Here is a 58,622-nt window from a genome sequence, read left to right as displayed (position 1 = left end):
CAGCACTCAGAGTTGGTGATATTCAGAGAGGTCAGATATTCAAGGTCATCATCAGCTACACAGGGAGCTCAAGTCTACCCTGTATATGAGACCCTTTCTTGAACAACAAAAACAATGAAACAAAAATAGCAAAAAATTTGTGCAAAGTTTAGTAGTGTAAAAGTAAGGGGAAGTTTGAAATAACTTAATACTAAATGGGTACAACCAAACTATGAAATACTATTTAACCATTAAATTATATTATGTTTATTTACTAAATCCACTTACAAAAACTGTTGTGTTTTAAAACCCAGGATATATATCTTCCTTACAGATATATGCATAGGAAATAACTAGGTATAAAAGTAGCAATAGATTGAGGATCATGGGTGACTCTTTGTTCTTTCAGGTTGTTATTCCATAGTATCTGTTGCTTACATGGTACTGTGAGAGGAAATTCGCTCTGGGGTAGCAGTTTGACAGTCAACCTCTTCCCCCACGTCTGTTCTGCCCCATCCTTACATCTGCCTTTCAGGGGATGCTAAGGAATGTTCTCCAAGGACTCTATGTTTATAAAGTATAAAACATGCTGGTAATCCCAGGAGCACATCCAAGTCTAATGTTTAGAAATGGGAGAGGGCCCGCCTAAGGCTTCTCTGATGCTTGAATCATATCTGTCAAACCTCACCCTCTGCTGTACCAGAGCCGAGAGAATCAGTTCCACAGGGATTTCACAGTGGTGGTTTGAATAGCTTTAATTGAGTTAGTCTTCAGTGACAGAGGGGACTGTTTTCCAGATTTACTCTACCCCTTCCCTTGACTGCCAGCAATTTCCCAGTTCCTTACAAGGAGCTCTGATGTCCAGTTGCACTGCTAAGGGCAGTTCTCTTGTCTTGGATTTGTTTCATCTGACGCTCACAGGCAGAGCTGAGCAGATCACAGCTTCATACCACTTGCTCCCTGTGGTTTGAGGCACAAGTGTGTCACCTAAACAGAGAGCTCAGGGGAGGGGGATGAGATCCCTGCACCAGCTAGTGAGGGGTCCTTCAGCTTGGGTTCTCTCCTGGTCTACAGATCTTGCTGTTCCCATCTCTGATCTTCAGCTTCTTCTATATGATGGGCAGACCGGAGATTTATATCAAGTGGGTGCCGAGGCCACCAGCTACGCTGACCCTGAAACTGGGACTATCTCTGGTGTTACAGTCTGATCTTTACCCCATTGTGTGCATACAAGTATGTTTTGTATCAAAGAGAATTCATAAAGAAAAAGGAACTGTCCCCATCCTACCCCTAAAACAATACAGAGGACAATATATAAGCCAGCAGGAAACTCTGAAAAAGGAGGGCCCGGTCTCTTGTGAGAAATCTCTGAAGTCATGTAGTAGTTGTGGCTTCCTAGTGGCGCCATTTTACACGAATTTCTCTGAAGGTCTGGGCTTGACAAGGGGCCTGAAAGAGACACAGGAGACCAACCATCATTGCAGCAAGAACCTCTTTAAAGTAGTACCAACACACACACACACACACACACACACACACACACACACACACACACACTCAGTTTTTGATGGCTCTGAGAACGTGTCCCTGGGCATTAATGAATGAATTACCTCAGCCACCCTTTCCTTTAGTCCTCAAGGCACCCAAAGAGGAGTCTGCACTGCTCTGGAGAGGTTAAAGACCCTGCCTCAGGTCACATAACTCTCCGGCAGCTGAAGCAGCATCTGAGCGCAGTTAGGCTTCCTAAAACCTTCTGGAGTCCCAGGGGGTGACATTAGAAGCTGATTGTTTGAAGTCTGCAGGTGGCCTGATTCTTATCCTGCTTGCCCAAAATTGAGAATCCAGCAGGGTGTGAAGTGCACCCTCAGCCAAGCACAGTGCTGAGCTCGTTGAGACATTAAAAGTGGATGCTATTTCAGGACTTGGTAGGAGACCCCAGTGGCTCTTGTAGAACCCCCGGGCCTGTCAGCTGAGACTTGGACCTGTGATTGCCTAGGGAGCTAAGTTGCATAGCTCCAGGTGGTTAGGGCAAGAACGAACTTTTCTATTTTACATTTTAAAATGTGAGTATTCAGAAAAAAAACATAAGAGATTGTTTTGCCGGAGCAACCGAGCTCACTCCAGACCGTGGAGATAACAAAGCCTTTTCCAGGCTTTTGTCTTTCTACTCTCTGTCCACCCCAAGCAACACAATCTCCCGCTGCTCTCCCGCTGAGACCTTCTGTGCTCCTTCCTTTTCTCTGGAATGAATTCCAATACCTCACCAGCATTCTGCTGCTCCTTGTTCAGGTACTGGCTGACTCCTAGTCCCCTGCCACCAGGACTTCACTGGTATGACCTCCCGCTGGGAAGGAGTCCCAAACCACCAGCCATGCCACTGGTCCCACAGCTGCCCAGGGTGAGCAGAACTTCAGTTCAGAGACTTTACTCACCTGGGACATTTGCAAACACGCCTTCGGTTCCCTAGACAAGGAAGAAGGGAGAGTGAATACCCTCTAGCTGTCTCCAGATACTGTTTTAATAGCTTCCTCTTCTCCAGATCTTTGAGGCTCAGAATTCTTCAGACTTGGAGTGAACACTATGTTGCCTACTCTTTCCTGTAGTCACTCCCATCACTTGGGAGGCAGAGGCTGGTGGATCTCTGTGAGTTCAAGGGCAGCCTGGTCTAGAGAGCAAGCTCCCAGACAGCCAGGGCTACACAGAGAAACCCTATCTCTAAAAATAAATAAATACATACATACATAAATACATAAATGTATAAATAAGGGCTGGAGAGATGGCTCAGCAGTTAAGAGCTCTGACTTCTCTTCCAGAGGTACTGAGTTCAAATACCAGCAACCACATGGTGGTTCCCAACCATCTGTAATGAGATCTGATGCCCTCTTCTGGTGTGTCTGAAGACAGCTACAGTGTACTTATATAGACCTTTATAAATACATAAATAAAATAAAACATTTTAAATTTGGTTTGGTGGCCTATGCCTGTCATCCAGCACTCCCAAATGGAGGGAGGCAGAAGGATCAGATCAGAAGTTTGGGGTTAGCCTAAGCTACCTACTAGTTTTTGGCTAGCCTAGACAACATGAAATGAAACCCTTCCTTGGGGAGGAAGAGGCATTGTAAGTGCAGACGTGAGTGGATCTGGGAATCTGTAGACCTGGCTGGTGTAATCACCTGTATAGACTCAGAGGAGTGAGCGGTTTGTGAGGTGGGACTCAGCCTTCTTGGACCCGGGTCTCAGGACTACATAGGCTCCCTCCCTAGTGTGCTTAAATTATCTTGGCTGTGCTAGCTTCTGCTTCATCAGCTCCTGGAGGTCCCGGAAAAGGGTTCTGTTCCGATAAGTTCCCAGAGGGTGGAAAGAGCAGCGGGGTGGCCTACCTGTTTCCTGCCTTCAAGAAAGAATCCACTGCACCGGTCCTACGGGTCGGCTGGAGCAGCGCCCACCCCCTCCCCTGGTCGCCCCTTCCCCCTCCCCCCCCCCCCGCCCCAACCTAAACTTAATCTCCCTCAAGGGCTGTCTGGAGCCCGACCAAAGCACTGACTCCTCCCGGAGCACAAAGCAATCTCCTCCAAGCGGGGACTCCCCAGAACTTACTGTGGCAGCAGATGAGAGTGATGACCAGGGACAGCAGAAGAACCGCGCAGATTCCGGCCAAGGGTGCCCAGATGTAAATATCGCAGGCGAAGCCCAATCCCATTCCCTCCACTGACAAGATCCAAGTGAATGGAATTTAGAAACCGGCTGCGACAGCCCCAACCCTGCTCCCAGTACTTCTCCGGGTCCAGGTCTCTCTCTAAGATCAGATTTTTCCTCCACAAGTAACTTCCCAGGCTATCTGCCCACCCCAATCGCTGACCTTGAGGTCACCTAACCTGAGCCACTCGCCCCGGGTCGGCAAGCTTCTGGTCGTAGGGGCCGGGGTGTCCCTGTAGGAGGAGGCACTGGTGTGGGAGCTCGCGTCACCGGCTTGGTGATAATAGAGTTCACTGCAAAAGCAACAGGGTGCCTGCGGGTCAGGCTGGAGTTGTGGATGCCCAAGCCGCTTTCCGCTTATCCTTTACTCAAGAAGGAGCCTTTTTCTGGCTTTAACTACCGGAAGAAGGGACTCCTGGATACGCTCGCACACGCGGAACCAAGTGTGATTTGGGGCCAATGCGCCTAGACCAGATCCAGCAGCTTAGCGGCTGCGGCCCTCCATCAACCCAAAGCTGGAGTCAATACCAGAACTCTATCCTGGAGCCAAGAGGGGCAGGATTACACATGAATCCTGACTCCATTCCAGATCCAGGGCGTTAAAAGTTACTTCCAATCCCATCCAGCACCTCAGCCTCAGTTTTCTGGTCTGTAAAATGGGGCTAGTGTAGCCGCCAAGGGACCCCAAGAGATTTAAGAAGAGGGAATCTAAGTGTGAAATCTGTTCAGATGTAACCCTTAAAACCCAGGGGAAGGGACCTCCGCTCCCAAACCTTTCTGAAACACCGGCACCAGAGGACTGAAGTACATCACCGAGTTGCTGGTGATTGAGCAGAAATAGTAGCCTTGGTTTTTAGTGCTGAACTTGCTCAGGGTGAGGATGTATTTGTTGTTTTCCTTCCGGGCAGAGAACAGATTCGGATCCAGTATATCGTTCAGCTTGCTCCGGGATGAAGATACATAGATGATGAAGGTGGGCTGGAGGAGTTCGGAGCTGGAGTTCCGGAAGAGCCAAGAGCATCCTTGCGAAGTGTCCCGCAGCACTTCGCATGTTAGCTTCACCTCCTGGCCAATTTCAGCGTCCACTTTCTTTGGTGACAACTGTAACTGTCCGGAAACCTGGAGCCTAGTGATAACATCTGCAGGTGCCAGGTAAGAAGGCTGAGTCAGGCGTCCCGAACCCTTGATGTGCTCCAGCCCCCCTCCACCAGGATCATCAACTCACCCAGCAGTAGCAGGTTCAGCGACAGAAAGCAGATCACCCGTGAGGCCATGGTGTGCGTCCCACCAGCACCTTAGGTCAAGCTAGGGCTCTAGGGGAGGGGCCCAGGAACAGGGAGGGAGTTGGGGGGAGGAGTGGAGGGTGAGAAAACCTTAGCAGGCTGCAGACAGAACTGATTTCCTATATGAGGATATGATGTCACCCAATGCTCTCACCAAAGAGTGTTAGCCTCCTTTTCGAAGTTATCACCCTCTAGGGGCCTGGGAACCTAGAGAATGGGGCCTTGCACAGCAAGAGGGGATAGTTGAAAACTGAGATATGGGGGAAGAGAAATGCTTGGAAAGGGGCCCTTGGCAATTGTTCTTCTGCAAGAACAGCTGAAAGAAGGAGAAAGAGGAAATCTTAGTAAAATAACATGAGAGTGACAGGACTTGAAGGGAGAGGGGTGTCCACTCTCTTTTTCTTGTAGACAAGGTCTTGGGGAGCCCAAACTTGCCTCAGACTCACTTTACAGCAAAGGCTGGCCTTGAATTCTAGACCTTCCTGCCCTTCTACTTCTTTTGCTGGCAATAGTGTCTTTTTGTCCTTTTGCTTTTTGCCTGGCAGTTGAATGGAAAGAGAACTTACAGAATTCCAGCAAAGTAGACCAGACATTAACTAAAAGGGCCTTACACCTTTTATCAAAGGGATTTGCAAGAGGGGCAGTTCAACAGGAACCTTGAGTGGCACTCTTAGCTGCTGACAATATCTTTCCCTGGCCTGCCACCCTGAGGGCAAGACTCACCTCCCAGTCTCATCCCTTCTAGAACCATGGCAACAGACTCCACAACAAATTCTCTCCAATTGGATGATCCCACTACATACTTTGATCCTCATTCTTATCCAGGGGATCTGACAGCACCACCCATGACCAGCAGAGCTAGATGAAAACAACCCCCTGACTTGGTTGGGGACTAGCCCTTGGTAGGTGCTGGCTTCCCTCAAGCTGCTGTCCTTGGCTTTGCTATGTACCTGCAAGTCGCTGCCTCACAGACATGTTTCCTTTGTTGCTTACTTACTCCTGAGTTTCCAAGCTCTTGCTGCTCTCTGCCTGGCAAATGCCAGGGCCCCTGCCCTTTGACTTGGACCTTTGATTTTTCTCTGTTGCATGTATGCATGTGTGTGTCCTGGCTGGATCTTGGGGAAGGCATTTAACTCTTCTCTGTCCCTGGCACACATATACTTCATTCCTTCTTGCTCACTACCGTCCTGAAAGCTGCCAGTCTCGGGATTGTGCTTTCCTCTTGATTGTCTATGGCTTGCAGTTAGTAGAGTTTTCCACTTAGAATCCCATTCAGGGTGCACCTCACACGTTATTGCTTGATTCTAGTTTGAGGCAGGTTGCCTGGCATTCTCTGCCTTCACATCAGAGTTCTGCCCAGTATCAGTCTGGTTGCTGTAGCTTTCACAGTGCCGGGTATAGCCACGACATTCAGTTTACACAAACAAGGTTGGACGGTATGGGTCGTTGATGTTACATCCTAACCTGTGTTTACAGAACTGCACTCCTCTGAAGAGGTTTGCTTTTGGTTGTCGTTTATGTTTGATGACAAGATCTCAACTCTGTAACCTAGGCTGGAGATGTAGTTCAGGCCGGCCCTGAGTTCGTGGTCATCCAATTGCATTAGTCTCCAGGGTGCTGGCTTTACAAGCTTGAGCCACCGAGCTCCACATGGCTGATATATACAAACAAGTATTGGGTGGGCTTTTAGAAACTGCTTGGTCTCGATGCTCCCTACTCTAAGAATATCCAAATGCTGACTCTAACATTTTATGGTTAAAGTTGTTTAAAGTATAATTTAATGTTGTTTATTATTATTATTCTGTATGAATGTGTGTGATGTGTGTGTCTGGGAGGGGACATACATACCACAGCATGAGTGTGGAAAACAGCTCTGTGGAGTCAGTTCTCTTCTTCCACATGGTTTCTGGGGATGGAACTTAGCTCAACTAAGTATTTGCTATGCAAGCATAAAGTCCTGAGTTTGGATCCTTAGCACCCATTGCCCGGAGGAAGAGACGGGATGCCTGAAGCTAGCTGACTGGCTAGACTAGCAGAATCAGCGAGCTATGGGTTCAACTGAGAGAACCTGTCTCAGTATATAAAGTGGAGAACAATGAGAGACATCAACTTTGGGCCTCCCCACTCTTGAATGTGTGCACCTGCAACCCTACACTCGTGCACCCTGCACAGACACACATGCACACATATAAGCAACTATAAATTTTAAAATGCCAGACAGTACAAGAATAAGTACAGAGAAAGCCCTCTGTCTCACCTCCTCCTCATTGCCCTCGGCTCTTCAGGTAAAACCATGGTAACAGTTGACTGCATCTCTTAGATGTTTTCTGGGCACAGATATTTGTCATTTCAAATCATTTGTTACAGGGGTAGTGTTACAAAATCTATTTTCAATTTCCTTGATAATAGAAGAAAAAACTTTTCACGCTAGCAGTTGGAGAGCCACTTCATTCCTTTATGGGATGCCTTTTACATAGCTGTTTAGTTTATTTAAGATGGTTCCCATTTAAAAAAAAAACTACTGGGGCTGGGGATTTAGCTCAGTGGTAGAGCGCTTGCCTAGGAAGCACAAGGCCCTGGGTTCGGTCCCCAGCTCCGAAAAAAAGACCAAAAAAAATAAAAATAAAAATAAAAAAATAAATAAATAAACTACTGTACCACCAAGGCTGTGGTATGAAAAGATACATTATTCCTGATACATTGTATCACTGAGTTCATAAAGTGCACATTTCGATTTTCAAAAGATACATTTATTTTTGTAGTGTGTGATATACTCATGTACCACAATGCTATAGGTCAGAGGACAAGATATGGGGGTCAGTTTCATCCTTCTACTATGTGGGTCCCAGGGATTGAACTCAAGTTTTCAGCAAGTCGCTTTACCCTTGTAACTATCTCACCTGTGCCTCATACGATGCTTTCAAGTGGAAGATAAGTGAACTAAAAAAGGGAAAACCTTGCCTGTGTCTGTCTGTAAGCATGTGTATAGTGTATGTGTATGCATATAGTATGTATGCATGCATGGATGTGTATGCACATATACTGTATATGTGTGTAGTGTGTGTTTGTTTATGTGCATATGGTATGTATAAGTGTTTGTGTGTGTGTTTGTGTGTGTGTGTGTGTTTGTGTGTGTGTTTGTGTGTGTGTGTGTGTGTGTGTGTGTGTGTGTGTGTGTGTGTGTGTGTGGTATGTGGCTGGCTGGATAGAATACATAGTGCTTCTAGGTTTAGCAAATCTCGCTTCACATGACAATTTCCCATTTTACCTGGTCACTGCTCCTCCTCCAGGAGGATGTTCACAGGACCCCGCTGGCCAAAGTGTACAGTCAGGAGAACATGAAAGAGGATGGAAAGACACAAAAATATGCCCTTTCAGATTTGGGCCACAGTCAACCTTCAGTTATATGGATCTTCAGAACCAGGTCCCCAAGTATGATGATGGGTGGATTTGGGGTGAACGGCCATTCCATTTCAATCTTGGTGAAGTGAGCTATAGCTAGTGCAAGGGTCTTCAAGTCTTGCAGCTAAGAAAACTCAGCCATGGGGGTGGTGCCATTCCCCTTTGTACAGAGCATCACAGGAGGTGAGGGCGATGCAAAAGCAACATGTCAAAGCCCCCAAAGAGGTTCTGTGACCCCAATAATATTTTTCACAGAAGCCGGTGGGTTCTCAATGTTAACCACAATGACATCCGCCCTGAAGCAGGCAGCAGAGCTGATGTGACTGCACATGCTCTAAGACGCTTGCTCTCTGTAGCCCAGGTGTGCAGGCTGGGGTTGTGCCGATCCATCGCAGCAACTGATCTCCTGCACCCATCCTGTGATGCTCACATGGGGTAATTCGAAGAAATGGGTGGCACAAGGAACAATGACTGAACTCTGTCACGCAAGTTTCTCCTCCCATTTTTTAAGGACAAATTCTCACTATGTAGCCTTGGCTTGCCTGGAACTCCCTCACTGTGCCAACAAGGTTAGCCTCAAACTCTCAGAGATCTGCTTGCCTCTGTCTCACCAGTGTTGAGATTAAAAATATGCACCACCATAGCTGGCCACATCTTTCTTTTTTAAAAAAATTTTTTTATTAATTTTTCTTTATGAGTAGAGTGTAGCTGTTTTGATATGCACCAGAAGAGGGCACCAGATCCTATTACAGATGGTTGTGAGCCACCATGTGGTTGCTGGGATTTGAACTCAGGACCTCTGGAAGAGCAGTCAGTGCTCTTAACCGCTGAGCCATCTCTCTAGCCCCACATCTTTGTTAAGATGTGATAGAATAGATAGCAGTAGCCCCTTGAGCTGGTCTGAATGAGAATGATCCCACAGGCTCATTTGTTGTTGGTGGAACTGTTTGAGAAGGATTAGAAGGTGTGGTTTTCAGCAAGAGACAGTCTAATGAAACTTACAGAGATGCTGTTCGAAGAGTTATGTTTGCTCGATACAAAGAACTTGATTAAGAGTGGAAACACCCCACAGGATACAATTTCCTCTTTGTTTTGTTTGTCCATCTCTCCTTTTGTTTTGTTACTGTTCTTGCTGCTAGAACTTTTTTAAATAAACTTTTTTCAATGTGAAAAAAAAAAAAGAAGGTGTGGTTTTCTGTTGGAGGTCACTGTAGGAAGGCTTTGAAATTATGAAAGATTTCCCAGTGTGTCCTTTCACTACTTCCTCTTTGTGGATCAGGATGTGAGCTCTCAGTTACTGCCCCGATGTCATGCCTGCCTGCCCATCACTACCCTTCCCGTCATGATGGCAATGGCCTCCTGTCCCTCTGGAACTTTAATGCTCCCTTCTATAAGTAGCCTTGGTCATGAAATAGAAAAATAAATAAGGCACCCCATGGTGAGCTTTGTCCTTATGTTTTTTAAAACATGGGAGTGGAATAATTTTAACTTATGCAAGTTGGAATTACAGCAGAGAGAAAGACACTTGTCATTGGGGCTCTTGTGCCACAGACAGCAGAGACAACTGGAACTATGACTCTGAAGTTGCCTGCTGTTTCCTTCAGGGAAGTTAACTTTGCAGATACCAGGACCTCATTTGATCCCAGTCACAAATACCTGTCAAGAGGTTCTGTTATAGCTAGAAGATACTGTTTCAGCAACCTCTGACTCTTAGGATCTCTCCTCCCCTTCTTCCAAGACAACTCTTAATCCTTGCAGGGACTGAGTGTGATGTATTGATTCCATTTATGACTGGGCACTCTACAGTACTCTCTGTACTTTGACTCGTTGTGAGCCCCCTGTATTAACCACTTTCCACTGTGTTAGCTTCTTTGATTATGGTTGAGAGCTGCATTAATCTGCATGTTCAGTTTTCTTTCCAGATGAATAAGTATAGATACCACATTTTCTTTCTTTTTAAAGATTTATTTTATGAGTAGCTGTTTTCAGACAACAGAAGAGGACATCAGATCCCATTACAGATGGTTGTGAGCCACTGTGTGGTTGCTGGGAATTGAACTCAGGACCTCTGGAAGAGGAGTCAGTGCTCTTAACCACTGAGCCATCTCTCCAGCCCTAGATACCACATTTTCATTATCCATTTATTCATTAGTCGATGGGCATCTAGGCTGTTTCCAGTCTTAGCTATTACAAGTAGAGAGCACTGAGCATGGATAAGCAAATGTGAATGTGTCGACAGTAGGATATATCATTCTTCGGGTAAATTCCCAGGAGAGTATAGCCGACTGTGATGGCTAATTTTGATTGCCAACTTGACTATATCAGGAATTAATTAAATCCTAGTAGCTGGGCACACTGTGAGAAATTTTCTTGGTTGGATTGCTTGAAGTGGAAGATCCCTTCTAGTCTGGGCCACACCTTTTGGTACAGCCCACATAAAAGAACATGGAAGAAGGAAGCTTTTGCTTTTTGCCTGCTTGCCTTCACTGGCAAATTCACCTGTCTGTACCTTCACTGGTATGAAAACCTAGTTATTCAGGATTCCAGCAAGGTCTGAAAACTCACCACTCTCTAGGTCCTCCCTGGACTCCATCACCAGATTGGGACTTCTGAGACTCCAGTCTCATGGACTGAACAACTGTCAGATCCTTTCTGTCAGAAGACAGCCATTGTTGGGCTTCTTAGACCATGGGCTATAAGCCATGCTAACATGCATATGTGTGTATGCATGATATATATATATATATATATATATATATATAATACTTTAATTCTAACAATTGTTCTTTCAGAGAGCCCTGACTAAGTCCCTGGGTCACATAGTGGTTCTGTTTAACCTTTTGAGGGATCTTCTAACTGATTTTTGCAGTAGCTGCATCAGTTAGGAACCAATAGCACATGAAGGATCCCCTCTCCCCACATCCTTGGCAGCATTTGTTGTCGTTCTAACTGGAGTGAGAGAAAATCTCAAAGTAGTTTTAATTTATATTCCCCCGATGGCTAAAAATATCTTTTGGCCATTTATATTTCTCTTTTGAGAACTCGGTTCAGTTTTGTGAACTCACAGCAGCCGTTGTTGCCCAAGACCTAAAGGCGACCAAGCCAGTCAGCAATCCAGCATGATGGGGGAGGGGACTTTCTTGAGGTCCCATAACTGGTGTAGGTGCTGTTGGCAATTGATGGGTATTAGGGGGGGAGTTGGTTTTCTTCTGGAGTGCGGTCCCTGCTCCACGGACGACGGCCTCACACCCACGTGCATATGGGTAGCATCTTTTAGACTTGGTGAGTTATTAAAAAAGAGTACATGAAAGTGAGAAAGAAGGAAGAGGAGATCTGAGAGGAGTTGGAGGGGGAGAGGGGTGGTGACAATATCAAAGTTACATCGTATGCATGTATGAATTCCTCAAGGAGTAAACATACCTATCAGGGACCCAGGATGTAGCTCAGTGGTAGAGTACTCACTTAGCACCTGTGAGATCCTGAGTTCAAACCTCATACTACACCCAAATATATCATGTATGCATGCATATATTCATATGCACATATGTACATGCACAATACACACACATGTACATGCATGCGTGCATGTGCACATATACATACATATTTTCATGCATACACACATGTATGCATACATACATATACATACATAAAGATGAATACATTCTTAATAAAGAGAACAATTTCATTTCCTTCATTTTTATTTTCCCCCACCTGGAACCCCCAAGTTCAACTAGATTGCTTTTAGATCTAGTGGGCCTTTGTAATGGTTTCTGAGATGATCAACTTACCTTTATTTTGATCTCTTCCGGTGAAAATCTCATCCTGCTAGCTTAGTACATGGGACCAAAAGGATTTCCAGTGGAAACCTATGAGAATGTTGGCTGGTCCCATATGCTGCCTGTGAGGCCCTGCAATACTCCTCCTGTGGCCCCATCTCTGCTCTTTCCTATTTGGCCTCTTCACTTCTCCTATGGTTGATATCTATTCCTCAAAGGAGACTTTGCCCACTTCTTGCAAACTCTTCTTCAAGACTCAGCAGCTCAAACAGGATATTGTGGTGCACACTCATAATTCTAGCATATTAAAAGTAGAGACAGGAGAATCAGGGAGTCAAAGTCATCCTCAGCTAGTAGCAAGTTCAAGGCCAGCCTGGACTATGTAAAAGTCCATCTCAACAAAACTAGACAAAATAAAACAAACACCAGATCAATGAGGCAGTTTTCTCGATGGAATTAAGCTTTCTCACTATTCCCAATTCCAAGCCATAAAGACCATGCGTATCCCTCTCTGTGTCACCTGACCATGCACGTCCCACTCTGTGTCACCTGACCATGCACATCCCTCTCGGTGTCACCTGGACCTTGAGCCTATCTGGGCTTGTCTACCAGATCCATGGCTTCTTAAAGAAGAGATCCAACTGTGTTCATGTTTATACTGGACACCATACCTGGTCTTCAAGAAACATTTATTCAGGGCCTGAAGGTGAAATGATTAAGGCTATAAGATGCTTGCTACTAAGCCTGATGACCTGAGTTGGATCCCTTGGACTCTCGAGTAGTCATCTGTCAACATGCCATCTGCATACATGCCGTGTGTAGAAGCACCTCCTTGGAAAACCTGATGACCTGAATTTGACCTGGAACCCAATATTGAAGGAGAGAGACATGTGCAGCATGACAAATGTGTGTACATGTGCATGCACAATACAATAAATAAGCAAACAATACTAAGTGAAATTTGAAGATAGACTACTATTGTGCTTGCTATTTTTTATTCTTACAAAAAAAAAAAATTAGCAAAGGCCAAAAGACTAGTGACTCGTAACAAAGCACCTGTTTATGTGCCAGACTGAGATTGGTCAGTGCTCACAACACAGGGTAAGCAGACAAAAGAGGAAAAATCATAGGAGCTAAACTGTCTCATTGTAGAAATACATATCTTTACATATGTAATATTGTACATATTTCTATAAATATGTAGAAATAGACCTATTGGGGCCTACCAATTTCATCAAGAGCTGAATACTGCCCCATTTACTTTTAGGAGAGAGGTTTTTACTGTGAGATGACTGTGTATATATATATATATATATATATATATATATATATATATATACAGTCAGTGTATATATATACTGTGACATTCAGTTACAAGGAGCAGCACAAGAGAGACCTGCACTCCGCATCCAGTCTCCACTAACACCATCATCCTAAGTAACTCGAATGTGATATTATAGGTTACTTTGCTTTAAGATTTTATTGGCTGAGTATGTTGGGCCACATCTTTAATTTTAGCACTGGGGAGGCAGAGGCAGGTGGATCTTGGTGAATTTGAAGCTAGATATGTCCTACATATCAGGCAGTTTCTGTGGAGCTGCTGTGGTTTGAGTATGAAACACTCTCCCACAAGCTCATTGGTGTGAACACTGGTCACTAGCTGGTGACACTTCCTTTGTGAAGGTCGAGCCTTTAGAGGTGGAGCCTTCCTGGATGAAGTGGGGGCATTTTGGAAGGCCTTGGTGTTTTATAGCCTGTCTCTACTTCTTGTTCACACTCTGCCTCCTGACCAGCCAACTTCCTTTTCATGCTGCTATCCCTTCCCTAGCAAATTGGCATGTATTCCCTGAAGCAGTAAACCAGAGTAATTCCTTTCCAAAGAAAGGAGTTATGTGTGTGTGTGTGTGTGTGTGTGTGTGTGTGTGTGTGTGTGTAAGGTAGGTATGATTAAAACTTTAGTTGTGTGCTTTACTTGGTCAAGAAGTGTGGCATAGATTTTTTTCTTTTTCTTTTTTTTTCTTTCTTTTTTTATTTTTATTTTTTATTTTTTTTTTAGCAAAACCACATATTACATGAAAGTAGATTTCTATAAAGGAGGTGAGGTGAAATTCCTGTGTTCAGAACTGGACATGATGTCTGTGCACGGGTTAACAGACACACAGAGGGTGGCATACGCGCACACAAGGAGATACAGTTCTACAGTTCAGGGAGCTGGAGGATTGCTCTGTAGTCAGAGTGAAGGTTTGGTTCCTGGCCCCCATGTGCTGGCTCACAACCATCTGCTACTCCAGTTTCTAGGAATCTGATGTCCTCTTCTGGCCTTCAAGGGCACCAGGCATGCACATGATGCCCCTACATACATTCAGGCAAAACACTCATACACATAAAATAAAAATAATACTGTTCAGCTCTAAAGAGGGAGGGTTTTTCAGAAGTGAGCTTCCGTGTGGATGAGCCTTGAGGCGTCTTGCTAGGTGATATGAACCACTCAAAAGAGACGAGAGAGCTCCTTATGGCTCCAGTGTGATCGACATCAGTCAGAAGAAAATAGGATGACAGTTGCGGGGCAGGGTGTGGTGTGGGGAGTGACGGGGCAGAGTTTCACTTTTGCAAGATGAGAAGTGCTTCTGAGAAGGCTATGGCGGTTTGTGTAACCATGTGAATTGTTTGCTACTTAAGTATCCAAGTTTAAAAGATCGAAGGCAATAGCTTTATGGGTATCTTGCCACAGTCTTTTTTTTTTTTTTTTTTAAATAAATGGTTGCATAAGCTTTCAAGTTTGAGGCAAGGGGAATCTAAAAACCAACAGGGCTCTGCAGCAACTGCCTCTACTCATTCATGTATTCCTTTCTTGACAGATCTTTAAGGCCGGTTCTGATTTTTGCTATTACAATTAACATTGTAAGGAACAGCCTCGCTTGTGTTACTTAGAGTTCAAATACAAAATTTCCTCAGGCTGTGGCTGTAGCTAAGTGAATGGGGTTGCTTGCTTGAGATACACGTGTGATCCTGGGCAGCACGTGAACTGGGCATAGCAGCACACGACTGTAATCCCATGACTGGAGAGATGGAAACAGAAAAAATCAGAAGTCCAAAGCCATCCTGGGCTACACAGAAAGCTCAAGGACCACATGAAACTCCATAGTAACTGCAGGGGGTGGGGAGGGGCGGAAATGAGACTTCTTGGTGTTAGAGAGGTCACTCAGTCCTATTTTAGAGCATCTGAGTTCAACTCCCAGGGATCTTGTTTTTCATGGGCATCTGAACACGCAGGCATGTACCTGGGCCCCTACACACACACACACACACACACACACACACACACTTTTCTAATGATTTCTTTATTTTTATTTTGTGCATTGATGTCTTGCTTACATGTCTGCATATATGTCTGTGTGAGGATGACAGACCCTCTAGAACTGAAATTACAGACAGTTGTGAGCTGACATGTGGTTGCTGGGAATTGAACCAGGGTCCTCTGGAAGACCAGTTAATATTCTTTAACCACTGAGCCATCTCTCCAGTCCCACACACCTTTTTTAAAAATAGGTCTGAGTATTAGGTTGGAAAATGAGTGAATGACTTGAGGAGTGCGTATCTACCCAGAGACAAACACCTTCCCTGAAGCTTCTCTTCCCCTCTGGTACCTGTAGGTAAGAGTCTCTCCAAGGCATTAGTTTACACTCACGCAAGCTGTGGGTGCATACCTTACCAGCACACTTCTCAGTGCTCGGCCTTTAGATCTGTGTATGTTGGCACCCTTGCTGCTGTGATAAAACACTCTGATGTTAAAGGCAACTGGAAGGCTCACACTTTCAGGTCACAGTATCCCAGAGGCAAGTTGGGATAAGAACCTAAAGCAGAAACCATAGAGGAGTGCAGCTTGAAGGTTTGCTCCCACATCTATGTTCTGATAATTTTCTTATACAGCCTAGACACCCCCTGCCGGGGGATCGTGCTGCCTACCATAAGCTGGGTCCTCCCACATCAGTCATCAATCATGATCATGCCCTACGGACGTGCCCGCAGGCCAAACTGATAGAGGCCATCCCTCAATGTCTGGTCCCTCTTTCCAAGTGGCCACAAGCTGTGCTGGTAGCTGCAGATAGCTAGACAGTCGGTATTTCATAGTCTGGACTATAGTCTCCAGTTTGCTAAGGTACAGAGTATAGTGCCACTTATCTATTGGCAGCTCAGTCTTCCTCTTCTACAAATCACCTCTTTGACTCCTTTACCCACTGCTTGGTGGAGTCCCAACAGGATGACACTGAGGAACCTTCCTATATGGATGTATGTATGGATGTGGATACACCTTCCACATTCAATTTTTTTAAAATAGATTTTTTTTTTTGTCTTAGCCTGTAGCCTAGGTTGTCCTGGAACTCACATGGTGTTGAGATTACAAATTTGATCCACCAAGTCCAGATAAAAGAGAAATTTTATTGGTGTTTAGTGAATCTGATTTCTTTCCTAACAAGTGCACCACAACCAAATGAGTCTTCAACTTTCCTTTTAGTTTGATAGCTGTCCAGAGTTCTACCTACAAAAACTCTGGCAAAGCCAGAGCACCAGGAAAAGCCCAATTGCCCCTCCCAAGCTCCCCACCTCCACTCTTGCCCCCACCAGCATGCACATGACCCTGGTTTTCAGTCTTCTTTTTTTGTTGTGTGGGAGGGAAATCTTGCAACAGATTACTCCAAATTGAAACTTTTAAAAGTCAATGGAAACTTTGTACTTTTAAAACCAAGCAGCTTCACTTGGGCACTGGCCCAGAGGCGGATAGCAACCTCAGTCCAACCGTAAATGTTTCCCTCTCTCATTACAAATTGTGACCTCTTTACTGGTGAGAGCCAAGCCCGAGCGAGTTTTCGAAGGGATCTGAGCAGTCTGTATTCTGTGAGGCGGGCTGTGTAAGACAGAGGGTGCAGTGGTGGGAACTTGAGGGAAGTGCACCTTGTTTCCACTACCCACCAGAGCCCATGGGCCTAGCTCCTGCAGTCTGGAACCACATGTGTATTTCTTCTCTGGGAAGAAGAGAGGGGGGAGGGGGTTGGGGATTTAGCTCAGTGGTAGAGCGCTTGCCTAGCAAGTGCAAGGCCCTGGGTTCGGTCCCCAGCTCCGAAAAAAAAGAAAAAAGAAAAAAAAAAAAAAAAAAAAAAAAAAGAAGAGAGGGAGTTAGAAATTCTCCTCAGTGAGGAGAACGGAGGTGAGGAAAGATCTGCCTGGTCCCGGTAGTCCATCCTCCTTGGGTTGGTGTGGAGGGAGAGGCTTTCTTGGGAAGCTCTCTCTACTGGATGTTTCCCAGCTTAGCTTCTGAATTTTTAATGCAGAGTCCCTTGAGATGTCCCTTCAACTGTCTAGAGGCAGAGCCACGACCTTGAGTCTCCCCATTGCCCTCGACGCAGCTCCTTAAGAGCAGCATGAGGAGATGTGGTTGTTTGCAGCTGGCTCATTCTGTGCTGATCAATCACGTGATTGGCGGTCTTCTGCGCCGAGGAGCACAGGAGCAAAGACTACAGTCGCAAGAGAACACGTGATGATATAATGAAGTGCTCAGCTCCTTTAGGTGGACAGGAACCCAGCCAGAGGGCTCCAAACCATCTGAGAGAAGCGATTGGCTACCAGAGTCAGAATCAAAAGAAACAAAGCCTTGGCAGACTGGAGTGTGCAGCTAAGAAAGGGTAAGAACCTAGCTAGCCAGAGATGAGATAGGATTACAACAGCCAGGAAGAGGCGCTTGAAGGTCCATCAGGTCTCTGGGCTAGCCTTGGCAGGGTTTAAAATACCCATCTCTGTTGATGCAGAGCTTCTATCCTCCCCTTCCCTATGGCACAGGAATTCCTTTGTTCATAGGAAAGCCCAAAACAGAGCCCCAACACCTTAGTGCTGCCCCGGGCACAGTGCTGCCCTAGGGGACAGGCCTGGTAGTAGGAAGCTGCACTCTAAAGGTAGAGCACAGCTCACAGCCCCAAGGCAGAAACTGGGACTTAAGAGGGGTTGGGGCAGGGATAAAAGGGAGGCATCACCTGAGGGTCCTAATGGGTTAGGGGATTAGCAGGTCAGAATGTAGGGGTGGGAGGGCACTCAGAGAAGATCCAGGCCAAGGCTTTTTCTTCTGAGGTGGTATCTAAAATAGCCCAGCTGACATTGAACTCTCTGTAGCCGAGGTTGGCCTTGAACTCCTGATCCTCTTGCTGGATCAAGTGCTGGGATTATAGGTGTGCCACCACTGCCCTGCTTCAACATTGTTCCTTTTAAGGAAACAGAGGAGTGTATGTGCTGTAGCACCTCGGTAACGGGGAAGAACATGAAAGATACAAAAGCCCAGGAAAAATGAGTATTCTGCCAGTTACCCCGTGTCTACTGTGCTGGTCACTGGGCTTGAATAAAAGCACATGGGCTGCGTTGGATCCGTCCTGGCAATCTGGAGTTGGGGAGGGGAATAAATGAGGAAGTGGAATTCCCAACACCCAACTACAAGCAAAAGCAATACCCAAATTGGCACAAAATGGACTTTAAAAAGAAGACATGAAACTGGTGGGGGCTGGTCTGAGAGGAGTTAAGGTGTTGGGGATGAATATTCCAGTTTCCAGCCTGCTTTTAGAAAAATGCCTGTGTCTCATTCTTAGCCAGTATCTCTATGTCTTTCTGAAGCTCCCAGGGGTCACTGAGTGCTGGTTCACTAATTTTATGTAGTTAGGTAGGCATTCAGGCCTTTCTATTTATTGTGACACTGTGATTTTGAAATATTCTGCAGTTTCAATGTTGGTTGGTTATTTTAAGAGTCATTAGAAATAAGTTTATAGTTTCCAAGTGGATAGATTCCCCCTCCTCTTAGGTCCAAAGTAGCCTCCCAAAGGGCAGTGCTGGTGACACTGGTCCCAAATAGGACTCTGTCTGGTAAAAAGAAGCATGAAGGTGGTTTCCTCTGAAAGCACAGCTTCCCATTTACCAGGAACCGTCCTTGATCCGCCCTCAAAGGTCAGCTACTGCAGCCAAGGGCCCCTAGTTCTGGGTCAGTTGCATAACCCGTATCAGCTCAAAGCCCCACCCTGCTGACCGCCATATAAAATGTGCTTGCTCTTCTGTCATTTTGCTTCTCTCTACCTTCCTCCCCAACAGCCTTGGGAGTTTGACCCCCAACAAATCTTTCTCTCTACCCACGGAGTGGTCGAGTTCTATGGCTTCGCTGCTCCCTTGCGTATATCGCCTTTCATAGATAATTTGGTTTCTTTGTGGTCTAAGGTTATAGCTATATTTGTGCTTTCTGGAATCTGAGGGTTTTGACTAATGACTGATTTAGTAAATAATTTCAGGCATAGTTTTGCATAAGTGATTGGGTATGAGATGTTGTATATTAGGACAGAGAGATATCTTCTACTTTTTTTTTTTTTGGTTCTTTTTTTCGGAGCTGGGGACCGAACCCAGGGCCTTGCGCTTCCTAGGTAAGCGCTCTACCACTGAGCTAAATCCCCAGCCCCATATCTTCTACTTTTTAAACCCTATTTATTTCTCTGCGTGTGTGAGTACTCACGTGAAGGTCAGAGGGTAACCTATGGGACAGTTGTCTTTTTCTTCCAGGCGTGGGAGCAAGTTTCTTTACCTGCTGAATCTTACTGGCCCTCTGATGTTTTGTTTTTGTTTTTATTGGAGCTGTTAATTTCTCAGAAAGTTGTAAGTTTTCTTTTTTTCATTATTTGTTTGTTTTTGGTTTTTAAAGACAGGGTTTTTCTGTGTAGCCCTGGCTATCCTGGAACTCCCTCTGTAGTGAAAGAGCCACAGTTGGGTCAGTCTACGGCCAGTGGGAAAGCTCTACCACAAACCAAGCACAAAGACCCCCTCCCTTCCAGGGAGGGCAGGGCCAGCTTAGTTCCTGGAGCAGCTGCCAGCCACACTGTCAGACAAAGCCACTGTGACTCCCAACCGAACCCCCTGGAAAGTCCAGAACGGTTCACTGATCACAAGTCAGTTCGAAGGTCGCTTCGCCTCACTGGTAGTACCATGCCTAGTTACCAGTTGTTTGCACTCTGCCCCAATTGTTTGCAAGGTATAGAACTCCCTGTTAGAGTATGCTCAGGGTCGCCTCTCTCCTAAAGGGAGTCAACCCTAACGTGTTGGAATAAAGTAAGTTCCTCTTGCTTTTGTATTGATTACTGCCTCTATGAATCTCACTCAAGGGTTCCCGGACAGGGGTCAGTTCAGACCTCACAGTAGACCAGGCTGGCCTTGAACTCACAGAGATCTGCTTGCTTCTGCCTCCTGAGTGCTTGGATTAAAGGCATGTACCATCACTGCTCAGCAAATGTTCTTACTAGACGTTCATAGGGGCTGGAGAGATGGCTCAGTGGTTAAGAGCACTGCTCTTCCTCAGGGCCTGAGTTCAAATCCCAGCAACCACATGGTGGCTCACAACCGTCTGTAATGGGATCAGATGCCCTCTTCTGGTGTGTCTGAAGACAGCTACGGTGTACTTACATATAATAAATAAATAAATCTTTAACAAAAATGAGATGTTTGTAGTTTCCAGGCAAGGGTATTGAAATACGTTTCTTATGGGTCGAGAACACTCAGTGGGCCTAGAGTCTAAACCCATTCATTTCAGTACCAAGAAGCCAGAAAACCCTGTTTCTTCTAACTTTTTCTTAGAAGACTAAAACCCACAAACTCAGACTTGCCTATTGTGATGTACTTAACAGAGTGAAGGTATATGTAGGTTGGAAAAGGGCCTTTTACTTGTCTCTGTTAAAAAGGGCTCTTTTTAAGACACCTTACTTGCTGTTCTGACAAAACACCAGACAATTTAAGGAAAGGATCTGTGCTTTGGCTCACAGTTTGATGCCATGATCTGTCAAGGTGGGGGAGGGGGAGGCTGAGCAGTGGGAGCTGGAGGAGTCTGCAGTAGGAGGCAGAGAGGGAACGCAGTACCCAGTTCACATCTTTTTCAATTCTGGACTTCAGCTCACGTTTAGAATGGGTCTTCCTTCCTCAGCCAAAGCTCTTTGGGAACAAGGACACATAGAGACTTGGTGACCATAGTGTCACACTCAGTTCTAACACCATGCTTAATCAAGGGGAAAGTCAGTGTGGAATGCACAAAGATGGTCTTTGCTATTGGGTTTGCGAACGTTTTGTCTGGGGCTGGTGTTGCTGTCCTAGCTGTTAGTGAGGCAGAGGCAGAAGGACGGCAAGTTCAGGCCTACCTGCATGATACCGTGAGCTCGGGACCAGTGTGGACGACTCACCCAAGGCTTGTCTCAAATAAAAAGTAACACAAGGACGTAGGAAGGAGCCTGGGACCGTGGCTTGGTTAGTGGAGAGCTTCTCTAACATGAATGGACTCTATGCTCAGCCCCAAGTAATCAGCCCCATGAAGTGGAATCGAGGACTCCATGTATGTTTGACTACTGAGCTGTAGCCCCAGCCACGCTACATATTTAAAAAAAAAAAAAAGAAACAAGCAAAGAAAGAAGTGTGGACAAAAGAGGCTGCTGGGGGACACAGTGGGACACACTGCAGCTTCCAAATGAGATTTTCTTCTCTGTTGGGGGTAGGTTGGGAGAGCAGGTATGAGGAGAAAGAGAGATGAGGGGCATTCGGGGCATGATGTGAAATTCACAAAGAATTGATAAAAAGTTTTTTTTTTCCCCCCGGAGCTGGGGACCGAACCCAGGGCCTTGCGCTTGCTAGGCAAGCGCTCTACCACTGAGCTAAATCCCCAACCCCGATAAAAAGTTTTTAAAAACTAAAAAAAAAAAACAAAAAACAAAAAAACAAAAACAAAAAAACCCCAACCCAGTGTAGTAACATTTAATTATGCCTTTTTGCTTTCTACTTTTGTGCCTTTTTAAATGGCTTTTTCATTTTTCTCCAGTGCGGGGTGTGCGTGCCATTTGAAGTCAGGAATTGCCCTCTCTGACTTGTCAACCTTACCCATCAAGGTGGATCTTGCTGAGGGTTCTGCCTGTTTTACAGTTGGGCCACAAGGTCCACCCAACATTTATGTTTCTGAAGATCCAAATCCTGGTCCTCACTTCTGAGCGGCAAGTGTTTTAACTACTGAGTCATCTCCTGAGTGTGCTCTCCCTTCCCCTCTCCCTCTCCCTCTCTGTCTCTCTCCTCAAGCATCTCGTGTAGCCCACTCAGCCTCTGACTCTATCTGCTTTGAATTACAGACTCAACTCTCTTGTTGTCTTATCCCCCTCAAACCCAATAACCCCGAGTGTTTATAAAGCTATACTGGCCTGCTTCCAGGTTCCTTTTCACATCCATGAAACTTGCTAATGGACCGCTGAGCTCTGTAACATGCCACTCAGTCTGGCTGCTGGGCCGGGGTCCTGACTCAGTAGTTATTAATGCTGTGTGATTTCCTGTGATACCCTGAGCCTTTCTGGTCTTGTGCCTCATCTGCCGAATGGATCTTGGGTGCCCATCTCTTTTGGTTAGGAGAAAAGGAAGCAGTTTCCTGGCAATGGCGTAATCCTGAAGCCTGCAGACTTTGCTGTTTCCAGCTGTGTGGTACTGTAGAATCACGAGGGGGTCTTGAGTCACACTCTCGTTGGTTTTTATATTTCCTCTGCCTAGACTGGAACATGCTGTGGCCTGCTGTAACCTCAGAAACATCTAGAGGTAGCAGGGGCAACCAAGGGGCCCCAGCAAAGCAAGCAAGAGGCATTGTTTGAAGCTAGTTGGACCCCGAAGTGGAACATCAACTCTCTTGCAGCAAACTCCTCCAGAACCCTCTGAAAGTCAGTTTCGCTTTTAACAAGACCCCAGCTCAGCCTTGGGTGACAGGGGTAGCCCCACATAGACAGGTTTTGCCGAATGGTGAATCCTTGAGTGGTTGGCCTTGTTCAAAAGCCTCTCCTCCCTGTCTGCTGCCCTTCTGATGGGCTTTCACAGCTCTGTTCATGGGAAGGTTGATATTGACTTGGGTACTAAGTCAGGCTCTCCCCATGGCTGGGGTCAGGTCCCTTGCCTCTCTAATGTGGGGTTCAGCAACTCTGCACAACTCATTCCTTGGATTGTACCTAGGACCGTCACGCCCTGATCTGTCCCTGAGCATATTACAGCACAGAGCAGCATTCTGGGGCCCTGGGTTTTGAGTTCCTGCCATGTGTACAGCATAAAAGCACAAACCCTATGCTTTTGCTCTGTAACACTGGTCTGTGTGCTCAAAGTAAAGGTGTTCACTTGGGGAATGCACACCTTTTAAAACGATTTGGCCAGTCTATCCAGAAATCCGGTCAAAGCTGTATTAAGACTCCATCTTACTTATGACTAGAGATTTTATTACAAGGGTCATGGACCATCATGTTAAAAGGAATAAGCCAGACTTTGGAAAATGGTGCCATATGTTTGTGCCCATATATGGAATCTATACCTTTAAAAAGTAGGAAATACATAACATGAACATGGGAGGGGCTCTATAAGAAACAGGAAGGGTGATGGAGGATTTTCGGTGAAGACAATCCAAGACTATGATACAAACATGAAAATACCATGTGGAAATCTGTCACTTTGTACATGCACATTTGATCATTTGTAAAATGGGGGAAGATGAGGCAATCTTATATAGAGTAGTACCAGTGCAGAAAAGGTAGTTCCCGAGTGTGACACACATGAGATAGGATGATACTTACTGTGGGACGGAGTGGCAGTGTCCCAGAAAGCAATCTCATATCAGATACTAAAAAGCTGTAACTTAGGACCAGCGAGACACTTTGTCAGGTAAAGGTGCTTGCTGTGCAAGCCTGGTGACCTGGGTTTGATCCCCAGAACCCCATAAAGGGGAAAGAAAAGAACCAATGCTATAAAGTTATCTTCTGGACTCCACACTTGCATATACACACATACCACCCTCCCCACACACAAACAAAATCTATAATACAAAAGTGGGGAAATATCTTTTGAATATCATCCCCAGAACACAGGCAACAAAACCACAAATTGACAAATGAATTATTTCAAACAAATTAGCTTTTGACAGAAACAGTGATGAGGCAGTCTGCCAAAAGGGAGAAAACTGCAAAGAATCCAGCGAGGGATGAATACCAAGCAGTAAGAATACAAGCAATGGCAACAATGTCCAAATAAGGCAATGGAAACACAGACCAGGCATGGTGGTGCCACGCCTGCCTTCCCAGCACTGGGCGTGTGGAAGCAGGAGGGTCAGGAATTCAAGGTCATCCTTGGCTATGTGGTGAGTTAGAGATCAGTCTAGGATACATGAAACTTTCTGGAGGGAGGGGGACACCCTGTATCCCATAATTTATACTTATAGCAATGAAAAGTAAAACAAAAAAATTTTAAAAAGAGGCCAATTGGAGGAGAGCAACCCTGTAGGAGGACCAGCAGTCTCAATTAACCTGGACCCATGAGCTCTCGTAGACACTGGATCGATCACCAACCAGGCAGTAGACAGCAGCTGAGATGAGGCCCCCAACACATATACAGCAGAGGACTCCGGGGTGTGGGTTCAGTCAGAGAAGATGCACCTAACCCTCAAGAGACTGGAGGCCCAGGAAGTTTAGAGGTCTGGTTGGGTGGGTGAGGTTGGAACATTCTCGTGGAGATGGGGTGGTGTGGGTGCAGGGAGGAGGTATGGGATGTGAAACAGTTGGAGGGGTGGACTGGGAAGAGTAAAATCTAGAGTGTAAAAATGAATAAATGAATGAATGAATGAATGAATGACGGGGGGCGGGGGATCTATTAAAATGTTTGCACCCATGTGCCCAATTGTTCCAAGGTGGAAAGCTGTTGTAGTGGGAGAAATCTTAGACTCAGCCAGAGGGAGGCACAGAGACGTGAACATGGGCAGAGACTGAATGAACCGTTCTCCAAAAGGTACACCCAGCACACTTTTAAACATCACCGTGAAATATTAGAAATGTGAGAAACATGTATGGATCTGGGAAATGGTTACGGTATATTTTATAAACACATATATCCAAGACGGTTATGATGAAGTGAAAATGTTTTTAAAACATAATAAGGGGCTGGGGATTTAGCTCAGTGGTAGAGCGCTTACCTAGGAAGCGCAAGGCCCTGGGTTCGGTCCCCAGCTCCGAAAAAAAGAACCAAAAAAAAAAAAAAAAAAAAACATAATAAAAATATCAAGATGTCCCTTATTCTTTTGTTTCTATTTCTAAACTCCTACAAGTGACATACAATGTATAATATTACAATTAATAATATACACTTTCTTTCTTTTTTTTTTTTTTCTGGAGACAGGATCTCGGGTAGCTCAGGCTGGCCTTTTTTATTTTTTCTTTCTTTCTTTTTTTTTTTTCTTTTTTTCCGGAGTTGGGGACCAAACCCAGGGCCTTGCGCTTGCTAGGCAAGCGCTCTACCACTGAGCTAAATCCCCAACCCCTAGCTCAGGCTGGCCTTAAACTGGTTATGTAACCCACCACAACCTTGACCTTCTTCTGATCCTCCTGCCTCCCCACCTGCCCAGTGCTGGGATTAAGGTTCTTACCACCACGCTTGATGTTTGCTCTAATTATTTTAAAAGCAACTTCAAAATGTAAATATAATTCACAAAAAGAAACAATGTATCTCAAGGGAAGAAAAAAGCAAAGGAACCATCCTGCCATTCCGGAGCTTTGCTGGTGGCAGAGTCCGGTGGGCTCCACCCACAGAGCTTTCATGGTGGACACTTGAGCCGAGCTCCAGCACTACCTGGCTTTGTCTTTCCCTTCCTTCATAGGTTGTCATACAAGTTGAGCGTTATTTGGTGTTTGTATTTGTGTTCAAACACCCACATGGACTAAGCGTCCCCTCCACTGTTAAGCAAGCAGCACAGTGGCATTAAGCTCGCCTCCCTCCATGCAGCTGTCACCTCCATCCATCCCAGATGAGATGAGTGTCTTTAAAAAAAACAACAACAACAAACCCCCCCCAAAAAAAACAAAAACAAAAACAAAACAAACAAACAAAAAAACCAGGGTTTGGGATCTTACCTGTCTTGGAATGTCCTTAGAAGGCTCTGACATTGAACAGGTAACAGAATAAAAAACCCAGAGTCTTTTCTTTAAAACGAAGAGGAAAAGGATGGGGTGGAAGGAACTATTCAAACTTCATCTTCTTTCCTTGTGGCTCAAAGTCTCCCCTCCCTCCTCTGCTGCCTCGGAAGCCTCCTGGCCTCTTCTGCCAAATCTGCCTCTTCTACCTCTGCCACCACAGTACTTGGTCCCCTCCCCAAGACCAGGGGACCACTATTCTGCTGTTTTCTGTTCCCATGAGTTTGACCATTCTTCATTCACAGAAGTTGGAGTTCTTTTGGTTGTGTGTGTGTGTGTGTGTGTGTGTGTGTGTGTGTGTGTGTGTGTGTATGTGTATTCTGCACACTTTGTGTGTGGGTGCCAAAGAATCACCTTGGGTGTGGTTCCTCAGGAATGTGATCCACCTTTTCCCCCCTCTCTTCCTTCCTTCCTTCCTTCCTTCCTTCCTTCCTTCCTTCCTTCCTCCCTCCCTCCCTCCCTCCCTCCCTTCCTTCCTTCCTCCCTCCCTTCCTCCCTCCTTCCCTTCCTCCCTTCCTTCTTTCCTCCCTCCCTTCCTCCCTTCCTCCCTTCCTCCCTCCCTCCTTCCCTTCCTCCCTTCCTCCCTCCCTTCCTTCCTTCCTTCCTTCCTTCCTTCCTTCCTTCCTTCCTTCCTTCGTTTCTTTTTCCTTTTCTATTTGTTTCGGTCTCTCACAGTTTGCAACTCCCTAAACTATAAACTCAAACTCATCAAACACTGACTGGGGTTCTGATCTCTGCTGTATTTTTTGTTTGTTTGTTTCCATCAATTTGACCTCTGGGTACCTTCTATAAGTAGAATCATATTATATTTGTCAAGATCAATTTTTAAAGTTTTCTGAAGTTAAGGATACAACTAAGAGGTCGAGAACTTGCTATATGAAGCTGTAGGTACAACGCAGAGAAGAAAAAGAAAAGAAGAGATGAGGAAAAATGAGAAAAGAAGAGAAGAGAAGAGAAGAGAAGAGAAGAGAAGAGAAGAGAAGGATCTCTCTCTAAACCGGCCGTGGTTGGTCTAAGCCTGTAAGCCTGCCATCCTAGTTCAGGGCCAACCTGGGATACATTTGATCCTCAAAAAAGTCCAAAGCAAGCCTAAGCTCTCAGATAATAAGGATCAAACCCCTATCGGCCTGTATTTTAAACATGGTCCTTGCTTGATGTTGATTCTTGCTGTGCACTAATGACGTGTGTGGGTGCTGATCTGGGTTAAGCTGTACTCAAGCAGCTTTGGAGGTGACAGGACAGTGGGACAGAAAAGGCAGAGAGGACAGAGCGAGCCTGAGATGGCCCAGACACTTGCTGGGGGCTGGGAACTGAGATGGGTGTGTCTGCCTCTCTGTGCTCCCTTCCTCTGCTCCAACAAGCACAAAGGTTTGGGGTGTTGTAGGGTAGAGAGCTGCCCTATGTGGCATCCCCACAATAAAGGGTGCAGGTGTGCAGCTGGGAGCGTGGGGTTGGGGGGCAGAGGCTCTGTCTGACTCCCCTCAACTCTGGGGAGGCAAACTACTCTCTCCTCAAAGGTCCTTCTCAGTCACTTCTTAGGCCATTTCGAACTCCCTTGGGAGCCTAGGGTACAGTGGACCCTTTGGTCATTTTAATCTGACTCCACTTGAATGGGTAACTGTCACAACAAACCCAGGCCACACAGAGACGGAGGCTTGTGCCAGGCTTGCTGTTCCAGTGATTGTGCTAGAGCCAACGGCTTCCCTGGCTGCAGATACATGGACATGTGCCAGGTGGGAAAGAACATGGCAGGTAGATGCCCTGGGTTCTGTGACCTGGAAGCCCGAGATGGAGCCTGGTCATTGTCCTATTGGCTGGTGAGTTGCCCCCGATACCACAGGTATATAAAAGGAAACCAAAAGGAAAAAAAATGTACCCTCAACATCAGGAAAGAAAAGGTGATTTATTTCTCTTCTCCCTTAAGTCTAAATGGTGCATAAGCCAAACGGGAGTTGTAGGAGCTCCAGAAAGGCTATCCTGACCTACTCACTTCTTGTTTATCCTTCACCCACGTTTTACTGCCGTCGCCTCATTGCAGCAGGCTTCATGGCGTAGCATCATCAGCCATCTCCGAAGGCAACAGGAGTAACTGCACACCCCACCCTCCAGGAGAAGACGCAAGCATCACTTGGTCCAGAACCAGAGCTCTTACCTGAATGGAGTCATCTCTGACTGGAGCTTGTGGAGGGACCCATCCGGACAGCACCCTCTTGCTCTGATGAATCTGTAGACAAAGTAGGTTGAGGCACCCTTATTTTCGGGTGGCTTGTAGAAGGTGTCATTATCATATGTTTATGTACCCTTGAAAACCAGGGAGGAAGTGTGGTCTTGGGAGGTGTTCCACAGTGCCAGTAAGGAGACCCGAGTTTTCTTTCTAGCTGCACTCCTTCCCCGAGGAGGCCATCTGAGCTTCAGCAGGGGAGAGGGCATCACCCCTGCACCTTAGCTAGACAGCAACCCCACCCCCTAGTTGTGTGGCCAAGTGATGGAACTTTGAAACCGTGTGTGCTTCCCAACAATGAAAACAAGAAAAGAGTTACTCTACTGAGCAAAAAACCCAGCAGTAGCCCACTAAGAACTCTGAGTGCCCAGCCATGGGCTTGCGACCAGGTTCACAGTAGCAGGCATGATTTCTCCCCTGGAGAAAAGGCCTTAAATCCAACCAGAAAGTAACTGGTTACCACATACCTCTGTGCCACCATCACACCCGCGGGCATATCATGCCTAGCAGGTTAGCAGTATAGCTCACAGGGTCAGCAGCTGGGTGAGACGTCGGTGACAATTCTCTCCTGGAAGCCTGCACATCACCCCCTGGCTCTATGAAAGCTATCAGCAAGGAGGAAGCCTCCAGCTGAGTCCTCTCATGATTCTTCTATGCCCTGCAACAGAAACATTTGCTGTCTTCAGTGACGGGGTCTCATTGTCTACTTCTAGTGGCAATGCCCTAAATTGTTTAGGATAAACTCTCAAACGTGGACTTCCTTGCAAACAGAGGACTATTCTGAGAAGCTTGGTAAACAGAAACCACTGGTCAGTTCACAGGAACAATGTTGAAATCAGCACAGAAATTGGCCTCGTTGCATTATTTACCTCGACTCTTAGCTGTCGGAAACGGTAACCAGGGCCCAGTGTCTGCCTCTGTCACCCTCACCTTCTAACCCGTAGCTATCATGTGTGAGTTCATCTCCATCCACGTCGGCCAGGCTGGTGTCCAGATCGGCAATGCCTGCTGGGAGCTCTACTGCCTGGAACATGGCATCCAGCTTGATGGCCAGAGGCCAAGTGACAAGCATTGGGGGAGAAGATGACTCCTTCAACACCTTCTTCAGTGAGACAGGAGCTGGCAAGCACGTGCCCCGGGCAGTGCTCCTAAACCTGGAACCCACAGTTATTGATGAAGTTCGCACTGGCACCTACCGCCAGCTCTTCCACCCAGAGCAGCTCATCACAGGCAAGGAAGATGCTGCCAAGAACTGTGCCCGTGGCCACTACACCATTGGCAAGGAGATCACTGACCTTGTCTTGGACAGAATTCACAAGCTGGCTGACCAGTGCACAGGTCTCCAGGGCTTCTTGGTTTTCCACAGCTTTGGTGGGGGAACTGCCTCTGGGTTCATCTCCCTGCTGGTGGAGCGGCTCTCTGTCGATTACTGAAAGAAGTCCAAGCTGGAGTTCTCCATTTACCCAGTCCCCCAGGTTTCCACTACTGTGGTTGAGTCCTCCAATTCCATCCTCACCACCCACACCCCTGGAGCACTCTGATTGTGCCTTCATGGTAGACAATGAGGCCATCTATGACATTTGTCGTAGAAACCTCGACATTGAGCTCCCAACCTACACTAACTTTAACCACCTTATTAGCCAGATTGTGTCTTCCATCACTGCTTCCCTCAGGTGATCTAACAGAATTCTAGGCCAACCTGGTGGCCTACCCCCATATCCACTTCCCTCTGACCACTTATGCCCCTGTCATCTCTGCTGAGAAAGCCTACCATGAGCAGCTTTCTGTAGCAGAGATCACCAATGCCTGCTTTGAGCCAGGCAACCAAATGGTCAAATGTGACCCTCACCATGGTAAATACATGGCCTGCTGCCCGCTGTACCATGTGATTCCCAAAGATGTCATTGCTGCCACTGCTACCAACAAGACCACGCACAGCATCCAGTTTGTGGACTGATGCCCCACTGGCTTCAAGGTTGGCATTAATTACCAGCCTCTCACTGTGGTCCCTGGTGGTGCAGAGAGCTGTGTGTCTGCTGAGCAACATTACCGCCAGTGCTGAGGCGAGGTCACCCTCCTTTATGTACAGGGCAGAAGGCTTCCTGCAATGGAGCACAGGGTGACATTACAGCTGGCAGACTGTAGCCTTAGCAATGGTCTCAGTGTGCACATCATTGCGGATTCTATGGTAGCAGAGAGTTCATCTGGACATTGGTCAGAAGTGCAGTTGAGCGGAAGACACTGGTGAAATGTGAGTTCCCCGTCACAGGAGGTATTCACATGCAGGATGCTGAGAAGAGTGCCCGTGACTTATTTTCAGAAGTTGAACCTAGTGAATGGTAGGTTCTTCTAGTGTGAGGATCGATGACTCTGGATTAATGGGTCCGGTAGGCGTGCTTCTGCTTCAGGTACACAAAGCAGAAAGTGCCTGCTGGTGGCTTCTGTGCATTGACCACAAACTCTGAGTCCCTACACAGTGGCAAGAATAGATGAACCTTCAGGACTTGAAGATAAACTACCATGGAAAGAGACTACCCCACTGGGTGCTGCTGTGTGGTGGGTGGCCTTCGAGTCAAGTCCTGCACTTCCAGTGTGGTGGCTAAGCAGAGATCAGGGTCCTGTCTGTAAAACAATCAGAGCGCATGGTTATAAGGGCTTGGCTATGGGAGTGCAGTTAAACTACACAGGGCCAAGTGTACAGCAGGTGCTTAATAAACGAGGCACATGTCAGTAAACATTTGTCCATCGGCCAATGAGGTCAGATGGAGCAAGACTTCTCTGACAACAAATATAAATGCGTATTAGCATGCCTGTGTGTGTGTGCGTGTGTGTGTGTGTGTGTGTGTGTGTGTGTGAGAGAGAACAGTCCAATGTCTGCCTCTGTGTGTGTGTGTGTCTATGTGTGTGTGTGTGTGAGAGAGAGAGAGAACAGTCCAATGTTTGCCTGTGTGTCTGTGTGTGTGTGTGTGTGTGTGTGTGTGTGTGAGAGAGAGAGAGAGAGAGAGAGAGAGAGAGAGAGAGAGGAGAGAGAACAGTCCAATGTCTGCCTCTGTGTGTGTGTGAGAGAGAGAGAGAGAGAGAGAGAGAGAGAGAGAGAGAGAGAGAGAGAATGTGTTTGATTGCATTCATAGATACATTTTTTTCACATGGTCAAAAAAAAAAGTAGACCTATTTATTTGGAATTAATTCATTTGGAAATTTTAACTTTGATAATTTATTTTGTGACTTTTTTCTTTTCAAGGAATATCTTTCAACAGTAATAGAGGCTGTTGTGTATTGTGCCTTTTTTGCTTGTTTCCTTGGTTGATTTCTGAGGCCAGGGTTTCTCTGTGTAGCCCTGGCTACCCTGGTACTTGCTCTGTGGACTAGGCTGTCCTTGAACTCACAGAGATGCACTTTTCCTCTGCCTCTGTTCTGGGATTAAAGGTGTGCACAAAGGCCCCTGCCTTTGTTTGTTTTTTTGAGATAGGGTGTTAAGTAGCTTAGACTGGCCTCCAGCTTTGCCTTGACAAGGAGGATGGCCTTGGAATCTTGGTTCTTTTGCTTCCATTTGTCATGACTTTTCAACACAGCAATGTTCCCCCCCTCCCCCTCCGGAGCTGAGGACTGAACCCAGGGCCTTGCGCTTGCTAGGCAAGCGCTCTACCACAGAGCTAAATCCCCAACCCCAGCAATGCTTTTCATGGTAGATTTTACATGGAAAAACACACGGGCACCCTTTTTCATCCAGAACAAAGATTGCTTTGTCGTTTTGTCCAGCTATAACTCTGCTACACTGAAAGACATACCATTCAAACATGGACAGGAAGGAAGAATTATCTCTCTTTTGTGGCCTCTTCCAACTCCAGGATAATCAGAGTGTAAGTCTTGGCATATGCTTTCAGCTTGCTCTGTAATGAACATTTCATATGTGGATAAGCTTCTTCTTGGCCCTTTGCCCCTCCTTCAGGATTTGATTCATATAGATATGTAGTGTGTGTGTGTGTCCATGTGTGTCCGTGTGTGTCTATGTGTGTCTGTGTATGGTGTGCTTGTGGGTATGTGGGTATATGGGTATATGTGTGTGGGTATATGGGTACTCACGGAGGCCAGAAGAGGGCTCCAGATACCCTGGAACTAGAGTTCCATTTTGTTGCAAACCAGCTGATGTGGGTGCTGGGCACCAATCTCTGTCCTCTGGCGGAGCAGCCAGTGCTCTTAACCATTGAGTCATCTCCAAAGCCCCTGGGTATGTAGGGTTTTCTACTCTTTTTCAAAGTTTAAGAATCCGTTGTGGGACTAGGGCTATAGCTCAGGTTATAGTGTTACCTAGCACACCCTGGGTTCCTTCCCCAGCACTGTGCAGATGGGGCATGGCTATTGGTGCCTGTGATCCCAGCACATAGTGACTTTAAGCTCAGCTGTGACACATGAGACCTTGTCTCAAAAGGAGGAGAAGCCATGGATTTCTTTTAGTTTATTGCACTTATTTGCCCTCCTGCACAGCAGTGTTTGACACATTCTTATTTATTTCACTGGTCCATGCTTGGGGTCTTGATTTTTAATACATTTCGTGTGTAAATGTGACACCCATGGCACAGCACTGTGACAGACATACCGACAGTCAATGGTTACTATGCTGAGGAAGACTGGGTATCTCTCACCCCACATCCTTAGCTTTTTCTTGACAAGAGCTATTAAAAAATCCCCTGAACAATAAGATTCAACTAATCCAGTCCCCAAAGCTGCTCCTCCTCCATGGCTGATAATCGGTGTCCTTTGGCAGGCATGGCCCCATTTCCTCCCCCACCGTGGTAACCACCGTTTCCTTATCTATCTTTGAGAACTGAGCTTTTGTTTCTGTGATACCACATCAAGTGAGATTGTGCATTATTTTTTTCTTCCATGACTAGTTTTCTTAGAATGATGTCCTCCGAGCCCATCAAACAGCAAACAGAGGGATCTTTCTTTTCACAGTGCAGTGACAGCCCAGTGTTTCATACGCACTCGACTTTCCTAATCGGCTGACACGTAGGTTGTTTCCGTATCTTGAGCATTGTGGTGGTGTAGCCATGAGCACCGGAGTCTAGAAGAGGGATTCCTGTGCCACATGCGAATTCTCCTTTTACTTTATTTATATTTCTGGTTAAAATATTTGTTTTACTATTTCCAGTTCTGTGTGTGTGGATGTGTTTCTGTCAGTGCGTGCGTGTGGGTGCGGCTGCCCTGGGGGATCAGAAGAGGGTGGTGGATCACCTGGGGCTGGAAGTGCATCACTGCTTATAAACTGCCCAGTGGGTCCTCTGCAAGATCAGCATGGGCCCTTAACCACGGAACCATCTCCCCAGTGCCTTCTTTGAAAGCTTTAAAGGAACATGTCTATGTGTTTAGGTGTGCGTGTGCACTGGCACATGTATGTGACAGTTCGACGGTTCTCTCCTTCCACCATGTAGGAGCGGGAATCAAACTCGAATTCCAAGGCTTGGTAGCAGGGGTCTTGCCTTCAGGGTCAATCTCCTGCTCCTGTTTTCTCTAGGTTTTTCCATGTGTAAGCCCTTCCACAGCGGCTGCACCAACCGCACCCTTGCCAACTGTGCGTGTACGGTCCTGTTCTTTACATGCTCAGCAATACTTGTCTGTTTTCATAGTGGCCACTCTTAAGGTATGAGGTAACACCGCAAGGGTTCTAATTTCTTTCTGATTATTAGTGATACGATTGCTTTTTCCACACAGCTCTTGGTTGTTTTTGTATCATTTAAGCAATGTCAGTATAGGGCCTTGCTTTCTTATTTTATTATATTTTTAAGTTTTTGTTTTTTACTGTTGTGAGTGTGGGTGCGTATGTAAGATATATAATATATATATATTATATATGTGAGAGAGATATATGTAAGAGATATATGTGGGGCTGTGTCTGATGTGCGTGTGTGCACGCTGGCATGCATATGAGCCCATGCACACAGGTCCTCATGCTCCTGTGGAGGTCAGAGGACAACTTTGCCTCTTTTCTCCTTTCTGCCCCAACATGAGATCCAGGCCCCAAGCCTCATGTCCTTAGGTGTCAGGAGCCTCTGCCTGCTGCGCTGTCTTGTGTCATCTTCTCAGTCAGCCGATAAAGCTCCAACCGTGCAGAGGCTGAGTTTATGATGCATGCAGCCCTTCGTATTTCTCTTCACTGTAGCTGTCTGAGCCTTTGCTGTTGTATCTGAAAAATTACCAAGACCAGCGTCAAGGAGCTTAGCTGCTGAGCTCTCATCCAGGAGTTCTCGCACTCTGTCACAGTTAGGCTTGGCCGGCTGTGAGCTGGCTTTCAGTGTGAGGTGTTTCCCTAGCAGTATTTATCAGGGACGATATCCTCTCCTGCTTGTCCCCTTGTGGACACTTGTCAAAACTGGGTGACCCAGGGCTGCAGATGTGGCTCAGCTGGTGAAATGCTTGCCTAGAGTCAGAAGGTCACCTCGCCAGTCTCTCTGTGGCTCTCAGTGCCAGTCTTACTTTGTGTCTGGTTTTGTGAGCCACCTCTGAACTTTGAGAGTGTAAGGGAAACAAAGAAAAACATTGTTAAATTTTTTTCAATGCATTAAAATTTAAGTCAGCGTATGAAAACAAAATCAGAAATAATTTAAAAATAATTATCTCTTGCTACTTAAGGAAATTCTTTTTTTAACAGAAATTGTTCTTTTTACACAGTGTAGTCTTGAGGTGGGTGTCCTGGTCCAGTGGTATCTGCCTCCTCAAACTCTAGACACATGGTTGTGTATTCAGGGGTCTCTTTCCTATGAGTGATCGAGTTCTTAATAAAAGTAGGATTGTATTTTACATTTTCCAAATCCCACTTTTCCTGCCTGCGTGCTCCTTGGTGTTCTCTTATGTCCCAGTTAACTTATCCTGACTTGAGCATATCCGAGGCCGAAAGGCGTGAGTCCAGCAGGCTGCCAAGGAGGCTGGCTCAGCAGCCTCGGAAAATGCTGTCTGCTCCCCTGACGACCTTGTGGCCCACTGGGAGCCACAGCTTGCTGTTACTGCTCCCTCCGAATTTGAAGAGTGTTATCACGCTGCATCTTACTAACCAGGGAAAGATCAAAATTCAAAACTCAAAATTTAGTTTCTTCTGAATGTACACTACCACAAAGTCAGAAGAGCGTAAATCCAACCAGTGGAAGCTGGAGTCTGTCTGCCCTGGCAATCTTGCCAATTAATTTTTTAAAAAATACTCTCTCTCTCTCTCTCTCCCTCTCTCTCTCTCTCTCTTTCTCCCTATCATTTGTCTATTAGTCTGTTCATGAGTGTGTGTGTGCGCGTGTGTGCGCGCGTGTGCGCGCGCGTGCGCGCGTGTGCGCGCGCGTGTGCGCGTGTGTGCGCGCGTGTGTGCGTGTGTGTGCGCGCGTGTGTGCGCGTGTGTGTGCGTGTGTGCGTGTGTGTGCGTGTGTGTGCATGTGTGTACGTGTGTGTGTGTACGTGTGTGTGCGTGTGTGTGCGTGCACACACAGGCATGTATGCACTTGTGCACTCCACAGAGCACTTGTGGAAGTCAGAGGACAACTTGTGGGATTTGTTTCTCTCCTTCCATATTGTGTGTCCAGCGATTGAATTTTGATTATGGGCCTTCGGACCCATATGCAATGAACCATCTCACCAACTCTCAATTTACTCTGTTAAAGTCATTCTTTTGGTGGTTCATGATATTTTGGGGTGTACTTAGCCAACATTTATTTGATGATTCTTGATGGACTTAGAATTATTACCAGTTGTTTTTGCACCACCTCCAAAATGATATTGGGGTGATAATCCTTGTGTTTGTTGTTATGGAATGATGCTTTTCCTGTATTAGGGCGTAATTCCCAGGGAAGTTGAGTTCGATCATGCCTTTTACCTTAATTGTCACAAACATTGTCACCAGCTCTTTTCCAAATGGCTGGCATGTATCTTCCCACCATCATCAACACCTTGGTCACATGCTTGACAATGAGCTCTTCAGGATAGGGGTGGGGGGCCAAGTGCTCAGGGTGCAGACAGGTCACAGAAAGAAAAATTCGAGTCTTTCTTACAAACACCACACACACACACACACACACATGGTCTTAATGGACATTGTATCCTAAAAGGAGGGAAAGTGGGCATGTTTGAAATTAGCATCCAATAAGACTGGCCAAGCTGAATCTAGCTGTTTCACCGAGGAGCCAGTGTACATGATAGTCAAGAATATTTATGTGGAAAGTGTCTGGACCCCAGCCTGCCCTCGCTTGCTTCACTCAGACTGTGTACAGACATGCTCACTCTCAAATTCTTTAGCTAAAAGTCGGACAAGTTTACTGCCTCTCTCACGATGACTCCTTTGTGTGTTGGATAAGCTGTCAGGCTTCCTGGCCTAGGAGAACATGGCTTTTCCCTGAGCCCAGCAAGCCTTTGTTCTAGTCTCCGTTGGGCCCCATATCACAAAGAAGATCACCAAGTATGGGATAGAAAACCCATAAAAGGTCTTCCACCCAGGCCTCCTTGCCTACGGAAATCATTCTACTTCCGCTTGTCTGAATTTAAGCGGCAGTGTGGCTTCAGGGTGGGTGCTGGATGAAGAAGGGGTCAGCTTGGACTCCCCTTCTCTTGCTTAGGCTTAAAGGCAGGCCGAGCTTTGTGATGGTTGAGTTTCCATTGTGCTCCCCAAGGGTGGCAGAAGCCTGTGGTAAGACTCAGGGTGGAGCACAGGGGTTATGGCCTGCCTTGAGCCTGGCCTTGTGTAGCCCAGAGCCAGCTTGAGGCTTACAGGATGCTGGAGGTACTGAGGAGGGGAGTGTTGGGGAAGGTGGGCCTCCACCCCTAACCAACACCAACTCGACTCTTCCCCTCTTATCTTTACCCCCACCCAACCACAGAGACCTTCACAAAATCTGTGAGACTGTTGAGACTTCTCAAAGGCAATTTTTGCTTCTGCCTCAGGTCATGCCATCTCAGAATTTTTCTGTTCATCTGTGCCGGGATGGGACTAAGGAGTAGCCAGGGGGCCATTGGGGCAGGCTGTTCTCAGAGTCATTCAAGTGCTGGCCTTGAGTCCTCCGTGCAGGTCAGTCCAGAGCTGGGATACACGAGCTTCAGTGACAGTTGTGTGGTTGAGCTTGCGTTCTTTCTATGACCACTAAGCTTGTGTCACCTGTTCTGGGTAGAATGAGTGTTCCCAGGTACCTGATGGCCTTGGGGAGCTCAAAAGCCACATGGGTGGGGCTGCAGGAGAGTCAAGCTCTGGTTCACTCGGTGGGGACCCTGAAGACCTCCGTGTGGCATTTCATGTGGTTTCTTTGCTTAGTCTTCTACATTAAGACTTAGGAACACTGTCCATATGAACATATGAGAGGAAAAGGCCTTGGGCTTCGACAGGATATGGCTTGGGCTGGTGAGAAGGACAGAGAAGTCTTTTTGCCTGTAAGCCTGTGAGCAAAGCCATGTGCCCTAGGGCCCTGTAGGCGCCATCTTGCCCGTGTTGTATCACCGATCTATGTATTGGGAAATATGGGCATGAAGGTGACCCAAAGAAGTGTATTTTAACTAGTATCAAGATTCCCCAAGGAGGAGGGCTCAGTCCCCTGTGAGGAACAGGCTGTCTCAAACCAAAGCTGTCAGGCACGGTGCCATGCTCCTTTAAACAGCACTTGGAAGGTGGAGAATGGAGAATGGAGGATGGATCAGCAGTTCAATGACATTCAAGAATACACAGCAAGTTGTCATCCAGTCTCAAAAGGACAACAAACAAAACAATAAAAAAACAAAAACAAATACAAACAACAACCTCCTTAAAACAACAGAACACGTCCAACCCCCTCCCCCACCCCAATCCCCCCGGATAAGAGGTGTCAGGTATATGGCCACACATCCCCGACTTTGAGACTATGGATCCAGATCTGGGTCCACGAACTATGTTATATAAGGGTGATTCCAGGAAGCAGTGACTCAAGTCCTGAAGGGTATCACTGACAAACGGAGGTTTCCCAAGAAACGGCAGAGGAAATCTCTTTGTCCTTTACCACCTGGAGAACCCGGGGCTGTGAACCCAGGGCTCTTTCTCTCTCTCTCTTTGACTAGGTGGTAGATTCGGATCTGCCTCGAAGCCCACAAGAGCTGGGGAATCTCTTTCTGAAAACAAGCCGCCCACTTCCTATCGGCATGGAGGGGCTGCTGTGGTCGGGGCACAATGAGTAAGGAGGAAAGAGAGGGCTGGTGTCGGAGCCCCCTCTCCTCCTGTGGATGGGCCTGGGCGGGCAGCACACCTGCAGCTGCTCTTCTCTGAAGGAGGCAGAGGACCACCGTGCTGTTTCTAGATGCTTCCACTCGCTACTGTCAATCTAGACCACCACAGGGCTGAGTGGGAGACACTACCAATATTCTAGAGCCCAGCTTACAGGGGTTATGTCATACAGCCAAACCCACTCAGGATACAGGCGAAGGGCTTGCTGAGTTGTGGCCACAACACACTACAATATTTTTCACTTATGGGATAATTACTTGTATTTGGGATATTGTAAAAGAAACTTTTTACAAAAGCATTTTTTTTCTTCCAAAATTGGTGTCCACTGCCATAAAATAAAATTAGTATATGAAAGCGCAAATCTACACAACCAGCTGCTCAAATACTAATTTTACTCATTTCTGCAATGTTCTTTACTTGGGGTTTTATTTTCACTTCTTTACTTTGAGATGAAGTCTCAAATGTATTATGTAGCCAAAGATGGCCTTAAACTTCTGATCCTCCTGCCTCTACCTCTTGAGTGCTGTGATCACAGGCATGCACCCACACCCTGGGTTTGTGAGCGTCATGCATGTCACATAGGTAAGCACGCTACCATGAGCCCCCTCTCCCCGTATTATGGGTTTTAAAGCAGAAATGGAAAGCCTCCAACATGACTGCCGGGAACAACTGGAAGTCACAAATGCCTGTGAACAACTTGCATCGTGGTGTGTGTGGAGGCCAGAGGACGGCATTGGATCCATTGGAACTCTACAGATCACTATGCACCAACATGCAGATGCTGGGAATTGAACCTGGGTCTTCTGGAAGAGCAACATGTGTTCTTAACCACTGAGTTATATTCTTGAAGTAAATTCTTCTTTTTTTTCCAACACAATACTTTTATTGAGTCTTTGGGGTTTCATACCTTACACCTTACACTGTCCTTCCCTGTCCTGAGCCCACTCTTGTTTCTTCTCCCAGCAAACAAACAGACAAACCCAAAACAAAATAAAACAAAACAAAACAAAAAGTCCAATTTTTGTTAATTATATATTTATTCAGTGTGGCATGCTCAAACTCTCAGTAGCTGCCCCCAAGACGAAGCTGAGTCCTTCCCCTCCGGTATCCCTGCTGAAAGCCGTCCACGGTGGAGGGGGACACCCCAGCATCCTTTCCTGTCACAGTTTCTCTTGGAGTTCTCTCTTGGAGTAAACTCTTTTTTTTTTTTTTTTTTTTTTTTCGGAGCTGGGGACCAAACCCAGGGCCTTGCGCTTGCTAGGCAAGCACTCTACCACTGAGCTTAATCCCCAACCCCTGGAGTAAACTCTTATAGGCCCCTTTCTACACATATAAAACATACGCTTAGAGGCCTTGATAGATTGTGAGAAAAAAATTCAGTTTGTAGAATCATGGGGTACTATTTTCTTTTTAAGTATTATATATACACTTTGAGGCAAGGCCTCACATGTGGCCCTAACACATTTCTTAACAGAGGCATAAACTCACTTATAAAGCTGGACCATAATTTATCTACCTACTTTCTCATCAATTCTACCTTTTTTTTTAAACCATGCTATGTGTTGAACCCAAGGTTTTGAAGCTATTTTTTGTTGGACCTTTGAGAGTTTACAATTTTACACCACCAAGCAGAACCACAAGAACGATTCAGTGTGTTTTTGTGTTCGGCCGGTGGCCTATTTAAAATGAAGGCCAGGGCGGACATGGGGCATAATGTAGACACCAAAGACTTTTAAGCCATAGTGACAGCTCAGTCCCCTCTTCTGCAGAGTAGCCAGGTGTGGAGTACAGAGCTCACCACAGCCCCCAACCCTTGGCAGCCAACTTTGATCCAGCTGAGCCTTCTTGGCAGCTACACAGCACACAGCACACAGCCGCAGCCCACCCCTGCCAGCTCAGCCCCACCTGAACTTGTAAACAAGCAAATATAATTGCTGAGACAGAAGCAGGGAGAGGCTCGAATATCACAGTCTGAGGTGGGACAAGCAACCTTGAGGTATGCTCTTCCTTCCGCTGTGGACAGGGTATGAGCCTTCTGAGCCTTCAGGGAGCAGAGGCTGCACACAGCCTGGGTCTCTGCCTTACTTACCATTTAGAGAGTGGCTAGGACCAGAGGCCATCTTGACCCTTTACTATTCTCCCATCAGTCTTGAGACTTGTGGCCTGTCGTTTGCAGAAAGCATTTCCTTCACTCGAGGACCTCCTGCACCTACACCACCTGACTTCCACTTCACCAAGTTCTGCCTCTGTTGCATCTCAGATGCAGGAACGGGCTGTGCTGTCCTTACTCTGGAGGCGTATTTCCTTCTGTGACTATCAGAAACCTCAGAATACATCCCAGTTTTCCCTCACGCTTCTCTGAACTGGCCTTGACGAACAGACAGATGGACCGTGGCACATTGCTTCTCTGAATTCACATGCCAGATGCAATGGTTTTTGCCTTGCTGGTCATAGGCTGCTAAGTTGAAGACAAATGGAGGGACATTTTAAAAGCTAGGATCCTTCCTCTTCACTCTGATTCACCTCAGCAATTGCTCCTTGGTCACTCCCTCTATGGCTGCAGAGGCTAAAACATGATTAGCAAATTTACGAACAATAACTCTGGTTTTACACTTTTGCTTTGGTACAAGGTTTTCTTGATGCAGGAGTCCTCCGTGAGCAAGTGATGAGGCCGGAATAGGGAGGGACACAGGGGGACAGGGAGTGATAGGTTCTTACATCTCTAATCTGCAAAACCTGTTACCTAACCGAAAGTTCCGCTCTGTAATTGTCAGCAGTGTATGACATGTGCCTGGTCTTTCCCCCCTTAATTACAAGACAAAAACAAAAGACATTACCCCATGAGGAAGAAAGTTCTCTAAAAAGAGAGAGGGGGGAAGAAAAGAAAGAAGGAAAGAAAGAAAGAAAAAGAAAGAGAGAAAGAAAGAAAGAGAAAAAGAGAAGTTGGTCAGTGTCAGCTGATAAGATACCTCAGCAGGTCTCACGACCTGAGTCTATGCTTGGAATACAGTGAAAGGAGAGAGCCATCTTCTAGAACTTGTTCTCTCTCTCTCTCTCTCTCTCTCTCTCTCTCTCTCTCTCCTTTTACACACACACACTCACACACACACACACTACACTACATATTCATCTGCGTGTGAGCACACATGTAATATTTTCAAAATTACCAAGGCTCACACCTTTAATCCCAGCACTTGGGATCCAGAGGCAGGTAGATCTCTGTAAGTTTGAGGCTAGCCTCATTTATGTATTGAGTTTTAGGCAAGCCATAGCTATTCCCCCAACCCACATACCCAAAAAAAAAAAAAAAAAAAAAAAAACCCAAGGCTCTTCAACGGCTGCTGGAATAAACATCTGTTCTTTTCTGTCAAAAGGTTTTCTACTTTCACTGTGGGCAAAAGCATTTGAGACTCTCTCTCTCTCTCTCTCTCTCTCTCTCTCTCTCTCTCTCTCTGTGTGTGTGTGTGTGTGTGTGTGTGTGTGTGTTTCCTAATTTCTTCATTCAAAATTCAAGTTATGGGCACAATGTATGGCCAAATGAGGGTTTTAGATGTTAGGTGAGAAAACACAAAATGAACTCACCCCTCTTCTCCCCACTCCCTCCCCATGGTGACTGAACCCAGGACCCTGTGCATTTAGTTCTACACTCCCAACCCTTGTCATATCTCGACCGAAGTCAATACTTTTGCTGTAGAGGAGCTGCCTTGGACATCACTGGAACCACCTGTGCCTTTAAGACAGGACTTTATTTTTATAGTCAAGACATTTTCATAAAAAGGACAGAGAGTGAGGGAAGAAATATATAAGCCACGAGGGAGAAGAAGCTTAAGAAATTTCCTACTAGGAGATGAAGTAGAAGTCTGTCTTCTGAGCCAACAGCTTCCCAAAACCACAGCAAGGCCTGAGAGAGCAAGATGGCTGCCAAGGGCCCAGAAGATGTTTGCAGGAAACCTTATTCATGAGGTGGCCTCTCTGTGTGAGGATGTGCAGTCTTCTGCAGGGCTGCCCACCTAGCTCTCTCCCATGAGACGCCAAAAAGCCAGTCATGCTGCCCTACCAAGCAACTTACAAAGATGGTGGCTGCAAGGCTGCCATCCAAGGTCCAGTCCAAGAAGGGTACAAAAGCCACAGGGGTGTCATGGTGGGAGTTCTTGGTTCTTCAGCACACTCCGTGAGTGAGCCTGGATTCTGGGGCCTTCTCTGTGAGACTCCAGGTAACGTGCCTGACCATTCACAGGACTTGCAGCAGTTCAGGCAGACAGCTTGAGCTAAATGCGTCGTCTCTCGTTGGTCCAGGTCTTGCTTTATATTGAGTCCTTTGTAGCAGGCTGTCAGTGTCGTGGGCGCGGATCATTTGTGAAACCTGGGAAGTGACAGCAGGTTGTAACTTATTTTCAAGCCCGTGACACTTCTGCTATATTTCTTATAGCAAGAGCAATGGCAGGTGGGGGAAGAGCCTGCTGTCTGGGGCTGAAAGCTTTATGTGAGGGTGGTTTATAAGGTCCACTTCTATCATTTGAAAACTTAAAATTAAGAAACCAAACCAACAACAAAGAAAACCAAACTATAACAAAATAACACACACACACACACACACACACACACACACACACACACACACACACACACACACAATATGGCTCAGTAGGATGGCTCAGGCATAAAGGTACTTTTACTCCCAAGTCTGATGGTCTGAGCTCAATACCCAGTGCTAGTTATTCTACCCTTCACAGTGCACGTGTACACAGAAAATAAAGAAACGTTTTGAAAATGAGCGTTGAGTGGTACTGCCTCCTGAAGCACCCTAAGACGACCCGGTCACAAGTGCATCCAGGAGGCCAGAGGCGATGGGCCATGGTGGGAAGATGCTCTTCGACAGGAGAAGGTTGGCAATATCTGCCTCAGATTGCACCTTGGGTTTGCTAACAACTGCTCTGTGGGGCCTGAGCTGATCCAAGGGACTACTGTGTCCATATCTGGACCATAACTCGAAACTAAAAGTTTCTTTTTTTAAGGTTTCAAAGCTACAAACCAAAACTGGGCATGCTAGAGGGTCAGGGGTTAAAGTTCTTGCCTTTGAGATCTGGTCTCAAACTCTCTCTCTCTCTCTCTTTCTCTTTCTCTCTCTCTCTCTCACACACACACATACACACACACAACACACATAAAAATATACATACATTTTTGTTCAAATTACTTTCTTTTTGGTGTTTTAAAAACAGGGTCTTTTTACATATCCCTGGATCTCCTCACTATGTAGCCCAGGCTAACTCACAGGGATCTGCCTGCCATCTGCCTCTGCTTCTGCCTCCCAAGTGCCAGGATTAAAGGCATGCACTACTAAACCTGGCTTAATAATAATAATAATAATAGTAATAACAACAATAATGATAATAATATTTATTATTTGGCTATGATCTTGCAGTTCTGGTCTTCTTGCCTCACTTCTCAAGTGCTGACATTACAGATATTTGCCACCACATCTTTCAAGTAAGTGTAAAAACAGACCATAGATGTGGGCAGAGCTGCCCCAAGCAAGGAGGGCTCAGGAAGCAGCCTTGTGTCACCCCATCTCCGCACAAGTACACACTGTGCACTCTCTGTCTCTCTGTCTCACTGGTCCTTAGAACTCTTGGCTGCCAAATCTCAGGGTCCCAACCTAGCTCCTAGCTTCTTCAAATTTGGCATTGTCAGGTCACTAGAGAACAGACGACAATCAAAGGACACAGGACAAATCTCTGGGACTGCGAGGATTAGGTTGACGTCTAGAAAAGCCTACAAAGAATAGCTTTTGCATAGGACTCTCTGGAGGTCTCATCTTAAACACTCTCAGGTAATCGTTATTGTCTATTAGGTGAAGGCGGTTTCTAGTTCCCACCCACAAAGTAGAACTTGCTCATGAGGCAAACTACAATTGCAATTTGCCCATAAAACACTGCCGGCGCAGCCAGCGGGATGGCTCTGTGGGTAAGGATGCTTGCCGCCATTTCAGATCTAGACTTGAGTTATTGGTCAGATCTAGACCTCCCTTGAGCACAAGGCTCTAGTGCCCTCTTCCATTCGGAGGCATGGTCTTTCCTTTATTCAAACATTCCCCCACCCCCGTCTCTCTGTCTCCCCCTCCCTCCCTCCCTCCCTCCCTCCCTCCCTCCCTCCCTCCCTTCCTCCCTCACACCCCTCTCTGGGTGTGTGTGTGTGTGTGTGTGTGTGTGTGTGTGTGTGTGTGTGTGTGTAGGGCGTGTACTCTCAGGATCAAATTGATATATATGGCAGGCAGATGATGAGAAACATCTACGCTGAAGAAAAAAAAATCAACTCCAAGGGCTGGGGCTCAGATGGCAGCACTCTTCTTTCCTGTGTGTGCCAAGCCTTGGATTTGATCTCAGCACTCACATACCAGGCATGGTGGTATCTACAGATAGTCCCAGCACTCAGGAGGTAGAGATAGGAGGATCAGTAGTTAAAGGTTAGCCTTTGCAAATAGCGAGTTTGAGACCAGAGTAGAATATAAGAGACCCAGTCTTGAAGCAGCAACACCAAATCTGGGAACCTGAGCCTGGGGATGAGGTCTTAGACCTGAAGTTGGGGAACCTTTGCCTTGGGCAAGCATTTTGCTAAGGGCAGACAGATACAGAGTAATCTTTTTTTCATACATTTTTAAATTTGTGTAGCGGGTTGGTTATTTGAGAGAGGGGATCTGTAGTGAGCCTGGCCATGTACTTTTGATATAACTGAGGATGGCTGAGAACTTCCATTTTTTTAAGTCAGGGTTTCTCTGTGTAGCCCTGGCTGTCTTGGAACTCACTCTGTAGACCAGCCTAGCCTTAAACACACAGAAATCACCTGCTTCTTCCTGATAAGTTTTGGGATTAAAGGTGTGCTCAGAGTAAGCCACTACTTGGTTTATGTGGTGCCAGGGATTGCTAGGTAAACACTCTGCCAAGTTATCCAAACCCTCAGCCCCTCATTTGTGCCTTTTGGGAGATCAGCACTTACTGTTTCATGAAGCGAATCCGGGCTCTCCTCCGCGTGCCTGGAAGAGCAGAGCAGAGACAAGCAAGTCAGCGCTGGTTAGTAGGTCACTAGCATCAAACCTCAGAGCCCGAGAGGAAGGCAGCATGGTTAGCCAACACTTGGGTTGCATGGAAGCAATGTCTTCTGGGGTGCTAGGGCGGTCCCCAGAGTCTTCACATTTCACACCTTTGTTGTTGCTTATGTAGGTTTGGAGTGTTTAGAGGCATTTAGTCATCCGTTCCACAGTTTTAATAGCCTTCATGAATCCCACGAGACCCTACTCTACTATATCCGTCTTACATGTGTGGAAACTGAGCCACGGAGCTGGTGAGTTGTCAAATAGCTTGCCGGAAAGCCATGTAGCTAGTGCCAGCGATTTCCTGCATCTCCTCTACTCCGTTTGTAAATGAGCTTTCCTAGGGACTGGGGGCCTCGCACAGTGGAGGGACACCAGGCCTGGTTCAAATTTCAATAGCACAAAACAAAGGCCGTTGCATTTGCAGGAGGCAGCAACAGAACTTAGAGGGCAGCCAAAGCAGTGCATATACACCCTCCTTCGGGATGCGGGGAGGAAGGAGAAGTGTGCTGTGTTTACTTCATCAGAACATTTTTATGGGTTTTGGAAACAGAGTCTTAGGTAGCCCAGGCTGGCCTTGAACTCCTGATCCTTCTACCTTTACCTCCCAAGTACTGGGATTATAGGCATGTGCTCCAGGCTCAGCTAGACCACTAGGGTTCTTATAACAGGGTTTACAGAGGATTACAGTGGACCAAAGTATTCATGCTCTCTCAGCTGCTGTTCTCTGGGGTGGGGGCCCACGACTGTCAGAAATTCAAAGGAATCTGCAACCTGGAAAAGTTAAGAGCCACTGACGTGGTTGGTGTTCCTGATGTTTCCTGCTTCCCTAAAGATACCCAGGGAGGACAAACGATGTGCTCAAGGCGGCAGAGGAGAACAGAAGGACCAAGGGTAGTCTGGCCTCTCCTCTGCTTTCCTGTCCATTTTATGAGGTCAGTGACTACAGAGCCAGGGTGACAGAGGAGCTAAGGGCAGCAGCCATGCGTCTCTCCCTGCAGTGTCACTGGGGAAGGGTACCGGGCTTTCGTAGCTACTGTCATGAGCCCCCGTACCTAGCACATGGGCCCCGAGGACATTACCAATAGCAGCTCTGGTAGGTAGGCAATGTTCTACTCCCGGGTGAGGCAGCTAAGACCCTCTGAGGCCAAGATCAAAGTCATTCCAGGACAGAACAGTGGACTTCAGTGGACTCAAACCTAGCGTTCATCTGCCTGCTAACACGGGTGGAATTCTGGCCTCCTGGGTTGGGGGCAGGGCTGTGTGTCTCAGTGGTAGAGAGCACCCAACATGTCCTGAGTTCAAGTCCCTACGCTCCCCAAATCTTTCAAAAACAGGAAGAGACACTTGCAAGTCGTAAGGTTCGTTGGGGGTAAGTTTACTACTTATTCTGCTATCAGTGAACAAAGTGCTCCTAGGTACACACTTCAGGTAGCAAAATGGGGGCCCTTCAATATCCCGTAGGCATCAACTCACAGTGAAAGTGGATGGCCACACTGAGGGATACCAGCAGAACCAGGATGCAGGCCACCAGCAGGCTGAGGGTAATGAGGCCACATGTCAAGCCTGAAAAAGACACACATGACACACACATTCACACCGACTGAGACACAGCAAGGAGCAGCCCATCTTCCCAGAGAGTCACTGGCTGGCTTGTTTGTTTTTTGACACCCAGTTTTACTATGCAGTCTTCATTTTGCAGCCCTGGCTGGCCTGGAACTCACAGAGATCTGTGCGACTCCCATCCCAGGAGGCAGGCCCCCGGGTTGCATTTTAAGCAGACTTACTTAAGGTTCACTTTAAAGTTCACTTTAACCACTGAGGTAATTTTATGTAGAAGATGCCATGTTGTATCTGTACTTCTAAAATGCTAATAAAACTTGAGAGCTGTTTCGAAGGAAGTAGACCCATATCGTGCCTAGTAATAAGATTTTACTATTCATTAAAAAAAACTTTATTTTTTAATATACAGCAATATTTTCACTGTATTTTACACGGGGCTAGAATGCTCACAGACCAACATTGATAACTGGCATCCTTCCCCTTAGCATCTGAAAACCCCATTTTCATTGTTCACATATGTGTATGTGAGTGTGCACATGGTGTGTGTGCACATGTGTGTGGGTATGGTGACCAGAGGGGCATGACAGGTGTCCTGCTCAATCGATTTCTATCTCATCCTCTTGAGACAACATCTCTCACTAAACCTGGAGCTGGTGACCCCAGAAGTTCTCACATCTCTGCCCCACCCCCGAAAGTCGGGGTTACAGGTGTGAGTTGCGCCCAGCTTCTTATGTGTGCGATCGTGATTTGAACTCAGGGTCGAGTGCTTTCGTAGCAAGCACCCTAATCTGAAAAGTCATCTCCCCAACCTCTGTCTCTGTTTTTTGATTTTAACGATAAGGTTTCCCATCTCCCAGGCTGATCTCTAATTCACTGTGGCCAAAGATGATCTTGAACTTCTGATTTTGCTGCCCCTGCTTACGTGCTGGGATCACACTTGTAGGCCACTGTGCCCATTTATACAGGGTTAGGGGTTGAACTCAGGCTTGCTGTGTGCATGGTAGGCAAGCACTCTACCAACTGAGCTACTCCGTCGACCTCTTGGTTTCCCCCTTTCAGTACAGTGGATTATACTGTATCCATTTCTGTAAATGAATCCCCCCCACCCCCCGCGTGCTTTAGTCAGGCCAGCTCATCTTTCCCCACCAGAAGCACAGGGAGCCCTATGGATACCCCGGAATTTAGCTACCAGTGGGAATCTTAGCTGCTTCCTATGTGTTACTTTTATAAACAGCCTCTCAAAGAACATTCTGGCTTGTTTCTGTGTAGGTGCCTTCCTGAGGTAGAAGCTGAAAATGGGAACTATTAAACCACAGATGTCTGTTTGGGTTGTAGTGGACTTCGGGATGCCTTCCTTTAAGGTGCACCTTACTGACTGGCCCAGGTTAATGGTGCATTAGTTTCTTCCAGTCCTGTGTGCCTTCATGGGAGAGAGAGGGAGACAATTGATTTTATTTCAATCCTGATTCTGGGTGGGCTTCAGCCTGTCTGCTTACATAAGCCACTTACGTGATTGCGCTTCTTGAGTCAGAGATCTGTTCACTTGTCTGATCCTATTTAAGCTGCAGGGCTTGTGTTCTTAATGTCCTAGATCCTTCTCCTAAACCCTCTTGCCTCAGATCAGCCCTATAGTTGATCTCCCCTCGGGGCTGAGGTGCAGAGCCAAGCCTCCTGGGTGAAAGAATGGAGTTGAGGGTTTGTGCTCCAGGTTAAGAAGTCTAGGAAGCCCTCCACATGTGAGGGAGGAGGTGAATATGGGCTAGGTGTGCATGACACGCTAAGGACAGCGCCAGCTGAATGCTTTGGCTTTTGAGGACGGAAGGCAAGGGGCTGTTTTACTGTTCCCTCTCACTGCATAGCTCTGAGAAACTGAGGCCTGGGCTGGGGATACAGCTCGGCTGGCACAGTGCAGATGGAGACTAGATCGTGGAGGCACTTCGCAGAGCTGACGGCATGCAAGCTGTATGTCCACGTTTTCAAGGTGGTGGCTGGCAGCAGAGGGCCAGGGTCCTCACCAGAGGAGGAGGGGCAGGGTAAATGAAGCTTCTTTAGAGAGAAATGGAAGCCAGAGAAGCTGTTGTGGTTGGAGGAAAATGGTTATTTATTCCAACTGATTGCTGCATCTCTAAATAAAAGCCTCTCTCTCTCTCTCTCTCTCTCTCTCTCTCTCTCCTCTCTCCCCCCTCCATCCTCTCTCTCCCCCTCTCCCTCTCTCCCTCTCTCTTCTTCCCTCCCTCTCAATCTTCTTTTTTGTCCTCTCTTCCCATATATGTATGTGTTTCTTTTTAAAATTCACTTATAGACAGGGTCTCATTCTGCAGCTCAGTGAGGCCTAGAACTTACTGTGTAGTCCAGGCTAGCCTCACACGTATACTGATCCTCCTGCCTCAGCCTCTTGAGTGCTGAGATTACATACAAGAACCACCATGCCTGGCTTATTTATTTTTGAAACAGTATTTCACTACATTGTACAGACAACTCTCAAACTTATAAGCTCAAGTGATCCTCCTGCCTCAGCCTTCTGAAAAGCTAGGCCAACAGGGACTGTATTTTGTGGGGTTTGCTTTTATATTTGTTGCCCAACTCTCGGTTCTTCTAATAAACTTTTCAGGGCATAATATGTTATAAATGAAGTCACTCTGTCTTCTCCTTCATATCTAGCAATACTTCGCCTTTCTGCTTGTGGCTCTGGGTTTTCTTTTTTTTTTTTTTTGGAGCTGGGGACCGAACCCAGGGCCTTGCGCTTGCTAGGCAAGCACTCTACCACTGAGCTAAATCCCCAACCCCTGGGTTTTCTTTTTTGGTTAGGGTTTTGATTTGTTTGAGACAGGGTCTCATGTAGCCCAGGCTGGCTTCAAACCTGCATTGTAGCTGAGGAGGATCTTGAACTTCTGATCTCTTGTCTCACCCTTCCAGGTCCTGGGATTACAGGTGTAAGGCACCAAACCTGGCTGGGTTTCAATTTTCTGTCCACAGTGACCTCAGGAGGCAGTGCCCTTCAGGCTCCAAGACCCTACAGGGAACACCGCCGCTGGGGCGTTTGTTTGTTACAGCGAAGCAAGTCAGCTGCACCCAGCAGTCATGGGATGGTCCTGTGGTTTGTTGTCTGGGTCGTGGCAGATGGAACTTTCTGTTTCTCACCAGTAACTTTGGGGGGTTGAAGTCAGTATTTTTCCAGAAATACATTTGAGCTGTGGCTTCAAAGGAAGCACACACCGCCTGCTCCAGCTAAGGTGCCTGGTGTTCGCCCCCTAGCGTGTTGGGATCCCACCCTTTGTGCGAGGTGCTCTGTTAGAATCTGAAACTGGAAAAGAGTGAAGGACTGGTCCTCTGGACTGGAAGCTTGTTGACCATGTGATTGTGATATGATCTGCAAACCTGATCTCCACCTGTCTCAAGTGTGTAATTCTGAGCAGGCTGTGTGTGCCTCTGATCCCAGCACCTGTGAGCCTAAGGCAGAAAGATTGTGAATTGGAGATCAGCATATGTGAAGCAGGTAGCTCCAGCCAGCCTACCTCTACATGGAAAACCTCCAGGAAAACTTAAAGCAGACACTCAGAGGGCTTTAGGGTCTTCTCAGGGGTGTGAAACCATCACACCTCTCACTCTGGGACATCCTGAGAGTCCCAGAAAAACCAAACGTCTGTACTGGTTAAGACTTTTGCGTTATCCCTGATGCCCTTCATCTATTTCTGTCTCTGTGACTTTAAGAACCAGGGACGTTTCACATCTAAGGAGCCACACAATATCTGGTCTTCGCTGTATCAAGACAAGGCTCACTATGTAGCTCTGGCTAGCCTGGAACTTGCTTCATAGACTAGGCTGGCCTTGAACTCACAGAGATTTGCCTACCTCTTTGCCTCTGAGTGCCAGGATTAAAGATGTGGGCTACCCTACCTATCTCAAATGTGTTTTGTTTGCTTGTTTTTGTAACTGACCCTTCGCTGTGCATTTTCAAGATTCATCCTAACTTAAACACGTGTCAGTATTTCATTTTTGGGGGGTGACATTTGAGACAGGATCTTACATAGCCAAGGCTAGCTTCAGATGTGATATATAGTTGAGGATAACTTTGAATTCCTGATCCTCTTGCTTCTACCTATGAGTGCTGGGATTGCAAATGTGTGCCACCCCATCTGGACTCTCTTTCTTTTTACAATCAGGCTTTCTCTGTGCAGTTCAGGCTGACCTCAGACTTGTGATTTTGCGGAAGCTTCTTGAATGTTCGGAGTATAGGCCTGGACTCCCACACCCACTCTTTTTAAAAAACTTACATTTGGGGTTGGGGATTTAGCTCAGTGGTAGAGCGCTTGTCTAGCAAGCGCAAGGCCCTGGGTTTGGTCCCCAGCTCCGAAAAAAAGAAGAGAAAAAAAAAACAAACTTACATTTATTGATTGATCGAGTGCACGGTATGGGCATTTAGTGCCGGGGCACACATGTGGAGGTCAGGGGACAACTTGCAGGAGCCAGTTTTCGCCTTGTACCATGTAGGTCACAGGGACTGAACACAATCAGGCTTGTCAGCGAGTGCAGCTACCAGCCGAGCCATCTCGTAGCTCCAGAACTTCACTCTACACGTGCCCTTGTAACACCTGCGTCCTGTCTCATTGCGGAACATCTGGGTTGTGAGCACTTTTCTGGCTATGATGAATCGTGTTGTTGTGAGCACCTGTGTGCTAGATGTGTTTTCCTTAAGGTCTCACTCTGTAATGATTTGTGAGTGTGGCCTCACTAGACTGTGAGTTGCCATCAGACACAGGGTACCTTTCGTTGACACCAGTTTAGAGCTAGAGAAATAGGCCTCGGAGCCAAGACTTGGTAAGTGTTTGTTCAAGGAAGGAAGGAAGGAAAGAAGGAGAAAGGAGGAAGGAGGAAGGGAAAGTGGGAAGCTGCTTTTTTTAATGTGAGTGCAACAATGGAAAACTCACCTTTCTGGGTCTTTGGGTGGGGGGTTGGACATTGTTTCTTCTTCAGTGTAGTCTTTTTGGTTGGAGCAGTTGTAGGAAGGACATCAACTATAGAAAGAAGCAAGACCCATATGTTACTCGGGTAAGCAGCAGGACTTACAGGCAGACTGTGTGCCTTTCTTCCGGGCAGTGATGCCCTTGTGATTGTTGCCTTGGCTACCACAGGATTTCAGGTCATGGCAGAGCACAGAATTCATATCTAGTTTCTCAGATGAATGGAGAACCTATGGGTGAGGATGAGCCCAGTGTCCTAAGCAGAGCCTTGCCCATCATTAACAAACTATGCAGCCCCAGGAAAGTTGTCTGTCCCTTAGCTTCCTCTTTGCAATAAAGAAGATGACTTCGGCCAGGCAGTGGTGGTACACACCTTTAATTTAAGCACTTAGGAGGCAAAGGCAGGTGGATATCCACGTTTGAGGCCAGCCTGGTCTACACAGTGAGTTCTAGGACAGCCAGAGCTACATGAGAAACCCTGTCTCAAAAAAAAAAAAATGACTTCTTAGTTGTGAGAATTAAGAGAGCAGTGTGCCTAGTGAAGTATACTTAGGCATGACTATGATTGGCAGAAGACCTTGGGTTGCTGTTCTTATTCTAGCCCAGTGTGGTGGCACAACCCTTTAATCTCAACACTCAGGAGACAGAGACTGGAGGATCCCTGAGTTTGAGAAGGCTTGCCTGATCACAGTTCCAGGACAGCCAGGGCTATGTAGAAAGACCCAGTCTCAAAAGACAAAACAAAACAAAGTGGAAGGACCCTTTGGTCCTTTGGCATGGCCAATCTCAGCTTCCTTTGCAACCCCTAAGCCAACAGAGCAAGCCCCTGGTTGTGCCCTCCTACATGAACAACGGCGGTTGAGAGAGATGGATTGAGTGCTGTGTTCCAGGCCCTTCTGCTTTTCCTGGATGGCCCATCCTCTCCTCAGTTTTGATCCAGTGTCTCACACTGAGGGTGGGAGAGAGGAAGGACAGGACAGTGGGATTGACGCACTGATGCACAGAGACACTCGGACTCTTCAACCGGGCCGGTAGGCTCGGGCTCTGGGAATCTGTCACTGGGGAGATTGCATCCAAGAAGGGACTTTGGGAAGATGCTGCTGCTCCTGGGCTGCTGGACAGCACACAGTACACAGGACTTGGAAACATGGATACCAGGATAGGTAGAGATGGAACATTACCACCCACCTGTCTCAGACCCTGAAGCACTAGGAAGGCACGCACGGGGCTCACAGAAACAAAAGCAAAACCAAACCAAACCAACCAACCAACAAACAAACAAAAAACAAACTCAAAGCCCATGTTTCATGCTTCTGCCCATCCTTACTTTGCCCAATCCCCATCCCACCCCGAAGAGACCAGAGACTAGAGAGGCCATGGAGACCTTGCTCTGTTCCTGGTGTCACTGCTGTGTTTTTATAACTCTGGCACTATCCCCAGCTGTCTCTGTACCTCCTTAGGCCAAGCGGCCCAACTTCTGGGGGTGCTGGGGTGCTAGTGAATTCCAGCCCCCAGGTGAGTTTGAAGCAAGATGATGAGAGGCCAAGTCCTGGGTTGAGTTGAAGAACGAACTATAGCCAACCACTGGCCTGAGAGAATCTATGGCGAGCCCTCTCCACCCCGAGAGAGGAATCCTCACTGTCCAGTATGGCTAGTCTGAACACAGATAATGCCGCATGCATAAAACATGTACCAAATGCCATGTATAGGAAAGTAGGTCACCTGTTGAAATACTAATGCTGTTTTGATAAGTTGTGTTCAATAAAATGCATTTATTTCTTCCTAATTAGATGCCTCTTGGAAAATGGAAAATCGTGTCTAAGGTTTGCAGTGTACTTCTTTTTTTTTTTTTTTTTTTTAAAGATTTATCTATTTATTTGTTTTCTTATTTACTTATTATCTGTAAGTACACTGTAGCTGTCTTCAGAGACACCAGAAGAGGGCGTCAGATCTCATTACAGATGGTTATGAGCCACCATGTGGTTGCTGGGATTTGAACTCAGGACCTCTGGTAGGGCAGTCAGTGCTCCTAACCACTGAGCCATCTCTCCAGCCCTGCAGTGTACTTCTGCATGTACGTCATGAAACTGCAGTTTCCTAGAAGTAGAGGTGAGGCGGCAGCAGCAGCCTTGTACAGATATGGAAACTGAGGCTCTGGGAGGGGAAGGGCATGTGACGGACTGAGAACCAAACTAGACCTGGGGTCCAGTTTCTTTGCTCTTCGAAGCCCCAAGTGTGGATTTGAGCCATTGAACCCCACGAAGAATGCCGAGGACAACTGCTTTTCTGCTACCTCAGAAACACTCTGAGCGTGTGCTCAGACAGTGAGAGTCTGTATGTAGTCAGGGTCCTGAGACTGCTGTTTTTGTCTCCATCAAAAACAGAAGCATCCACCTTTGACTGGCCTACCTGTTTTTATCTCATCTGACTCCTATCCAAAGTGGAGAACAAATATACCACCTGCTCGGTGGATGGAACCATGAAGGGACTCAGCTGTGTGCAACCCTCAGAGGTGTTTGGCCTGCGTCACTCTCAATGGATCTTTTCTATTAGTCTTAGCAGTGGTGTGATTTGTCATGGCTGCAGAGTGAGGCTCACTGAGAGTGGACAGCTCCAATGGCCAGTGTAGGAGTATGTGTGCTTGTGTGTGTGCAAGCATGTGTGTATGTAAGTGTGCACGTGTGTGTGTGTGCACGTGTGTGTGTGTGTGTGTGTGTGTGTGTGTGTGTGTTCATTCACAACCTTGAGAACATTCTTACCCACAGTCAGCTTTGTCCCTGTCCCAAAGACTACCATGGGACTCCCAACCATCGCGCAGAAGTAGAAGCCACTGTCCTCTGGTTTCACATCCATGATCTTGAGAAAGGGCAGGGTTGAATTGAAAGACAGAGTCATATTCTTCTTCACCCTTTCACCATATTTGATTCCTTTGGTTGAAGTCCGGGACGCCAGGAACTCAAAGTGCTTGTTCTTGTTGGAATCCTGGAGCTCTCTCAGCCAGTAGATGGTTGTTCCTTTAGGGAAGGTTTTAGCCTCACAGGACATTTTTGCTGTTTGGTTGGTTTGAACCAGCAGGGATGAAGGAGTCTGAAGGAGGGCAGAGCTGCCCCAGAGAGCTACAAGAAATCAGAAGAGATGAACCAGGCTGCGGCTATACACACGCAACCTTAGCACACTGCGGTGGAAGTACAGGATCCAAACTTCAAGTTTGGTTACCTAGTGAGTTCAAGGCCAGCCTGGACAATCACATGGTGGCTCACACCCATTTATGATATGATCACGTGCCCTCTTCGGGCATGTAGATAGGTATTCATGCAGACAGAGCACAGAAAATAAATAAATCTTTAAAAAGTTAAAAAAATAATTCTTAAGAAAGGAAGGAGGGAGGGAGGGAGGGACAGAAGGAATGAGGGACGGAAAGAAGGAGGAGTAGAGAGAGGAGGGCTTGTGAGGTAGTTCAGCAGGTAAAGGTGTTTACTACCAAGTCTGACTCCTGAGTTCAGCCCCTAGCACAGTGGGGCGGGGGGCGCTCAGAATCACAATGAGTTTGTTGTCATGGGCAAACAGGATCTGCCCGGGCGGGCGAAAGAGTCAGTGTATTAACAGCACTCAGAGCACCTAGAACTCACAAACATTGACTGCAAGGCAGGCAGTTCTGAGTGTGCCTTTATTTACCATAGCTTCGATGCGTGGCCCTTGGCATAAGCTATCTTGGTGAAAGTCTCAGACTGGCTCCAGGATTTTTATCCTCCTTACACGGATGAGAAGACACCAGCATGAAGCGATCTCATTTTGAGTCTCACTGAATTCAAATCCAAAGAGCCAAAGTTGAAAGCCAAAGCTAGTTGCCCACCTCACCTAGCTGTGAGCCTGTGTAGACAGGCCTTCAGCGGCTCTAAGCAGCTGAGAAAGAGCCAGGGCCATCTGGGAGAGGAGTTTGGAGTCAGGCACAGTGTGGTTTAGATGATCTGAGATTTCTGGACAGGGAAAAGGAGCTGACCCTGGGAGCTGTTACCCCTCAGTCCTACAATGGGTCCGTTACTGACTTCTCCCACCTCGGGGCAGGGCGGTTATTACAGAAGCAAGCTTGGAAGTTCATTTTGTCTTAGATGGGAAGACTGGGCAGGCAGAAGGGTTGCAGATATGGCCATGCACACAGCCTTCGCCCTGTAGCAGCTGTGGAACCTCAGAAGTCACCAAGTTCATGGTCTCCTATGAAAGAAGGGCAGCTTGACTTGTCACTGTTGTCCTGCTTGCTGTTTATGGTTGGAAAGAAAAGAAAGGAAGGCAGACATGGTGGTGCACACTTTGAATCCTAACACTTGAGACGCCAGCCTGGGCTACTTAGTGAATTTCAGGGGAGAAAAAGAGAAGTGAAGTCAGATTTAAACAGTAAAGCACTCACACAGGTAACCATATGCAGACACTGGAGGTACCTGTGTGAGCCCTCACACAGGTAAGTTCTACCTGAAAGTCTAACAGTCTCAGGGAACATTCTAGGCAATGAGAGAAGTCTCAAGAAGGATCAGACCAAGTTTCTTTCACATCTAAGACCATAGGTTGTCAACAAACCCGTTTGATCTAGAAAGACTTTTTTTTCTTTGGTTTGCAACCGGGGGAGGGGGGGTCACCCTATAGATCATGGCCAAGATATTATGCCAAGAACAGGCACGGCTAAGCAGAGGCCAGAGGATGTGTGAGCCCAGGGCAGTCAGCTGCTTGGCATTAATGGCACAGATCCCTGCCTATAATTGTGTCTCAGGCCTTCTGATACCGTCACGGCCTTCCCTAGGATTGATGTGATGAACTAATCCCAAATCTATCTTCAAACCACTCCGAGTCTCTATAAGCATGGAAAGAGTGACCACCCCCTTGTAGCTGAAGTGCTCCATCTCCCTTCCCTGAGTTTCAGGCCACCATTTCTGTGCCGTGGCAGCCATTTTTATTGTTTTGGTTTCCTGGCCTCTTTGGGGAAGTTAATATGAAGTGATGATGCCCATACTGCAGTGTGTCAGGCACAGTGTGTGCTGTCTGATTTAGTCCTCACTGAATCCTATAGGGAGAGACAAACAGAGCTCAAGGGAAAGCTATCCAAGGTCCCATAGTTTGTGTGAAATGGACTTGCACTCGAACCGGGGTCATAGGACTTGGGTGAACGAACTCTGAGCCTCCGAATTGAGACCTGCATACAGAGTGGGCCCACAAATACGCAGATGGCAGGAGCCTTTCCAAAAAGCCCAGGGGATATGCACAGCCAGGGTTTAGGTCATATACAGTCTCATTTGATCTGCTTGGTAGCCCAGGATTCCATTTTCAGAGGAACCTGGTATTTCTAGAATGATCAGAGGTAGCTCATAATAGCCTTGTTTATTTCCAGTTTTGACCAGTTGAGCTAACCTGATCAGAGGCAGGGACTGGCATGCCCTGTCTTCCTCAGTAGTATAATCAGTTTGGGGCTTTAGCTGGTACCAGACCAGCAACGTCTCTGGGTTGATCACAATGACAATCTTTAGGCCACACCTCTGTGCCAGCTCCAACAGCCCATCTGCAGTGCCGCTTCTTGGGGGTGCCATGCTGCAGAGGACCCTGGAGAGCCAGGGGGTCATAGTGAGTACCCTGCCCTAGTTGTCTGATTTATCAGAAGCACTTCCCCGGAAGTAATTAGAGTATGTCTACAGACCCTGGCCTAAGCCAGATCGGGCCTCTGGGAACTTCATGGGGCACATCCCTGTGGGCACCCTGAAAAACATTTCCCCTTCAGTTTTGGATCTCTCTCTCTTCTCTTTTTGTCCTTCCGTTTTTTTCCTTCCTTGCCTTTTAGTTCAGGCTGTGCGGCTTCTGCCCAGGCGTCTCAGACCTCTCTGGGTAATGAGGAAGAATCTCCTTTTCACGCTGTGTCTCTGCCTACCAGCCTCCCCTCTTCCCGAAGCCCAGCTCCTGTCGATTCCTCCGGTTGCCGAGACCACCAGGTCCAAGTTCCCTGCTCTGGTGCAGATCTGGGGTAGCCCCACTCTGGGTCTTACCTGATAGCTTCACACTGAAGACCAGCCAGAGCCATGGCTGCATCTTGGCGCTCTTTGAGACACCTGTTCTCCTCAGGGCTCCGTCAACAGAAAGGTGGGTTAGGAGCCAGCTTGGGCGGGTGGGGTAAGTGAGCTAAGAGGGTGGTGCCACGAGGGCAGGGGCGGAGTCGTGGTGTGTGTGTGTGTGTGTGTGTGTGTGTGTGTGTGTGAGTTCGAGTGTGCGCGCCCCACAGTCTTCATCCTCATCCTCCACAGCATCAAAAACTTTGACTTTTTTTTTTTTACAAAGAGCCCACCAGGACTGTTTTCTGATGAGGAAGTGATAGATCTCAGTTCTCAGTCATGCCAAGATGTTGCACCTGTGTGATGCCTCTTGCCCCTGGGGAGGGCT

The 58,622-nt window shown here is 46.9% G+C and overlaps 2 protein-coding genes, 1 long non-coding RNA gene and 1 pseudogene across 5 annotated transcripts; 2 read left to right on the top strand and 2 right to left on the bottom strand.

Moving 5' to 3' along the window:
* Nucleotides 1–708: 708 nt before the first annotated feature.
* Nucleotides 709–4,982, bottom strand: Cd8a (CD8 subunit alpha). Of its 2 annotated transcripts, none has more exons than XR_015685277.1 (6): nt 4,901–4,982; nt 4,449–4,814; nt 3,855–3,968; nt 3,153–3,687; nt 2,412–2,442; nt 709–1,428 (listed from the first exon to the last, which is right to left on the bottom strand). XR_015685277.1 is itself a non-coding variant. In NM_031538.2 (6 exon segments), coding segments are annotated over 6 exon segments (711 nt in total). In that variant the 5' UTR covers nt 4,950–4,955; the 3' UTR covers nt 717–1,388.
* A 10,511-nt stretch (nt 4,983–15,493) lies between these two features.
* LOC147994907 (uncharacterized) lies at nt 15,494–19,471 on the top strand. Its single transcript, XR_015686675.1, has 2 exons — nt 15,494–17,205; nt 18,195–19,471. It is a non-coding gene; the product is annotated as an uncharacterized LOC147994907 (long non-coding RNA).
* A 9,772-nt stretch (nt 19,472–29,243) lies between these two features.
* On the top strand, nt 29,244–31,977 carry Tuba1b-ps8 (tubulin, alpha 1B, pseudogene 8; annotated as a pseudogene). Its single transcript, XR_015686674.1, has one exon. The product of XR_015686674.1 is annotated as a tubulin, alpha 1B, pseudogene 8 (transcript).
* A 10,375-nt stretch (nt 31,978–42,352) lies between these two features.
* Cd8b (CD8 subunit beta) lies at nt 42,353–58,313 on the bottom strand. The gene is made up of 6 exons (NM_031539.2): nt 58,232–58,313; nt 54,968–55,324; nt 52,176–52,262; nt 47,161–47,250; nt 45,591–45,627; nt 42,353–42,957 (listed from the first exon to the last, which is right to left on the bottom strand). Exons 1-6 carry the CDS (start codon nt 58,272–58,274, stop codon nt 42,945–42,947), a joined length of 627 nt encoding a protein of 208 aa, NP_113727.2. The 5' UTR covers nt 58,275–58,313; the 3' UTR covers nt 42,353–42,944.
* Nucleotides 58,314–58,622: the final 309 nt, after the last annotated feature.

This window comes from Rattus norvegicus, chromosome 4 (genome assembly GCF_021556685.1).
Source record: "Rattus norvegicus strain SHRSP/BbbUtx chromosome 4, alternate assembly SHRSP_T2T, whole genome shotgun sequence".
Taxonomy (NCBI): Eukaryota; Metazoa; Chordata; class Mammalia; order Rodentia; family Muridae; genus Rattus; species Rattus norvegicus.
This window is presented reverse-complemented; position numbering and strand designations above follow the sequence as displayed.

What these genes read in the sequence shown, in the direction of transcription:
- Cd8b (NM_031539.2), bottom strand. Translation starts at nt 58,274, where the DNA reads ATGCAGCCATGGCTCTGGCTGGTCTTCAGTGTGAAGCTATCAG. An exon ending in CTTCAGTGTGAAGCTATCAG is followed by an intron (nt 55,325 to 58,231) that starts GTAAGACCCAGA and finishes GATTTCTTGTAG; the next exon opens with CTCTCTGGGGCAGCTCTGCC. An exon ending in AGGGACAAAGCTGACTGTGG is followed by an intron (nt 52,263 to 54,967) that starts GTAAGAATGTTC and finishes TTCTTTCTATAG; the next exon opens with TTGATGTCCTTCCTACAACT.